We start from the raw sequence: 72,089 nt of genomic DNA on the forward strand, positions 1-72,089 counted from the left end.
TGTACATCTATTTACTTCATGTACACTGTCTCCAAGTCCCAAGCCCAATCCCTCTTCCCACAGCTTGGAGTAATAGAAGGACCAGAACTGATCACTTTCAGTACTCTACCTCAAAACCAATGGAATTTTAACTAAATCAACATGAGACAGAAACAGTGGTTGCAAGAAAACTCCCCTATCTTCAGACTTGGATCTCTGGAGATTCCCCTAATCACTGGGAAGCTACTTCACAGATCGATGCTTCTGTGAATACACCGAATCTTAGAGATGCTGGTCTCTATCTGCAGGAGACCAGACCTTCGAGCTCAGGTAGGCAAAGGACAAAAGTGCAGCCATCAGCTAGGGGGCCTACGTCTCCTGAGAAGAGGTGAGTGCTGGGCTCAGAGGTGAAACCTATATCTTGAGGCTTCCAGAGAGTAAAGCCAGTCAGATTCTTCACTTGGCTTAATCTCTTCATCATGGTTTTAGCTATTAGGTAAATACTAGAGGCCTAGCGCGTGATTGAAATCGCAGGAGGAGGTGTCCCACCTCCCACTGTGCTAGGAGGCACCCCGTGTGGGGCTGGGACCCGCGCCTGACCTGGGCAGCACTGGCTGCTGTGTTGTGTCCACTGGCGTGGGGGCGTGCTCTGAGCTGCAGCGGCCGCTCTGAGCATGCCCCCAGCAGCCGTGTGGTGTCCACTGGGATGGGGGCAGGCATTCCTGTGTGCTTTGTCTCCACTCCCACCCACCCCCAGCCCCAGCCCCAGGCCCCAACAGCCACTGGGGCTGGGGGCAGCATGTAGTCCCCTCCCGCCCATCTGCACGCACAGCTCCTCCTAAGCGGTGGTGATGCAGCCTCCTCCAGAGCAGTTGTGACACCTGGTCAATTAGCATATTCCCTGATATATACACACACACACACACACACACACACACACACACACACACACACATATATATATACAGACTAGAGGCCTGATGCACGAAATTTGTGCAAGAGTAGGCCCTTCTTCCCCTGGCTGCCAGCACCTGCTTCCCTCTAGCACCCAGGACCCGGGCTTCCCTCACAGCCCTGGCTTCATTTGGAAGGACATCCGATCTAATTAGCATATTATGCTTTTATTATTATAGATTCCATAGAATATGAATTAGACTTATTTAGTCATGTTCCAATACTGCCAAGCTACTTAATCTCTCTAAAGATAATTTCCTAGTCTATAAAATGGACTCAATAATATGTGGCTCCCATTGGGTTTTATTTAGTAGAGAAAATGTATGTGGGTTGCCTAAAATAATTCCCAGCACAAAAATTAGACTCAATAATAAAAGATGATGTTAGCAGCAATAATATTAGTAGCAATACTACTAATTAACCATTTTGAAAGCCAAACCTTAATGAATGATTGCTGTGTATTAGGCATTGTTATAACCACTGAACATATTAATTTATTTAACCCTCACAGCAACTCTGTTAAGTTTATCCTTTTATTGGCACAAATCACAGATAACAAAATTGAGCACAAAACAGTTCATTTACTTGCTTAAGATGACAGTAAGTAACAGAACCAGTATTCAAATCCAGATAGTCTCCTTCTAAAGCCTTCTGTATTAACTACTACCCTAGTGATAATGGTAGTTGTTAAGGAATGTCACAGATGTCATGAAGAACTAAGGCTGATTCAGAAAGAATGCAAAGAAATAGCATGCATAAACCCAAAGAATAATTGTTTTTCCCAACATGAATGGTCCAGGAAAGTCATGTGATGTCTGGTGCTCTGTGAAGGGAAGGAAAGACTCCATCTGTGCAGGGTTGGGATTATGGGTGTGGGCAGAGACAGTGACATCACAGGCAAACAACCGCCAGGCTGACAAGAGCTGGAAGAAGACCATTTCTTCTGCCATCCTTCCATGGGTATCAGCTCCTCCGAGAAATAGCCTTCTTGTCTCCTTAGTGGATGAGATCATACAGCACAAGAAAAATTAGACCCTGGGTTTCTAGGCCCCAGCATGACTTGTGTGTGTGTTTTATGTCCAAAACATTGGGCTTCCAGGTGGACACTGCTTGTAACTCCCACACCTTTCTCCTGCAGGTCACCTGGATGCCAGAGCTATCCAGAATCTAGAGACCTAGAGAAGTAGAGAGGGAAAGGCTTTTTTAAAAATGTCATTAGGACTTTGGTCATGACAGAATATTCTGCTGTGACTAAGTACCAGGTTGGGACTATAGCTGACCCACTGCTCACTGGCTCTACTGCAAGGCATTCCCTGATGAGGGCAGAGTCTCCCAGCAGAAGGAGGATGGTTTCTCCCTGGTGCTGGAGACATCTTTGCACTTCCATGCTAGCAGTTCATCTATGACAATTCACAGCCACATTCTGGAGGATAAAAAAAAAATCTGCCTAGAAATAATGTTAAATAGTAGAAAGTCGTATCAATGACATTTGAACTTCGGTTCATCTGTGGTGACTAACATCCTTCCAATTTCCATAAAATACTTTTCTCCCCAAAGTCAGCATTTTTCAAAGCAGTTAGTAGATCACTCGAATGGAAACCGGTGCTACAACTCCTTGCCTCAGCACTTGTCCATACCCAGTCCTATCTGGTGGAACCTCTGCTCAGACAGATCCAAACCGTCTGTGCACACATTCTAGGCACCTACCAGACTCCTCTATGTTTCTATGTATCAGGTTGCTCCATCCTGCTTCACTCCCTTAAGAATCAACCCACAGAAAGAGAAATGGAAAAATGCAAAGATTGTGTGGCACTCATGGAAATGAATGATATTAGGCTGGCTAAAGATATGAGAGTACTTTTAGAGGGGAATTTGAAGTTGGGTAAAGAGATAAAGTGGAAAGAGTTCCAAGTGTTTAGATAAAACACACAGTATCCATAAACAGTACTCAATTTACCATAATAGTCTCATAAAAATGCAAAAGAGGCAAACCCACCATATCAAAAAAGATAAATTGTATAAGGGAAATTAGAAAATTCATAGAGGAGAGGCTCAGCGGCTACGTGTCCACCCAGGAACCCAGAAGTCACTGGTTTGATTCCCAATCAGAGCATTTGCCCTAGTTGCAGGCTCAATCCCCAGTAGTGGGCATGCAGGAGACAGCCAATCGATGTTTCTCTCTCATCATTAATGTTTCTATCTCTCTCTCCCTCTCCCTTCCTCTCTGAAATCAATAAATATATATTTTTTTACAAAAAGAAAATTAATAGAGATAAAAAACAGCCATGCTAATTCTTCAAGAAAACAAACAACACAAACAATCACGTGGCCTAAATAGATGAAACCACCACATTCTGTTAAGTCTGAGACGCTTTCACTTCTCTTCTGAAGCAGTGAGGGAGGGGTGTGTGGTCCCTGGCCAGGGGTAGATGACAAGTGTTGGTGTCAGAGACTAAACTCCTCACAGTCCCAGACGGCATTTCATTCGACGCTGCCATGAGCAACAGGTTCTTTTGCTGTGTTGTCATTTGTCTCATCAGAGTAGGTGAGCCCTGGGCACAGGTGAGGGACCCTGTCACTGGCTTCCCAGGCTCCAACAACAAAATGTTTCCTCAGGGCTGCAGCATCTGTGTCCACTCTCCAGGGTCTATCTTTATTTGATCATCCTTTGTTCTTCCACAGGCCTCCAGGATGCTGTAGTCACACAGTTTCCAAGACATAGGATCTTGGGGACAAAAAAGAAATTAACTCTACAGTGCTCACAGAATATGAATCATATTTCAATGTACTGGTATCGCCAAGACCCGGGATATGGACTGCAGCTGATCTACTACTCAAATGGCGCCGGCAACAGTGCAAAGGGAGATGTCCCTGATGGGTACCGTGTCTCTCGAAGTGAATTGAAATACTTCCTCCTGACCCTGGAGTCTGCCAGCACCAACCAGACATCTGTGTACTTCTGTGCCAGTAGTGACTACACAGCGCTGCACGGCCACATCCTCTCTGCACAAAATAGAGGCGAAGCAAGGAGGGAGGGGACACTGCCCTCAAGATTCCTGACCCCAAGATTCCACATGAGATTGCACTGAAGACCTGCCATGACCTAACTATTCCTTACTTATCTTTTCCCATCCTTGTCTCCTCTAAGACGTTTCCTATTGGAATCAAAGTATCTGCCCCTGATTGATATTTCAACTAGGCTAGAGAGCCTTGACCCAAAGTGAATATTTTCTAAGACAAACTTCAGTTTCCAGTTACAGATGTGGGAAAATTTTGATTGAATTGAATTCTTATCAAATAAAGAAAAAATAACCCTTAATTTTGAAGAGATCTTCAGAGATTTTTCAATGGAGTCTCTCAATGACTGATCCCTATTATACAGGAAAACAGGTATTGTGGTGGGACTTCCTCAGATAAGGAGCTGGAGCAAGAACAAGAGGAAGCAGAGGGCAGAGGGGAGTGAAAGATTTTCAGATAGTATGTGGGTTCAGGATTACCCAGAGGGAGGAAAAAAATGAGTGGGATTAAAACAACACCAACTGATTACCTCACAGTCCTGTACCTCAAAAGTATAGGATGGGGTGGGGAGCGTGGGGGAGTCTCTGCTCAGGGTCTCATGTGGTTGCTTTCTCTTCTAAAGCCCAGCCCCTCCTCCTGGCTCATTCCCATTATTGTCAGACTTCAGTTCTTTGTGGTGGTAGGACTTAAGTCCCTGTTTCCTTGTTGGCTATCACTGGGCATTTCTCTTAGTTCCCTGCAGTCTCTTTCCAGTCCCCTCCATCTTCGAAGCCAGAAACGCTCATTAAAATCTTATGCTTCAAAGAGCTCTCTGGCCTCCCCTTCTACCAGGGATCATGAGACTAGAATAGACCTACCTGGATAATTACTTTTTGCCAAAAAATGTAACATAATCCCAGGAGTGATATCATATTCATAGGTTCCACCTATACTCAAAAAAGGAGGAGATTATACATGGGCAAGGATCATTAGGGACCTTTTTAGAATGCTGTCTGCCACACCAATGGAGAAGAAAGGCCAAGAAAATAAGGACACCAGAGAGCTGAGCCCCTCTGCACCAGCAGTTGATCAATGCAGCTATATTCTCTGCACTAAAATGGCAAACCCAAAGAGTGCAGTGACCTTGCCCTCATGAGCAATGTGCCATCTCCGACCCTTCTTCCATGCTCACATCTCCTCTAAACACAGCTGGGAAGGGTTCCTCACTTTTAAGGACCCATGTGATTAGATTGGGCACAACTGGATAATCCAGAATACTCTCCGTAACTCAAGGTCAGCTGACTAACAACCTTAACTATATCCACAACCTTAATTCCCTTTGGCAATCTAAACAGTCTCAGGTTGTGGGGATTAGGACTTCAGCATCTCTAAGGGGCCAATATTCTGCCTACCATAATATTATTCCACTAGAGGGTGCTAAGAGATCCCTTAATATAAATATTATATTTCAGATAATGATGAAAGAGGAAGTTTGATAAAAATGAACATTGTGAGAATATACATGCTTCTCAAGTGCACACAGGACATTTTCAAAGATAGACCATGTATTAGGAACAGGCAAAGTCTCTTCAGACTCAAGAAGATAGAAATCATATCAAGAATCTTCTCAGATCACAATGGCATAAAATTGGAAATCAACTACATAAAAACAATGAAAAAAATCAAATACTTGGAGGCTAAATAGCATGATATTAAACAATGATTGGGTTACCAAAGAGATCAAAAAGAAATAAAAGCATCTGGGAAACAAGTGACAATGACAACACAACAATCCAAAATCTCTGGGACACAGTGAAAGCAGTCCTGAGGGGGAAGTTTATAGCTCTACAGGCTACCTGCCCCCCCCCCCCAAAAAAAAAGAAAAAATAGTAATAAATTATCTAACCCTGTAACTTAAAGAATTAGAAAGAGAGCAACAAGAAAAGCCTAGAGTAAGCAGAAGGAAGGAAATATAAAGATCAGAGTAGAAATAAATGACACAGAGACCAAAAACAACAACACAAAAGATCAATAAAACCAAGAGCTGGTTCTTTGAAAGGATAAACAAGATTGATGAACCTCTAGCCAGGTTCACCAAGGAACAAAGAGAGAGGACCCAAATAAATAAAATCAGAAATGAAAGAGGTGAAGTAACAACCGACCCCACAGACATACAAAAGATTGTAAAATAAATACTACGAACAACTCTACTCCAACAAACAAAAACCTTGATGAAATGGACATATTCCTAGAAAAAAACAAGCTTCCAAAACTCAATAAGGAAGCATCAAAAAACCTGAATAGGCCAATAACTACTGATGAAATTGAAACAGCAATAAAAAAGAAACTTCCAGCAAGCCCTGGCCGGTTTGGCTCAGAGGATAGAGCAGCAGCCTGTGGATTGAAGGGTCCCAAGTTCAATTCCAGCTAAGGGCACATACCTCAGTTGCAGGCTGGATCCCTGGCCCTGGTCAGGGTGCATGTGGAAGGCAACCAATCCATGTGTCTCTCTCACATTGATGTTTCTTTTTCTCCGTCTCTCCCCCGCCCTTCCACTCTTTCTAAAAAAATCAATGAAAAAATATCCTTGGAGGAGGATTAACAAAAATAATAAATGAATGAATGAATAAATAAATAAATATGCAAACCCACTTTAAAAAAAAAAAAAACAACTTCCAGCAAATAAAAGCTCTGGAGAAATACCTAGTAGGGAGGATCCAAGATGGTGGCGTAGGTAAACACCTAAACTGCTGCCTCGCACAACAATTTCAAAACTACAACTAAAAGACAAAATGTCTATCACCCAGAACCATGGGAAAGCTGGCTGAGTGGAAGTTCTACAACTAGAAGGAAAGAGAAAAGAGCATTGAGACGTGCACAAGCACTGAAAAGCTGAGGTACGGAAGCATGCAAATCAGGCTGGCGGCGGGCAACTGGGAGCGCTGCTTTTTCAACCTGAAGGGAGACAAGCTCCCAATTACTCCAAACTCCAGTTTCTGGGGAGACGCGGGGGACCCAAACTCCTACGGGGAGAAGCTGGACTGTCTGCCATCGGGTTGGAAAGTGAGGGTGGCTTGCTTGCAGGGCTGCGCGCAGGAATAATTGTTTACTGCGCTAGGGCGTGGGATGCGGGGACACGGTCGGAGACACAGAGCCAGCTTACTGGCAGCCATCACTGTTTGCCACGCCCTAGCCTAGTGATGCCCTGAGACCCCACCCTGCACAACCTACAAACCCACCCAAGCTCCAAGCAGTGGCTTTAGCATATGAATGGCCTGCCCTATCTCAGCTTAACATATCAAACTTGTAGCCTGGGTCAGACAGCTCCAAAACCTCCAAACCCCAAGAAAAGAGGAGAAAAACTGTAGTTCTCGCTGTAGTGCCTGCTGGGTGGCCTCAGACAGTAGCTGACCTGCACCCCATTGGAGATCCAGAAGCCAGGGTACCTAGTGGTCAGTGTGAGATACCAGATTTCAACTCCTCACATCCATAAGTGACACATTCAAGAGGCAGACTCAGTGAGCACCAAAGCCACACTGAAACAAGTCCTGCACCATAAGCGTGTCTCCAGCGCAGCAGTTCTTCCATTATTGACACAGTGGGTCCTCACAGCCAATTGGCCTGGAGGTCAATTCCTCCCAGTGTACCAACAGCAATCAAGGCTTAACTACACCAAGACTTTGCACTCAGCCCACAAAGGGGTGCACCAGGAGTGTCCACCTCAGGTGATTGGGGAGGCTGAGCTACTGGTCCCTATAGGTCACCTACCACACAAAGCCACTCCATCAACACCGGGAAGTAGCAAAATGCAGAGACAAAGAAACATGTCACGAATGAAAGAAATGGAGGAAAACAAACTACTGGATGACACAGAGTTCAGAACCACATTTATAAGGTTACTCAAGAATCTTCTAAAAACCGCCGAGAAACTTGATGAGATCTCCAAGGAGCTTAGTGAGACCTTCAAGGACCTTAATGAGAATGCCAAAAAAAATGGAAAAGGACCAGTCAGAAATTAATTAATTAATACACTGTCTGAAATAAAGAATATACAGAAATTCAACTGTAGATCAAAGGACCCCAAGAATCAAACCAAAGATCTGAAATATGAGGAAACAAAAAACACCCAACCAGAAAAACAAAAAGAAAAAAGAATCCAAAAATATGAAGATAGTGTAAGGAGCCTCTGGGACAACTTTAAGTGTACCAACATCTGAATTTTGGGGGTGCCAGAAGAAGAGAGAGAGCAAAATATTGAAAACCTATTAGAAGAAATAATGACAGAAAACTCCCTACCTGGTGAAAGAAATAGACTTACAAGTTCAGGAAGCACTCAGAACCCCATACAAGAGGAATCCAAAGAGGACCACACCAAGACACATCATAATTAAAATGCCAAGGGCAAAAGACAAAGAGAGAATCTTGAAAGCAGCAAGAGAAAAACAGTTAGTTACCTACAAGGGAGTACCCATACGACTGTCAGCTGATTTCTCAACAGAAACTATGCAGGCCAGAAGGGAGTGGCAAGAAATATTCAAAGTGATGAACAGCAAGAACCTACAACCAAGATTACTCTACCCAGCAAAGCTATCATTCAGAGTTGAAGGTCAGATAAAGAGCTTCACAGACAAGAAAAAGCTAAAGGAGTTCATCACCACCAAACCAGGATTACATGAAATGTTGAAGGGTATTCTTTAAGAAGAGGAAGAAAAAGAAAAAGGTAAAGACAAAAATTATGAACAACAAAATGACATCAAATACATACCTACCAATAAGTGAATCTAAAAATCAAGTGAATAAAAAAATCTGAAGAACAGAATGGACTGGTGAATATAATAGAATCAGGGACATAGAAAGGGAGTGGACTGACAATTCTCAGTGGGAAGGGGGTATGAGGGGTGTGGGAAGAGATTGGACAAAAATCTTACACCTATGGATGAAGACAGTGGTGGGAGGTAAGGGCATGGGGTGGGGTGGGGTGGGGAATCAGGTGGAGGGGAGCTATGAGGGGAAAAAAAGAGGAACACCTGTAATAATGTGAAAAATAAAGATTTATTAAAAAACAAAACAAAACAAAAACAAAAACAAAAACAAAAAACAAAAGCTCTGGATGAGGAGTTTTACCTAACATTCAAAGAAGAACTAAAACCTATCCTTCTCAGACCATTCCAAAAAGTTCAAGAGGAAGGCACACTTCCAAGCTCTTTCTATGAAGCCAGCATTACCCTAATCCCCAAACCAGATAAAGACACTACAGAGAAAGAGAATTACAGGCCAATATCCCTAATAAACATAGGTGTTAAAATCCTCAACAAAATTCTAGCAAATTGGGTCCAGAATTACATTAGAAAGATCATACACCATGACCAAGTGGGATTTATTCCAGGGATGCAAGGCTGGTACAATATCCACGAATCAATAAATGTGATACATAAACAAATTGAGAGACAAAAATCACATAATCATATCAATTGATGCAGAAAAGGCATTTGACAAAATCCAACACCTTTTCCTGATAAAAACTCTCAGTAAAGTGGGAATAGAGGGATCATACCTCAACATAATAAAAGCCTTAGATGACAAACCTAAAGCCAGCATCATACTCAATGGGCAAAAACTAAAACCATTTCCCCTAAGAACAGGAACAAGACAGGGATGCCCACTTTCAGCACTCCTGTTCAACATAGTACTGGAAGTGCTAGCCATAGTGATCAGACAAGAAGAAATAAAAGGCGTCCAAATTGGAAAAGAAGAAGTAAAATTGTCATTATTCACAGATAACATGATATGGTACATAGAAAACCCTAAAGACTCCATCAAAAAACTATTAGACTTAATAAATGAATTTGGCAATGTAGCAGGATACAAAATAACACCCAGAAATCTATGACTTTTTTTTATACACCAATAATGAACTTACAGAAAGAGAAACTAAAAACAAACAAACAAAAACCCAATCCATTTACCATTGCAACAAAAAAAAATTAAGATACATAGGAATAAACTTAACTAGGAGGTAAAGGACCTGTACTCAGAAAATAACAGAACGTTGGAAAAAGAGATAGAGGAAGACATAAACAAATGGAGGAATATACCGTGTCCATGGATTGGTAGAATCAACATCATTAAAATGTCCATATTACCCAAAGCAATCTATTGATTCAGTGGCCATTAAAATACCAATGGCATATTTCAAAGACCTAGAACAAACTTTTCAAAAATTCATCTGGAATAAAAAAAGATCCCAAATAGCTGCAGCAATCTTGAGAAAGAAAAACAAAGTAGGAGGGAATCACAATACCAGATATCAAGCTATATTACAAAGCCACAGTTCTCAAAACTGCCTGGTGCTGGCACAAGAACAGACATATAGACCAATGGAACAGAACAGAGAACCCAGAAATCAACCCAGGCTATTATGCTCAATTAATATTTGATAAAGGAGACAAGAGAATACAATTGAGTCAAGACAGTCTCTTCAACAAATGGTGTTGGGAAAATTGGACAGATACATGCAAAAAAATGAAACAATACCACCTACTTACACCATACACAAAAATAAACTCAAAATGGATAAAACACTTAAACATAAGACAGGAAACTATAAAAATCTTACAAGAATCTGCATAGGCAGCAAAATAGCAGACATATGTTGTAGCAATATCTTTACTGATACAGCTCCTAGGACAATGGAAATTAAGGAGAAAACAAATAAATAGGACTACATCATAATAAAAAGCTCCTGCACAGCAAAAGAAACCATCAACAAAACAACAAGAAAGCCCACTGCATGGGAGAACATATTTGCCAATGTTATCTTCGATAAGGATTTAATCTCCAAAATTTATAGGGAACTCATACAACTTAACATAAGGAAGATAAACAATCAAATCAAAAAATGAGCAAAGGACCTAAATAGACACTTTTCAAAAGAGGACATACAGAAGGCCAAGAAACATATGAAAATATGCTCAAAATCACTACTCATCCAAGAGATGCAAATCAAAACAACAATGAGGTACCATCTCACACCTGTCAGAATGGCTATCATCAACAAATCAACAGACGACAAGTGCTGGCAAGGATATGGAGAAAAGGAACCCTGTTGCACTGCTGGTGGGAATGAAGACTGGTGCAGCCACTGTGGAAAACAGTATGGCATTTCCTCAAAAAACTAAAAATGGAACTGCCATTTGACCCAGTAATCCCACCTCTAGGCATATATCCCAAGAAAACAGAAACACCAATCAGAAAGGATATATGCACCCCTATGTTCAGAGCAGCACAATTTACAATAGCTAAGATTTGGAAACAGCCTAAGTGCCCACCAGCAGATGAGTAGATTAGAAAGCTTTGGTACATCTACATAATGGAATACTATGCTGCTGTAAAAAAGGAATTGTTACCATTTGCAACAGCATGGATGGAACTGGAGAGCATTATGCTAAGCGAAATAAGCCAGTCAGAGAAAGATAAATGTCACATGATCTCACTTATTTGTTCAATATAATGAACAACATAAACTGATGAACAAAAATAGAACCAGAGACATAGAAGCATCGAACAGACTGTCCAATCTATGAAGGAAGGTGGGGGGAGAGGGGTGCTTGTGTGCATGCATATGAGCATAACCAATGGACACAGACAGTAGTGGGGGGGGGGTGAGGGCATGTGCTGGGGGGTGGGAGTGGCTGAGGAGAGGTCAATGGGGGAAAAGGAGACTCATGTAATACTTTAAACAATGTAGAATTTAAATTTAAAAGCAAATAAATAAAAGGGGAAAAAAAGAACACTGTGTCACCAATTGAAAGAAAACCCAATATACAAATACCTCTTATGAGGTCTTTCAAAGGTTAATCATACAATATAGGAAAATATAGAGGGTAGAGTGACTTCCTCAGAACCAACATGGCCTGATCTGAGTGAAAGTAAAATAGGTTTTGATGTGTGGTGAAAATTCTATAGTTCATAACTGGGATCAAGACATAGAAAAAAAATAAGATTTCTATATATTTAAAGGTATAAACCTTGTATTCTTCTACAGGAGTTATAAAGAAACTAGTGGCCCAGTGCACAAAATTTGTGCACATTAAAAGGGGATTAGTTAGAAGAAATAATTTAATATTGCTATTTGCCCTTTCTCTATAATAGAAGTGTCAGAGATGAAAGAAAATTAGTAAATGTATATGAAAACCTTCCTCCTGTCAGAGTCTGGGGCACACCATGGGACCCGGAGTCAAGTCCCCGTCCACTCACATGCGCCTCAAAATCACATGAGATCCAGACCCGGCTGTCCCCTCCCCCATTGGGCTAGATCTAGACCTGGCCAGTCCCACCCTTGTCAAGCCCTGCTGGGCAGGGGACGTAGCCTCAGGTCCCCTGGCCAGGCGCCAGGATGGCAGGCATGGCCTGAGGTCCCCCAGCCTAGACTGGGGCAGGGGGCATGCCTTGAGGTCCCCAGTTAAGCCCTGCCAGGTGCGGGACATGGCCTGAGATACCCTGTCAAGCCCCGCGAGGTGGGGGGACCTCAGGTGATGCCCCCAACCTCAGGCCATGTTCCCCACCTGGCGGGGTTTAACTGGGGACCTCAAGGCATGCCCCCTGTCCCAGTCTGGGCTGGGGGACCTCAGGCCATGCCCCCCGTCCTGGCACCTGGGCACAGCCTCAGGTCACCCGGCCTGGCACTGGAAGGGGGGCACAGCCTCAGGTCCCCTGTCAAACACTGCTGGGTGGAGGGTGCAGCCTGAGTTCTCCTGACACAGCATTGGGGGTGCACCTTGAGGTCCCCGTCAAGCCCTGCTGGGTGGGGAGCACGGCCTGAGGTCCCCTGTCAAGCCCCGCCAGGCAGGGGGGCGTGGCCTCAAGTCCCCTGGCCTGGTGCTGGAGCCGGGGGAGCAGCCTGAGGTCCCCTAGCCCAGAACCAGGACGGGAAGGCACCTTGAGGTCCCCCATCAAGCCCCGCCAGGCGGAGGGCATGGCCTGAGGTCCCCTGGCCTGGTGCCAAGGCAGGAGACATGGCCTGAGGTCCCCTGTCAAGCCCTGCTGGGTGGGGGGCGTGGCCTGAGGTCCCCTGTCAAGCCTCATGTGGGCGGGGGAGGGTGTAGCCTCAGGTCCCTGCTGATTGCTCATTAAGGCTCCTTATGGGAACTTGGCCTAAGCTGTGGGTGTAGTCATCTTTGTGACGGAGTGATGGTCAATTAGCATATTCCCTCTTTATTAGATAGGATGGCTCCTCAATTGAGTAGAGGCAGGCATCATTATTGCTGTCAAGATATTGGACCCAGGAAGGGTGGGTGAGAGAAGCAGACTTATTAAGTAGTGCCTCACAGGAGGAGGCTGAGAGCAAGTAATGAAGAAGTACAGAAATATAGAGAAAGACAGAGGGAGAGGGACATCACAGAAGGAATTGCATTCAAGTGCACAATGTTCAGGGGGATGGTTCAGAGCCTCTGGCCATCTAAAGGATTCTCTCTTTTTCCCAGTCTCTTTATTAGGGACACTGGAGCCTGCCCCGCTTTGGGGAAGTAGAGTTCCCCAAACTTTTGAATGTGGTGACCCTGTAAAAGAGGGATCACAGAGAAGGTTCTAGAAAAGAAGGGTGGGAAGGTACAGTAACTGGTTAGTAATGTGAGCATATCAGGGACTCAGCAGCATTTTAGTCTTGGTTAATGTAGAGAAAAATAGAAGACACCAGAGCAGCCCTCCAATCAACAGGATGGAGAGTGGGGTGAAGCATGTGCCTGAAGAGAGTGAATTAGCTGGTGGGGGAGTGGGCATATAGGATGTTGGGTTAATCTAGTATGGAAAATTCTTGGGACAAATTATACATCTTTGCAGTGTCATTATCCACCTTAATGATGTTGGGAGTACCAGGGAACCTGGGAAAATCCCATGGACAGGAGGGTAAATAGATAGTAAAGTTTGCTTCAGGGTTGCAGTTGAACTGAGATGAGGTTTACTAAGTAATACGGAATTATTGACGTGAGGTGGGTTCTTGAGAATGAACACTGGGTTTCTTCCCTCGAAACACCTGCACCCACAGCTGGGATGTGGAGGACTTGCCAGGACAACACTAACACCCAGGACTGAGGCCAAACTGAGCTCACTCACCACAGTGTTTCCCAGAAAGAAATGGTACAGCAATATAAAGAGAGAATGCTCCTTCTTAGAGCAGAGTTAATGCCATGGGAGCAGATGTGTCCCGCACTGGCATGAACGAGGGACTGTTGGGGGCAAGAACGCAGCTCTGAGACTTGAGGGCAGCCCCCAAGTGGAATGAGGGCTCAGTTCTTGCTTGAAGATGATTTGGCAAAATATGGAAAGTCTCTGGGAAGCTGCAGCTGTGGTTGGAAGCAATTAGGAGGGATGGGACAGTCTCCTTCCCTGTCTTCTTCCTCCCCAACAAGAACACTTTGATTCCAACAAAGCACAAGAAAATCTCAAAGCTGTTCAAGGGGAAGATATTCTGGGCAACACCAGGAAAGTCACCTCAATGCAGGAAGGACTTAGTGACCAAAAAGGGGAGCAATATATGCAGCTGTTGGAGGAAGTCAGAAAAGAAGCTGTGACACCCTTGGCCTCAAGCAAGGTCCCCATGACTTTGATCCAGAGTAGTCTGGCTGCAACACAGCATCCAGGGACAGGGACCTTCCATGTGGAGCCGCATGGGGAGAAGGCAGCAAAGCAAAGCAGTGGTGCCAAGAGCATACGGGGGAACTGGGTGTGCTGCATAAATGTGAGGTTCCCGAAGAAGGCAGACATCAACTCTGCCTTTCACCAGCCCCTTCAGGAAGAGAGAGAAGAAGAAAAGGAAGAAAGATTGCCTAAACTCCAACTTGAGGAAAGCAGCTGTTAGCACTTAAGTCCAAGTCTAATCTGCTGATGAGGAAACAGCCCCGTGTCTAGGATTTTGAACGGGATACAGACCAATAAATTAACCCATGGTGTGGATTTCACTGTTTCTACACATGAGACTCTTTTAAAAGGTAAGTGCTATATATATATATATATATATCAGTGGATAGACAAAGTTGGGAAGATACTTGAAATTTTTTTCTGCAGAATAGAAATGAGGACTTCTACATATAAAAGTACAGCTTTGATGATAGTATGAGTCTCCTGTATTCACATTTCTAAGTGATACTCAAATATGTTATACCAATTTTCATTATAAAGTTGCAAAATACAGAAACACTTGCCAAGCTTTACAAGAGTATACAGATAAGAAGAAATTGTCAAATGCTTAGAAACAAGCAGCCTCAAAGCAGAACAGGGACAATGACAGTAACCACAAGCTTGCCCTCCCACGTTGGCTTGTATTGGTTGGCTGTGTTAAATGTCAAAGCTCTGAGAAAAGGGGAGTGGCTTCTCTCCTGAAAATGAGGCCCAGATGGAGACATTTCAGAAACCAAGCAGAGCCCCCAGAGCTGGCAGAAACCTCTGTGACGCTGACATGGGCCCTCAGCTCCTGGGCTGTGTCATGCTTTGTCTCCTGGGAGCAGGTGAGTCCGAGAACACCTGGGCAACCCTTGGCCAAAGTTTGCAGGTCTTAGCTGGAGTCCTTTCCTAGAGGCAACAGCACAGGCACCCTCCTCGGTTATCTCTAGCTCTGTCTCCTTTCCTCACAGGTCCCACAGAAGCTGAAGTGACCCAGACCCCAAGACACCTCATCACAGAAACCAAAAAGAAGTTGATAGTGACTTGTTCTCAGAATATGGACCATGAAGTGATGTACTGGTATCGACAAGACCCAGGGATGGGTCTAAAGCTGATCTATTATTCAATTAATGTTGATCATTTGGAAAAAGGAGAGGTTTCTGATGGGTACAATGTCTCTCGAACAGAGAAGAGGAATTTCCCACTGACCCTGGAGTTAGCCAGCATAAGCCAGACCTCTTTGTATCTCTGTGCCAGCAGTCTAACCACAGCACTACATGGCCAACTGCTCTCCACACAAAAAAGGAAGCCACAGAGCAAGGAGGCTCCTCCCTCAGGAGGCCCCACCCAACCAGGAGGAAAACCTTCCCCCACCATCAGTGCCAATAGAAGTGCCCCTCAAGCCCCCAGCTTCTGGGCCTCTGAGTGATGCAGACCCTCTGCAATGTGTCCTGCTCTCACTTGCTATACCAATGAGTTTGTCAAAGGTCAGGCAGGACAAGCTAACTGTGCTAGGGCTAGAGCTGGGGTAAGGGATTCCTTTCCTAGACAATGAATCTTACACATTCTGACATCCTTTCTCCTTACTGACCTTCACTGTTGCCCAAAGAACAGTCCATACCAATCCAATCACTCAACAAAATGTTGTCCCATATCATAGATCCTATTCCTGGATGTTTTGTCACCAGGGAAATAGCACATTCCACACCTAATCTGTGGCCACCTCCTCCACATTTCTAAATATTAAATTCTTTGCAAATTTTACTAATTTTTCTAACTTCACTGATAACATCATGGTCCAGCAAACCTCATCTCTCACTTGGATTCTTTAGCCACCTTTTAAGTAGTCACCCTCCTTTCTAGTTTGTTACCTGATCCAACCCACAAACTACTCTCTTGAGCTTAAAACCCACCAGAGTCTTCCATTTACAAGCTGAAGTCTCATGCTTATGTTACTTTACAAGCCTCTCAGCTCCCTCTACGATGTGGTGTTTGCATACCTGCCTACCATCCTAACGTGAACTTCCTCTTTCTACAGTTACCGCAACTGCCTTCCTTTCTACCAGATGTATTCCACCCCTCTCATGTGTCCAACTATGTCCTATGCTGACTCACTCCTGGCTCATCACCTAGGGTTCATTTTACCTGGAGCACCCTTCCCTCCCTATCTACCTGGATACCTACTAATAACAATTCTTCTGCATATGAATTGAGAAGTCATTTCCTCCAGGAAAATGTCCTTGAGTTCTTGACTGGTTTGGTTAGTTCCTCTGCTAGTTGCTTGTATGACAGCCTGAACTTCTATCCTCATGGCAACTAACCCACTCAATTGTTTGTAATTTGAAATTTACTCTAATAATAGACATTGAGGTTGATGAGAGCAGGGACCATGCCTATATTATTTACTTTTTTTAAATCTTCACACTTACCAGAGTGCCTGAATAAAGTGGTGTTAAATGAATGAATGAATCAATCTTCTCTTTGATCAGCTCCCCAGCACCCCTCTCACTGGTCCAGAAGCTAAGCCCCCTGCAAAGTCTTCCCCCATACAATTTGGGGAGATTCCAGGGGCTTTCATGTGTGCATATAAAGAAGACAAATCATGTTTCTAGTGGAGCTTATTCTTCCTCTACTCCAGCCCCATGTTTACTCTGTGCCATATGTCACCCTGACAAGGATGTTGTTACTTCTCTTGGGTACTACTGTACCATGAGATCCTTTTATTTTCCCAATCAGCCCTAAACTACCTGCCTGAATCTGCTGAGGCTTCTGTTCTGTACCATTTTATTCACCAGGAAATATAATCTGGCAGACCCTATTCTTGCTCCCAGCAGGTTCCACCATCACACCAGGTGTAGTTCACAGCAAAGGGGTAGCTCAACTAGTGAGAAACAAAAGAAAAGCTCTTTCTTTTCCTTCTCTGTGTTGAAGGGGCAAGATTGCAGTTCTGTTTCTTTTTTAAAATATATTTTTATTGATTTCAGAGAGGATGGGACAGGGAGAGAAAGTTAGAAACATCAATGATGAGAATTATTGATTGGCTGCTACCCATACACCCCTTACTGGGGATTGAGCCTGCAACCCAGGCATATGCCCAAGACCAGAATTGAACCAGGCACCCTGCAGTCCACAGGCCAACACTTGATCCACTGAGCCAAACTGGCTAGGGCCGCAGTTCTGTTTCTTGATTCCCAATGTCTAGCAGAGACTGTACCACAAAGTCTCACTGAATCACATACATTCCTCACCAGCCACTAAAATTGTAATTATAACATAGAATTGGGGAATGCAGAGAACCTCATCCAGGATACAAATTCTGGCAACAAAAACCCAGCTGAGCTCTGAATCAACTCATCCCTCCAAGAGCCATGGCTTTGTTAGTGGGTTGGTCTACCCTGCCAGCCCCTGCCCTTCCTTCAGGATGAGCTCTCTCCTGGGGACATTTCACACTGTCATACACATAGGCTTCCAAGGGTGAAGTCCTTCTTTTTGAAAGATTTGCTCAAACATTTCTGAACAACAAAAGTTGCTGATCCTTAGGTCTAAGCTGAATTTCCACTACACTTTCTAAACAGCCTCAATATAACTAGAATCATACTAGTTAAATCAGTGTTGTAAGTGGAGGTTATAAGACCAAAGATTGTTCCCTGTGAAATGTATCTGCCATCCAATGACTTACTTGTAGTTCCTGGAAGTCATCATAAGTGACTACTCTCGCACTAGGGCCTGTGGGAAAATGATGATGTAGATAGACCACTTCATACTTATGTAGAATGTCACAAACCTAGACCTTGTTTTATCAGGGCATAGAGATGGGATAGCCTTATTCTGAACTTGGACTGCCATAGACACCACATTTCTGTGCTCTCAGCCACTTGTTTCCTAGGACCAGGGAAGTTCTGGTTCTAAACTGTTCCATAGAGGAATCCAGTCTCAGACTACTTCATGGAGTCTATTTCTGGTGTCAAACTTACACTTCAATCAATCTCACATAAGCTAAAGAAACGGCTACAAGATTTAGTCAATTTACAGCTTTGGAAAACTTTTCATAATTTGTTTTAATATTAATTTTTTGGTTCACTCATTGTCAATATTCTTGATAGACTACTATTTCTATATTCTTCCCTTAAAAATGGTTTCTTCAGTATTCCATTTTCTTAATACTTTATACACTTTCCCTGAACAATATCATCCAATTTCATCACTTTAACAGAAAATGTATATTCTAATAACTCTTAAATTGTATATTCTAGCCATATATGTAATCTAAGATCCAGCATGATTTATACAACTTTGCATGAGAATGTCACTTAATATCTCCATCAGTACTTTAAATTTGACTCATTGTCATTTTCTACAAACCCAATCCCCCTACTAGTCTTGATGAAAACCAATGTCATTCACCCAGTTTTCCATGTCAGTAACTGAGGAGTTTTGGAGGACAAGCATGGAGCCCAGTTCAACACCAACCCTTAAAATTGACTCCTGAATATAACTGAGTTTTGATTAGGTGTATTTCACCACAATAAAAAAAAAATACAAAGGTAAATGTGACCCAATTGCATGCAAAATCAAAGAAAGGAAGATATACACACATAGAGTGGCACACAACCACATGGACACATACATACAAACATACACATGAAATGTTTAGGTTTCCCCCTGGGCATCCAGGAATCCAGGTCCTTCTCCCCCGCTTTCAGGAGAAGCCATGATTTTCTCTCAGTTCTTTGTTTGCGATTGCCTACAAGTTCCTTGAACATTAAAAATAAATATGAAATACATTCTTAGTTCAATAAATGTATAAAAGAGTAAAAGGGAATGTCTACAAATAAGAAAATAAAAGTATGGAACAGAAAACATATTCTAGATCTGGGCTGAGCTAGAAGAACAAAACTTCTCAGTTTTTAGATTAATATAAAGAAGGTAAAAAGAGAGCACAGGATGGACCGAATGATGTGTATCTGGAGAAAGAGTTAAAGAGAAAAGGGGCATGGATGTTACAGCCATTTCCCCTCTATGTCACAGTCCTCAATGACAGATTGGCCTCAGTCACCCAAGGGGACCAAGCACAATTAAGTCGGTTCAGGAGAAGGGACACTCTGGCATGGCCTTCCCAAAGAAGACTTGTTGAAGACATAAGAGTCAGTGGAATGAATGTAAGTGTGGAGGTTTGAGTAAATTTGTAAAAGCAATTTTGAGGAGGTGTTTAGGGATACACTAGAAATGATAATGCTTCATTCGGGCTATGGAAATAATTAGAAAATTTAATCACTCTACATTAATAAAAATTGGTGTGGTGTGATGCTGAAACAATAATGTACAAGGAGATAGAATTTTAAGCACTTGAGATTAATATAATATTGTATGTCAGCTGTAATTGAAAAAAATAAATAAAAATTGAAAGTTTAAGAAGGCAACAAAAATACGAATATACTTCTATAGACCTTATTTAAACAGAGTCCATGAGCTGCTTTCATTCTGATTGACAACATGAAAATCCCTTCAGGTGCTATGGAGAAAATGGGCATGGCCCCCTCTTGTCTTTGGGAGGTAGCTTTGAGCACAGACATATGTCAGAGATGATTATGTCACAGGCTGGCTCATTGGCACTCAGATCTCATTTGAGTAACACCAGAGCTAACACCCCACCATGAACTCACCTGCCATGAGCACTGGGGCTTCTATCTGATCTGTAGCCTTTTATCTCCTTAGAATAGGTGGCTCATGGGAACAAATAGGATGTCCTTGAACTTGGTATGCCACACCCCTACACTAAACCTTTCTCGAGTGGTTAGACATCAGTGTCACACCTAAACTCTCTCTTCAGGTACCATCTCTTTTCATCCACAGTGTCTGTGGATGCTAATGTCACTAAAATCCCAGCTAGTAAGTTTCAGGGTTAGAAAAGAAGGAGTTTCTGTGATGTGACCAAAATATGTACTATGACCTATATGTGCTGATTCAGACAAGAGCCAGGAATGAGGCTGCAATCAATCTATTAGTCCGTTGGTGCCAGGGCAACTGACAGATGGGAAGTCTCTAAAATAGATGGCATCTTTTAAAATAATACAGAGAATCCCTCCTAACCTGCAGACCTATCTGCCAGCAGTTAACCCACAACACTGCAAGCCACTTCCTCTCTTCACAGAAAGGGCTGACACAAGGGGAGAGGTGGCTGTGCCTTCCTGAGCCCTGCCCCTACCAGGGGAAGCTACTGCCCCCACAGAAACCTTTCTCTGCTCACCTCACTGGAGACAGTAGGAGTACATCCCAGGACCTGGTGGAGAACAGCACCATGAATGAGCTGTCATGGTCCTCTTTCCCTTACTTCTCTCTGCTCTTTCAATAAGGCTTCCTCAGCCCAGACCCTTTACCAGAATTCACCTGATATCAATCTGGCTTCCCTGGCACCACCTGCTGGAGGGTGATTCTCTCTACCTCAAACACACAGTGGTCCTCAGGGCCTCTGTCCAGGGCCCCACAGGCTTTCCAGTCCATTGCATTTGCCCGTCCCCACCACCCTCACCAACAACAGCATTGGACTCTCCAGTCCTACTTTAATTTCCATTCAAACTGCTTTTCTAATTTCAAGTCTTGGCCCTGAATTTCCTTTCTCAGGGCTCAACATCTCATTTGGAGTTATTTTATAACTGCATTTCACTGGAAACTGTCACCTAACTACCAGGACCCCATCTGATTGCACACACTGTTTCCTTTGCCAGGTCCACATGGCAAACTCATTCTTACCCTCCAGACCTCATGATTGCTTCCCAGGTTCCCCAGGAGGTCTCTGGTCATGCCCACAGGATGGCTAAGGTTTATGACACAGACCTGGTAAGGATACACAGCCAGATCATAAGGGAAAAGGCATAGGCAGAGTGTAGAGGAATCTATATGAGATGTCCTACACTCCCTCCTTCCCATGAGGCCACACACTTTCACCCCAGGTATGAAAATGCAATCAGCTGTGTGCAATGTTGCTGCCCAGAGAAGCCCACCAGAGACTCAGCAACCAGATATTTTTGGTGGCTGGTTTTATGGACTGAGTTGCATCTCCTCAAAATTCATATGTTGAAGTTCTATGCCCCCGTACCTCAGGATGTGACTGTATTTGGAGATAAGGTAAATAAGTAATTTATGTTAATGAGGTCAGTGGAATGGGTCCTTTCCCAATATGCCTGGTGTCTTTATAAAAAAAAGAAAAGGAAATTAGGACCCAGTCACACACAGAAGGAAGATCATGTAACAACAAGGGTAGAAGATGGCCTTCTATAATTCAATTGGTTCCTCTGAAGAAACCAACCCTGTTGACGCCTTGATCTTGGGCCTCTAGCCTTCAGAATAGTGAGAAAACAAATTTCTGGGTTTTGTCAACCACTATGGAAGCATTAGCAAACTAACACAGATGATCACACAGGCACCCTCTCCCTGACACATTCCAAAATTCCAGACTCAAAGAAGCAAAGTGGGTGTTCAACATAAACCACATTGTGCCAGCAACCTAGACACAATGAACTAAACAGTGGGGACACTACTGAAACCCAGATACCCAGATGCAATCCCAGAGCCGACCCTGCAAGAAGGTCCTTCTAAGATAGCTGTCTCAGGCCTGCTATGCTTTTTTCTACAAACACACACACACACACAAACACACACACACACACACACACACACACACACACACACACACACTCCCACGCCCATGAGGAAAAGGGGTGGCTTTCACTCTAGCCCCTCTAAACTTTCTTAGAACCTGAGGATTGCTGAGGGATCATGAGTGTGGGCAGGGACAATGACATCAGAGATAATCAGCCTGTAACCTAAGCCTCGGAGGAAATACATTTGTGCCTCAAACTTGCCATGGGACTCAGGCTCCTCTGTGGTATGGCCTTTTGTTTCCTGGGAGTAGGTGAGTCCAGGAAGTTGGTGGTGAACTCCTAACTTATTATTTCTAGACCCTGGATACAAGACTTTTCCCTCATCAAGCTTCTTAATGACCTCCTTTTTTACCTCCTTTATCCTCCTTTCATAGGTCTCATGGATGCAGAAGTAACTCAAGTCCCAAGATATCTGATCAAAATAAAGGGAAAGAAAGTTCTGATGGAATGTTTACAGGATATGAACCATGAAAGAATGTTCTGGTATCGACAAGACCCAGCTATGGGGCTGCGGCTGCTCCACTTCTCATATGGGGTTGACAATTATGAGAAAGGAGATTTCCCCGATGGGTACAGTGTCTCCAGGAAGAAGAAGGAGGGCTTCTCCCTGATCCTGGGGTCTGCCAGCATCAACCAGACATCTGTGTACCTTTGTGCCAGCAGTATATTCACAGCGCTGCACAACCACATCCTCTCTGCACAAAAAGGGCAGGTGCCAGAGGGAAGTGACCCTAACTCAGGGCTGAGTTACACTGGCTACTTAGAACAAAGGTGGCCACTCAGTGGGACCAAGCCCATGGACGTACATCTTGGCCTGGAAAGCACAGGATATTTTTCATGCCCCATGCACCATCATTTCCGAATTAGGGGCCATTCCAAAGTTAGTCTGCCCAGACTTGTGTATTATCCCCAACCTAAATTCATGAGACTCTATCCCAGTCAGGAGGGAACATTCTCACACATGTTTACATGGAAGAAGCTCTGTTCTATCATTTTTTACCAATTTTTCTCTTCCTGTCTTATTATTGTTCCTCCTTACTGTCATTTGCCACTTCACTCCATGCCTTTGCTCTTAATCAATGTTTCACTAGGGGGCATCACACAAGCTAAACTCCTTCAGATAAATTTTATTCTCCTTATGTTGATTTAAGAGAAAGCGTGTGGAATTTGAGTTCATTCAATATAAAAATAGAACAACTCTAATAAAAAGCAATCTTTCTCCAGGTTTTCTAAGTGGTCACTAATGTTTTACTAGAAAATTCTAAACAGGTAAGGAATAAATTATAATGCAGAGGTTATAAAAATTAGGTTACATCTGTACACATGATCATCTGGGAAAGTATCGGTGTATTTTAAAAATATACTTTATTGATTTCAGGGAGAATATTTTTTTGAAAGGGAGAGAGAGATAAAAACACCAATGATGAGAGAGAATCATCCATCTACTGCCTCCTGCAAAACCCCCACAGGGAATTGAGCCAAACTATGACCTTCTGGTTTATAGGTCAACACTCAACCACTGAGCCACTCCAGCCAGGAGTATCTGTGCATTTTAAAGAATGAAACATGTATCCTGTCTGTATATAGTAATTGAGTCCTTTGGGAATACAAGAGAAAGACTTTGCTTGGAGTGATAGATACACGATGCAGTGTGCAGATGATGTTTTGTTGAGTTATACACTTGAAACCTGTATGGTTTTGCAAACCAATGTCACCTCCAAGAAACTCAGTAAAAGAATAAACATAGTAAAAGATTATAACTTCAAAAAAGAGTGTTAGAAAGCTTGGTAGATTTCACAGGTGTGTGCATTTGTCAAAACTTCTTTAATGGTACTTAAGAGTTGTGTCTTTTACTGTATGCAAATTTACCTTAAAAAAGAACCATAAATGAATATTGAATGCTAATTAATTATATGCATGCTAAAGTATTTAGAAGTGAAGTATGCCTTCAACTCACTTTTAAATGTATCCAAAATGTACATGGGTAGATGGTTAGTTTTATGATAAAGCAATAAGTAGCTTTATCAAGGTGGTAGAATCTAAGTGGTGGGCACATGAATGTTCAATATAAAACTTTCAACTTCTATAGAGGTTTGAAAATTCTCATAATAAAATGGGAAATAATAATGAGGCAAATATGTATATTCTGATATAAACTAAGCTTTTAAATGTATTTCTAAGAATACATTGTTAATAAAATAAGCAGCAAGGTACAGGAAGACCAATCAGATACTTGTAAACTTGAATAAGTCAAAAATATTTCTAATAACAGATACAACACTTATTGACCAGTTGCTTCTGGGGAAGGTACCTAACTTTTTGCTCTGTTTTGTGTTTTTTGAAATTCTAACCACGTGCATGTATTAATTCAATAAATAAATACATTAAAATTATATGATAATGGTAACCATGACACCCCTGAAAGAAAAGTCTAGAGACACGAGTGCTGTTTGAAGACAATGAAAAGAGAGAAGAATGTGTTTTCTGTTGTTTTATAAAAGTGAGAATACCACTGAGGGGGAAAGATTTGGAATTCTTTAAAGAATAAGAGTCACTTGGTAATTTTTAGGATTTAGGATGAATGAACTAGAAAAAGATCTTGGGTTGTTTTGGCAGAAACTTTGATATATTGGACTACATTTTTAAAATGTATCCCTAGATGTCCAGAAAAAAATGGAGTATTCTATACCTTTCATCAGCATACTACTTAGCAGGGTTTACCTTAAATCACTCACTGCCTCTGGCACCGCCCATAGATGTACAGGCTACACACACACACACACACACACACACACACACACACACACACGCATGCCATAGCAGAAAGGGTTACTGAAATATTATTAGGCCTAACATGCTGCATTTCCTTGATCATAAGGTAAATTGTTTTTCCAGTTTTATATTTCCAAAATATGAGTAAGTCCTGTCATCTATATTCATTTCTAATGTAATATTAACACCACCCCAAAATAGCCATTATGTTTGTAAGAGTGCATCTTATATTAGATGGACTTTCAGAATCAAAGATATAAAGTAGGTTAGTTTTACTAGACTTTGTTTCTAAAGGTCATTGTTTCCTTTAGGGTGTTTGGCCTGTCATTCACATTCATTCACCAGATTTTATTAAGTCCAGACAACTGCAAAAGTGCGACCATTCTTGACAGTATTGATATTCACATTGGGTTTTGAGGTCACATAGCCATGGACTTGAGTCTTGCCTGTGTCATTTACTCTTGGATTATGTGAACTTGGGTAGGTTATTTAAGATCTTTATGTTTTCCTCATCTGTAAAGATGGTATGATAGTAGCCTAAGTAGCCTAATTTATAGGCTGAAATCATACATGTAAAGCATGGAGTAAGTGCACAAAAATACTAGCTCAGCTTTTATGAACAATAAAATATTGTATTTGGAGGGAGGAAAATAGGAGTAGAGGCCAATTTACTAGAGTATGGGTTGAAGGAGGAATAATTGGGATAGTTTGGGACAATGAAGACTCAACAGACAGTTGAAATTCTGAGTTATAAGATTCCTTCATATCTTAAAGTTTTTAGTTATTTGAGGTCAGTACTGCATCCCTTTCTTGCTTTATACCCAAAGGGTAGCATATACATGGCACTGAATAATGATGCATGGAGAGGTGGTGGACATATAGTGGATGGATGGCAGTTACATGCTGGGATGCCTTGTGAGTGAAGAATTACACAGCTCCACTAGGGGCAGACTAATTTTCTCCGTATTTTGCAGAAACTCAACGTCCTATTTACAGGAAAGGAACTACACAGTGGTGAGGAAAGATGACCTTGAGTTTGACTTCTCAGTGTCTTTTCTCATGGAAGAGGAGAGGATATCACCTAAAGATGCCGACTTTCCTGCTACTTCTCCTAGGACAAGGTATGAGCCTTATTGGGTGGGGAAGTCTGGGATTAATATTAATGTTGAATAGAGGAGTAGAGGGTCTGAGAACACCAGTCAGAGAATGGGGGGGGGGGGGGAAGGGGGGCTAGATGTTGAATTATAAGATATGACAGAATAACAGTTGGCAGAACAAAATGGAGGCAGTGCCACAAGGTTCTTTGGAAGCCAAGGTGACATTGGAGCAAATAGTAAAAAGAGTTTTCTTCCTGGGGACAACGCTGGTCAGCGCTCATGGGTTTCTCTATCTCCCTGTAACCAGGCTCTGTGTTTGGTGCTCTCCTCTCTAAAAAGCCAATCAGGGACATCTGTCAACGTGGAGTCTCTGTGAGAATCCAGTGTCAGGCTGATAGCCAAGTTGCCCTAATGTTCTGGTACCGACAGCTTCCTGGACAGAGCTTGACACTGATTGCAACAGCAAATCAGGGCTCTGAGGCCACTTATGAGAGTGGATTTACCAAGGACAAGTTTCCCATCAGCCGCCCAAACCTATCGTTCTCCATTCTGACTGTGAGCAGCGCGAACCCCGAAGACAGCAGCTTTTACTTCTGCAGCGCTGGAGACACAGTGCCGGGCACAGATCAGAGATCTGAGCAAGAACCTCAGCTTCCTCCTGCCCATCTCCCTCCTCCCCATTTCCCATCCAGATGAACTCTGTCGAGGCAAGCTGGAGGGAGGAAACCACAGCTTTCAGGAAGAGACAGATGTTTGTGTATTTGTGGGCAGGTATGAGTATGGATGTGTAGACTGAGATGGAGAGAAAATTTATAGGACTAGCTGGAGGGACCTATCCACAGACACGAAAAGTGTCTACTGGGAGGCTGAAGATAACTTCCTCCAGAAGAGTGCTTAGAAATGCTCAGTAAAGACAATCAAATATAGTTTGCCTTCAAGTGACAAGTTCAGAAATAACCTTTAACTATTTCATCTCAATGCTATATTTAGCTTGTTCTCTATCAATATAGTTCAGAAGACCCTTAGTCATCTTGATAGCATACTCACCCATTGCACTCATGGTATTATGCTGATTGTTCTTTGTGAATAGAAATTATAAAACACTCTAGGTGCCTCAGTATATGACATATGCAGGCCAGAACAATGTAAAATCCACAAAAGTTCAGAGACCTGCCACATTGGTGAGCTTTTAAGTAGTCCAGATGTGTGGGACATATCAGAATATGCCCTCTAATATGAGAGATAAGTCTTATTACCATCTATTATGCAGAAAGAAGTACAGTATTTTGTGGGCCTCTATGGACTTTGGAATTAACATATACTGCAGTTGGGTGTGCTGCTCTGGTCCATTACTGTATCATCTGTAAGGCTGGCCCTGGATGGGCACAAGAGAGTTGTGTAGCAGAAACAAGGCTGGGATGAAAGCTGCCCTGCCACCTGGGCCAGAGACCAAGCAGGCTCAGTTGTTCTTGAAGTACCTGTGGCCGATAGGGCTGCTCTGTGAAGCCCCTGGCATTCCTCAAGGCAGATGCAAAGAGTTTTGGTGTAAACCATACTTTTTTCTACCTGCCAACAACGTGTCCTTTGAAAAGCTGCTCCTGGCTTTTGACTGAATGTCTAACCCTGGCATTCAGAACTGGATGCCATCTGATCTGCAACACTGGAAAGCAGGACAAGCACAGAGTTTTCTATGATACGTGGAAAATGTACAACTAAGACCAGACTCAAGCATAGCTGGAAGAAAGGACAATTTAATTTCAAGAGCACCTCTCAGTCTCATAGTACCCACTTCTATTTCACACACCTTGACCCCTCAATTCATACCCAAGCCTTCATGGGATAAATTTTTACTGTCTTCTAGAATGCTCATTACAGTTTAACACAGTGTGTTTCTGATGGTAGTGGTAAAAAACAATTCTCAGAAGGGCCGGAGCTTCAGCCCATAAATGTGGTTGTCCACATTTTATAGAAGAAGAGATGGCCTGAAGTATAGACCTACTCCGTGTTCAACTTTCTTTCACTCTATCATCTAGCCCAGTGGTCGGCAAACTCATTAGTCAACAGAGCCAATTATCAACAGTGCAACGATTGAAATTTCTTTTGAGAGCCAAATTTTTTAAACTTAAACTTCTTCTAACGCCACTTCTTCAAAACAGATTCTCCCAGGCCGTGGTATTTTGTGGAAGAGACACACTCAAGGGGCCAAAGAGCCGCATGTGGCTCACGAGCCGCAGTTTGCCGACCACGGATAGACTATTCATTCCCATTTTCCTCCTTTTTGCTTCTCTGTGCTACATTATGGATAATTTCTTTAGACCTGCTCTCCAGTTTACTAATTCACACCTCAGCTCCAATAAGCCATTTAACCTTTCAATTGATTCTTTAATTTAAATTATATGAATTTCCATTGTTAGGAACTCCTCTTGGGTCTCTTACAAATAGGAGTGGTCATTTTTGAAAGCACCTTGCTCCTTGTGTTTTTTGAAGTTATTTATTTAAGGATATTATGCATCTATTCAGAACTTTACCTGTTAATGCCAACTCCTGATGACTTTTTGCATCTGGTTTTCTTGTTTGTAGGTTCTGCTGGTTTTCACTCAGGGTGGCTTATATTTTTGTGCATCATAAAATCTGATATTATGAATTCATCTTTGGGAATATTTTAAATCCTGGAATAAGATGGGTTGTCCGGGAAATATCTATTTTTGCCTCTATCAAGCAATTGGGATGCAATATACCTGATGTCATTTGGTTTTATAATTCTCAGTGTGTATCTTCTTGATCATACAATGTCTCTCACAAACTCTGAAAGGCTGATAACACAACATCATGAATATTTAGAGGAAACTTTTTTTAATCCTCCACCCAAAGCCAAACCAGAAAAAACAATACTTCTTATTAACTGCCTATGGAATTATTTTGTTCATTTGCACTTTCATTAAGCATGTTGCCCTTCCTATATCCTGGCTTTGTACAGAAATGATTTCCATCTCGTTCCTAGTTTACTACAAAGTCCAGTGCATCTTGCCCAGTTTCCACACATACTGATTTGGGGCCTCTGGGATCCATATATGAGTCCATTGGATCTAGTGGGTCCAGTGCCAGCTTCCCTTCCTGTCTCATGCTCCCATTTCCCCTAAAAGTGGGCAAATTCACCTACAGATAAGTCAGGCTGTGAGCACCTTTCTATACGACAACGCAGGTTTCTCCTAAGAAGCATTAAAACACTGCTTGAATTCTGGCATCCGAAAGACTTGAGTTTAAAATTTGGTTCTATTGCTTGATCACTGGATCTAACTTTGAAAAGTTACACAATTCCTTTATATATCTCCACATATGTAGGATGATGATAATGATACCCACAAAATGGGGTATGAGGGTTTGCTATAAGAATGGGATAAGCCCTAACTGGTTTGGCTCAGTGGATAGAGCCTCAGCCCCGGGACTCAAGGGTCCCAGGTTCGATTCCGCTCAAGGGCATGTACCTTGGTTGCAGATACATCCACAGTAGGGGGTGTGCAAGAGGCAGCTGATTGATGTTTCTCTCTCATCAATGTTTCTAACTCTCTCTCTCTCTCCCTTCCTCTTTGTAAAAAAATCAATAAAATGTATTTTAAAAAATATTTTTAAAAAAGAATGGGATGAAATTATCCATATAAACTATACAACACTGTGCCTCATAGAGATAAAACATGCAACTTAGTTACTACCTAAATTTATTTCTCACTATAATACATGAAATTGTACCTTAGTAATTCCTTTCTTGAGGTTAGCTATTGCCCTTTCTGGGAAAATTTTATTATTACAACAGTTTTAGCTATTTTAATTGCAAAATAAATGCATGCTATTGTGATATACAGAGATTATTATTTTTTTAAATAAATCTTTATTCAGATTATTACAGTTGTTTCTCCTTTTTCCCCCCATAGCTCCCCTCCACCCGGTTCCCACCCCACCTTCTGCCCTTACCTCCCCCGACTGTCCTCATCCATAGGTGTATGATTTTTGTCCAGTCTCTTCCTGAACCCCCCCATACCCCTTTCCCCCTGAGAATTATCAGTCCACTCCCTTTCTATGCCCCTGATTCTATTATATTCACCAGATTATTCTGTTCCTCAGGTTTTTAATTTGCTTGATTTTTAGGTTCACTTGTTGATAGATATGTATTTGTTGTTCATAATTTTTATCTTTACTTTTTTCTTCTTCCTCCTCTTCTTAAAGAATAACCTTCAGCATTTTATATAATCCTGGTTTGGTGGTGATGAACTCCTTTAGCTTTTTCTTATCTGTGAAGCTCTTTATCTGACCTTCAATTCTGAATGATAGCTTTGCTGGGTAGAGTAATCTTGGTTGTAGGTTCTTGCTATTCATCACATTGAAAATTTCTTGCCACTCCCGTCTGGCCTGCATAGTTTCTGTTGAGAAATCAGCTGACAGTCGTATGGGTGCTCCCTTGTAGGTAATTAACTGTTTTTCTCTTGCTGCTTTTAAGATTCTCTCTTTGTCTTTTGATTTTGGCATTTTAATTATGATGTGTCTTGGTGTGGTCCTCTTTGGATTCCTTTTGTTTGGGGTTCTGTGCGCTTCCTGGACTTGTAAGTCTATTTCTTTCACCAGGTGGGGGAAGTTTTCAGTCATTATTTCTTCAAATAGGTTTTCAGTATCTTGCTCTCTCTCTTCTTCTGGCACCCCCATAATTCTGATGTTGGTACGCTTGAAGTTGTCCCAGAGTCTTCTTACACTATCTTCAACTTTTTGGATTTTTTTTCTTTTTGCTTTTTCAGTTGAGTGTTTTTTGCTTCTTTGTATTTCAATTCTTTGACTTGATTCTTGTGTTCCTCTAGTCTGTTGTTGGGTCTCTGTATAATACTTTTTATTTCAGTCAGTGTATGTTTAATTTCTAGTTGGTCCTTTTTCATATCTTCGAGGGTCTCGTTATATTTATTGGCCTTTTCTAGGATATTCTTGAAAAGCCTTATAACCGTGGTTTTGAATTCTATATCCAGTCGTTTGTTTTCCTCCATTTCTTTCATTTGTGATCTGTTTCTTTGATGCCGCATTTTCACTGCTTCCCTGAGTTGGTAGGGTAGATTTGTGTGCTAGGTTTCCTATATGGCCCAGTGGGTCGGCCTCCCCAGTTAACCTGAGGTGGGCACTCTTGGTGTACCCCTTTGTGGACTGTGTGTACAGCCTTGTTGTAGTTTAGTCTTGATTGTTGTTGGTATCACTGGGAGAAATTGACCTCCAAGCCAGTTGGCTGTAAGGATCAGCTGTGTCTACGCTGGGAGAAGTTTGGTGCTGGAGACAGCCTTATAGGATTAGACTTGCCAAATTGCAATAGCCTCTGTGCTCAGCTTGGATGGGGTGGAGTCTCAGGGTGGAGCAGACAGTCTTGGCTTCCAGTCAGCCTTGCCCTTGCGCACGCATGCGCACCTCAGACCTCTGCCTTCCCCAGCTCCCGAGTCTCCGCCTGAGAGTCCAGATTCCCCCCACAAGAGCATGGGTCCCCAGGGGCTTGCCTGGAACTGGGGTTCAGTGCAGTCAGAACTGGGGCTCAGTGCAGTCAGGAGCTTCGGACTCCCTTCTGCTAGGGAAAGCCTGTGGCAACCTCCGCAGCCTTTGTGCACACTGGCGCTCGCGCCTCCAAAACCCTGCCCGCCGGGGCTCCCCCGGGTCTCCCCCGGGTCTCCGAGTCTCCAGGTGCCTTTCTCTCTACCTGACAGACCAGACTCCCCCTGTATGAGCCTGGGTCCATGGGGTTTCGCCCGGGACTGGGGTTCAGTGCAGTCAGAACTGGGGTTCAGTGCGGTCGGGGGCTTCCTTTCCCCTTCCGCCAGAGAAAGTCAGCCAGGCTCTCAGCCACCCTTCCTCTTTGCGTGCACAAAGACCCTTTGCCGTACCTCCAATTCTCTGTGAGCTTTTCTCTTTCCTTCTAGTTGTAGAATTTTCACTCAGCCAGCTTTCCTGCGGTTCTGGATGGTGTCCGTTCTGTCTTTTAGTTGTAGTTTTGAAATTGTTGTGCGAGGCAGCAGTTTAGGTGCTTACCTATGCCACCATCTTGGTTTCTCCCAGAGATTATTAAAATGAGAATTTTTTTAATACTTTTATTGTGTTTCAGAAAGAGAGGAAAGGAGAGGGAGAGAGAGAGAGAGAGAAACATTGATGTCAGAGTGGAACATCAATCGCCTGCAACCCTGGCATGTGCTCTGACCAGGAATCTAACTGGCAACTTTTCTGTGCATGGGATGACACTCAACCAACTGAGCCATACCGGCCAGGGCTAAAATGAGAATTTAAATCACACATTTAAATAAAGTTAGATCATATAATACATACTGTTTTATAATTTATTCTCTTAACACATCAATATTTCATAAACACCATTTTATATTAAAAAATACTTTATATTAACTTCCTAATATATAAAAACCCAGGGTCCATAACAATGGAAGGCTCCACCTAACACTGGAAGTCAGTCCTGCAGTCAGTGCTGGGTTGCCGTGGTGACCCAGTACTGACTGCCGCTGGTGGAGGTACAGCGACCCAGCACTGACTGCCGAGGGGGCTGTGGATCAGGCCCGGAGAGAGGCCCAGAGAGAGAGGCAGGGTCGGATCCGCAGCCTCCATGGCAGCTGTTGATCAGCTGTTGCCTCTCTCTCTCCAGGCTTCACCAGCAGCCTCGCCTCTGTTTCTTTCCAGGCCTCCGGGGCTGTTGATCAGCCCTGCCTCTCTGATCAGGCCCAGAGGTAGGCCCGGAGATGCTGACTGGCATAGAAACTGACCAATCAGAACCAAATCTGGGTGAACTGTGAGAAGCCAATGGCTGCCTAGGGGGTGGAGCTTTTGACGCTGACTGGCATAGAAATCGACCAATCAGAACCAAATTGGCCAGCATGGGAGGGCAGTGGGGGCGAGATCAGGCCAGCAGGGGAGGGCAGTTGGGGGTGAGATCAGGCCGGCAGGGGAGGGCAGTTGGGGGTGATCAGGCAGGCAGAGGTAGTTGGGTGTGAGATCAGGCTGACAGGGGAGAGCAGTTGGGGGCAAGATCAGGCCAGCAGGGGAGGGCAGTTAGGGGCAATCAGCCAGGCAGGCAGAAGCAGTTAGGGGTGATCAGGCAGGCAGGCAGGTGAACAGTTAAGAGCCAGTGGTCCTAGATTGTGAGAGGGATGTCCAACTGCCAGTTTAGGCCTGGCTGTCAGACATTCCCCAAGGGGGTCTTCAATTGGAGAGGGTGCAGGATGGGCTGAGAGAACCCCCCACCCCCTCCATGCATAAATTTTGTGCACCAGGCCACTAGTCCATAATAATATTTTAATGCATTAATAATAATCCTTTTTAAAAATTGTTTAATGATTTTTAGAGAGAGGGGAAGGGAGAGAGAGAGACATCAATGTGAAAGAGAAACATCAATCATTTGCCTCCCATACACATCCCAACTGGGGATCGAACCCACAACCTATGTATGTGCCCTGACTGGGAATCAAACCTACAACCCTGGTATGGGATGATGCTCCAACCAACTGAGCCACTCACCAAGGGCTAACCATCCTTTATATATCAGTTTTAAGTCAAAACTAATGGCAAGGTAAAAATCATATGCCAGATGACAGGGTTATTTCATTTAAAAAGCAATGGCTGTGTGTTTTGGTTTATTTCTCTTACAGAGTTAGCAGGCAAAATGAAATCCTCTTTACCCCACCTTCACATGACTGACTCCTTCTTATTCAGATTTCAACTCAAATATCATCTCCCCAAAAAGATCTTTCTTGACCACCTTACCTAATACAGCACTGTTGCCCCAACCACCAGTCATTCACATTGATTATCACTTTATCCTATTTTAATTCTTCCTAACCACCATTATCTGATATAAATATATGCTATATATACATAATATACATATTCTTATTTATTGTCTGTCTCCCATTGCTGTACACACAAATACACATTAATGCTACTAAAGCAAGCACCTTTTCTATATTCTCTATCGCTGTTTTCTTATAGCTTAGGAAAAACACAGCAACATCATGGGAATTCAGTAACTATTTACTGAGTGTTATGGACGAGTTGTGCTCCTTCAAAATTCCTATGTTGCAGTCTTAACTCCCAGTACTTGAGAATGTAACTGTATTTGGCGACAGGGTCATAAAAGAGCTAATTAAGTTAAACCAAGGCCATTGGGTTGGGCCCTAATCCAATCTGGCTGGTGTCCATATCACAAGAGATTAGGACATACTTGGAGAGAACACCAGGGTTGTGTCCACAGAAGAAAGGTAATGTGAAAACACTGTGAGAAGGCTGCCATCTGCAAACCAAGGAGGGAGGCCTCAGGAGAAACCAATCCTGCCAACACCTTGATCTTGGACTTCTAGCTCCCAGAACTGTGAGAAAATAGATTTCCATTGTTTAAGACACCCACTCTGTGGTATTTTGTTATGGCAGCTTTCGCAAACTAATACAGTAGTAGAGAAATATAATTCAAAAATAGAGGGAAATTGGCCAAGCAGTATGGACTTCCTTGGAGAAAAACTCTAGAAAAGCATTTGAATGTAGATAATGTTAGCCCATAGAAAAATGAACTAGATTGTTCTAACAGGGAGGGAACAGATGCTTTGACCTTTATATCTGGATACAAAGGTGGCCCAACAACGTGTGCCAGGCCCTCTGCTGTCTCCAAGGCTGGGAAAGGAACAGATGTTATGGGTTCTAGATACATAAGCCCAGAACCTGCTCAAACATAGTGGCCCTAAAGTGGACGGTCCTCAAATGGAAACTATGTTGGTTGGTGCCTGTGTGGACAGAGCACTCCCTGTTGAACCTGAGAGCCTTTTGCATATACTCCTGAATGGGCTGGCCTATAGGAAGTAGATGGACCAGTTGGCTGCCTTCCAAATGAACAAAAACAGTCTAGAGTTTTATGAGCCAAATGAGTGGAGGGAGCCCAGATGGCTTATCACCAAGCTGGGCTTGTGGGACTCAATCTGGAAAATAAATACACATGTTACTCATTAAATTATGAGTGTCACGGGAGAAGTCATGGCTGCTACAATAACAGTGGCCCACATGTGTTGTCCTCCTGGGCTCTCTCCTAATTTCTTCTGCTTATTCTCCAAAAACCTTGGGAGTCACTTAAGCAGCTCTAGTAGGTCCAAGGATGGGACAAAGAGTTACTGAAATGTGAACAGAAAGAACATAATAGTATAGAGACCAATCTATATTTACATTTAAAAAATAACCTCAATCCACTTCCCTATTCACCCCTCCATAGAGGCCTAAAGAATATATAAAATATGCAAATGTTCCCGCTGGGCATAAAACATGCTTGTGCTCCCTGACTTCAAGGTGGGGGATAGGATGGGGTTAGGGGAGGAGCAGAGACTACTCCATTTAGCCAACCAGCCATGACCTGTCTATGCCTCCACGTCTCTCTCACTCTTGGATTTTTCTGGATCACTCAGAGGGCTCTCCCACTATCCAGATTCAGTGACCTCCAGGATAAGATATTCAAGAAAATAGTAATTTTTGGATAAAGGGAAAAGATATAGTTTAGAAAAATAATGGAGGAAGAAAGGAGCTGGGAGTTTGGAAGAAAGATAGCCCAGAATGTGACAATCTGTTTGGAGAGTGATAAAGGAGACTAAGGCCCAAGGAGGAGTTGATTGTTAATTATGAGCTGAGAAGAAATAACTGAGTTGGGGAGGGGGTTAAAAGGAAGAAATTAGTGATTTGTAATCTGACCAAAATCTACTTCTCAAATTACTGGGAGGTCTGAAAGAATCTAATATGTGGCAACATGATGGAAATGAATTTAGCTTGAAGAGGTGGCATCTGTTTATTCCTTAGCCAGGTGACCTTGAAGAAGTCAGCCTCTGAGCTTTGGATTTTTCATTGGTAAAAAGAAGAAAACTATACCTCCTGCCTACCTCATGCGGCTGTACTGAGCATCGAATAAGAGGAAGGGGATCCAACATTTCTATGTTTAAGAAGCCTATTCTAGAGTCAGATTACCATGCTACCATTCATCTCTACAAATGACTGGCTGTGTGACCTTGAGCAAGTTACTTCACCTCTATAAAGCTCATTTTGGTATCTATAAAATGGGCAACCCCATAAGTAGCTATGATAATAAAATTTTTTTAAAGGTCCTTGAAAGGTTCACGCAATGTTTGTATAGTAAGCACATAAAAACTATTTCATATTATCATAATTAAAAGACAATGGTTTGATATGCTAAGCACTAAATATGAACTAGGAGAATGTCTTAAAGAAATAGACAAAGGAATCCATGGTTCAGATTGAAGAGTACCAAGAGCTGCACAGACTTATCCAAATTGAATTGGATCAAAGGGGGACTTGAATACATACCACAGACCTAAATCCATGCTACACATCTGAGCCTAGAGTATGATGCAACAGTCTCCACCTAGAGCTATCTTCTCTGCCTATAGGGTGTGGTTCCTGCTACTTTGAATAAAACTGACCTCATAGTCTGTGTGGTTGTGATGGTTTATTCTAAGGAGCACAAAATATCAAAGGAAGGCTAGTCTTAAGGCTTTAGACACAGAAAATCCCCAAGCTCTTGGGTGTCCCCTTTTAGATAGTATCAGAGTTATAAGCACCAATACAAAAATGTTTCCCCTTGCCCCAAAATAATTTCCTATATTCTACCAAGGATTAATTACCTCCCCAATACTCTTCCAGGGTATGCTGGTATCCACAGCAAGAATTTCTCCTTATTCTCTAAACCAGGATTTCCTATGAAGACCCCCCAACAAGGGATACAATAAATAGCATATTTGGTGATGTTACAGGACAAGCCCCTATTACTGAGGCTCCATAACCTGGATAACCTGGGTCAGCTACCTGTGAGCACAGAGAGGTGTATCATCCATGCCTTAGAAGTGTCCTAGAGGGGTCCAGGTCATGGCAAGGCAAGGTTCTGAGACCAGGTGCCAGGTGGAATGCCACAACCTTCATGGTGGGATTCAGGATCTGAAGGAGGGGCTGATGCACAAATGAAAATACTATACAAGAAATATTAATTTAGAAGGCATTGGGGGCCAGGTGGAGCCTCTTTCTTGAAGAATCACACCGACCTCTGGCCTGGTCCACTTTTTATTCACTTGAATACACATTTGCCCTTTAGCAATGCATACAGGCAGATCAAAGGTAAAGTTTGATAAACAATGTAAGGATTATCAGGTTAGGAAATTGCCTTGAGCCATTGAGCCCACAACAGGGCAGTTTTATGCTGATTTCCATCCCATGGAATATCCAAGTCCATTGGTCTTCCAATGTTTCTTTTTGCATTTTTATGCTAACTGCTGTTTGCTTTAGCCTCCAGGAGTAGAAGGTTAATTCCATCTTCTATTTCTGCCAGGAAGACAAGCATCAGGAGGGATCAGGATGTAGCTTGCCCTCTGACTTGATCCCAAATAAACATTCTCTTAGATCCACCTGTCATGATTCTCATGCTTCTCTACACTTCCCATGTCTTCCTTTAGGCCTGAGACCATTTTCAGATCTGTATAATCAGGCAAGACAGAACCTTTCTGATTCTCAGTCTCATCTTCTATAAATGGAGATAATTTTGTTCTGCATAACTCACAATTAAAATGTTTGTGAAAAGTTTAACTTGAAACTCAACCCAAATGAAAATCAGCATGGTGTGTGTGAAAGCCCTTTAAAAACTGTCAGGTACTATACAAATATAGCAGTATTCCTCCTGGATATAAGCCCATTGGAGGTTAGAGGGTGTGCAGTGAGGAGAGGGGAGGGTTCTGAGCAGTGGGTCTCCTGGTAAGGAGAAGCTGGCTTCCAGTCATGCCAGGCACTAGACCAGAAGACACCCTGTGGGCCCCTCTCAACCCCATGGGTCTCACATTGACATTTCCCCCAATTCACTCTGATTTCCAGTTACTCCATCCCTCTAACCTACTTTCTATCTCACCACTTCTGAGCTTTTCTCATTGGTTCTTCATCTCCAGAATATTTACTCATTTCTACCTTTCATAGAATTCAATGAACTCTGCCCACTCCTGCCCCCCCACTAACCCTGAGCTCAGAGGAACTGAGAAGTCTCTTCATCGGAGGGCCCCTGAACCAGGCTCACATAGACTCATACACAGACTACTTCCATCTCTATACCCCTCTGGCCATGTTGTGCCTCAATAAATTACAGAACTGTGTCTTGGTGGCCATGGAAGGTCCCAAATTGAAATCATTTTCTGGGAAGATTCACTCTATATGGAACCCAGCACAGTAGTGCCATTGCATCTAAAATAGAAAATTCCAGACACCTCTCCCCCCCGACACACACACTGCATCTTTGTTATTGATCACCCAATATTTTGCTCCTTTACCATGTGCTAATCCTTCTACCTACTGCTAATCTTCTGATCAGAACCCAATTTTATCATTGTCCAAATCTTTTTTAATACCTGATTTGGAGCACATAATTCTAGCTCAGTCTGTCAGCTCTTAGCAATTGGGGCAATTTTCATCACTGTTAGTATAGATTCCCATGGCAACCAGGAGGCTGCTTAAAGAGACCCCATAATAGGGTGAATGGTGAGAAAGGCCAAGGTCCTGATGGTGAAGAAGAGGAGGAATGTGGTCTTCTGTCCCCCAAATGTATCTGGTAGACACCAATTTAACTCTTGCCCTTTCCACCTTCCAAATACCCTCCTCCACAGGCTTTGGTAGACAGGAGAGCCAGCTGAAAGCTCAGAACTCCCAAGGAATACAGCCTCTTCCTTCTCATCACCTCTTCATTTTACAATCCTGGTTCCTCAAAGCCTTGGATTTGACCTTGCTGCCCACTGATTTAGAGTTGAGAAAGGGTCTTCATGCTCACATATAGAAACTTAGAGAAGACTTCTTTCCTCTCAGGGGACTCCAGGATACTGAGCAGCCACATTTGCAACCAATATCAGCCCTTCCTTAAAGTCAATTAAATAAATCTCCATGAGGTCAGAGAATTCCTAAGGGCCCAGGTTGCTCTTCTCCTCCTAACCCTCATCCCCTTAGCCCGAGAAGGCCCAGATGTTGTATGTGGGGCTTGGATTCCCCTGTTCTCCTCATCCTGGAATACCTCTATGAATCACCTGGTCTTCTTCCTCTCTGCCCTCAGAAGGTAAGTGTTCTAATCACCTGTAGGTCACAAACCCAGAGTGTGGCCAAAAATAGCAGAGTTGTTCCAAGACCCTGGGAAAGGGAAAGCTGCAGGTGTGTTTGTACAGGGAGTAGCGGTGGCCATCCACCCTCACCTTGGGAGGTATAAAGGCTCTCCACCACCAACCTGGTTCTACTTCTGCCACCATGAATCCACTCCTGATCCTTGCCTTTGTGGGAGCTGCTGGTGAGTTCCACGTGTTGCTTCAGGCACTGTCTCCTGGCAGAAATACAAGTTCTACCACCTTGCTGCCTCTCCTGTTTACCTGTGCTCTGATGTTCTATCTCCTCTGTCTAGCACCCCTCCATCCCATTCCTGGGCTCTCTTTAAGCCTTACTTCTCTCACCTTCTGCATGACCCACTCTCAGCTCCATCATCCATTCATCTCAGGCTTTTAGTAGAGAAGCTGGAAAGGGAGGTGAGGTGAAACTGGTTTATTAAATAGACCAGTGGTCTTGAGGCTTAGCTCTGACAACTCTGGGCTAGCTGCACTGTGGCTATTCTTTTTTTATTTTTTTAAGGTATTACCACTGTGGCTATTCTTAACCCCAGATATACCACTTACAGAGACTAGAAGAACACTCATGCCCAAGTCCTAACTCTAGAAATTCTGACTTCTTTGGCTAAGGTGTGGCCTGAGCATTGAATTTTTAAGCTTTCCAGGTCATTTTAAGGTTCCCAGGTATAGAGCCAAGGTTGAGAATCACTGTTCTATCAACCAATAACAGTGCCTACCTTTGTCCCATCCAATGGGTATGGGGGCTCCTCTCCCTGACCTCTGTGCAGATTTGAGCTATGGGAGAAGCTGGTGCAGTCAGAGCGACTGAGCCAGGAGGTTTTCCTTATTGGGCCAGCCCATCCTGATCCTCAAGGACTCTGATAGCCGTGGGGAGCAGATGAGTGATGTTGAGTGAGAGAGAAGCATTCAGTGGATGAGAACACCACATTCTGACTGTATCACATTGAGGGTACTATGAGGATGTTTAAGTGTCCTCATTCTCCTGGTGCCCCTGTAGAGGTCAGGGCTGGAGCCCTGTGGGCTACCTAGCTATGTGCCCTGCAGACACACAGACTCAGGAGAACCACATCCATTGCACTTACTGGGGATGGCAGTGTGTTCTCACTATCCATTCTCACTGCCCATCATCGCTGTGCTTATGGAGGAATCCTAATTAGTATGACCCAGCCACAGTGCTCAGGCTGCACCCTCTAACATCCTGCTGAATCGGCTTCTCCCTCCTGTCTCCACTCAAGTTGCTTTCTCCACTGATGACGATGACAAGATTGTCGGGGGCTACACCTGCCAGGAGAATTCCATCCCCTACCAGGTGTCCCTGAATGCTGGCTACCACTTCTGTGGCGGCTCTCTCATCAATGACCAGTGGGTGGTATCCGCGGCTCACTGCTACAAGTCGTAAGTGCTGGGCCCTGATGGCAAAGCCCACAGAGGGGCCCTTGGAGAGCTTGGCTCAGTCCAGGGGAGGGTGGGGGAGAAGGACCATAGAGAGGAGAAGTTGTCAATGACAGCTGATTCCCAGGCATGGGGGTGATGAGGGACACATGTAGGAAGACTCTGACACCCCAAATAAATAAATACAACAGCCAGAGCTACAGTCATGAGAGCAGAAAGGGGCTATTTAGGGTAGAAGGCCCAACTGGGAAACAGGCAAGGACTTTGTACAAGTAACCTTTGCCAGTGCATGCACATAAAAATACCTAAGAAATGTTAAAAAAAAAAAAAAAAAAGAAAAAAAAAAAAAAGCCTGGGCCCTATCCCAAGGTAATTAATTCAGACTTTTCAGGAAGAGGTGTCTAAATGTTGGTGTTTTGAACGTTCTCTGCCTCTGGTGATTCTATTCTATAGCAGAGATGAGAATCACTGCCTAGAGCAGTGGTCGGCAAACTGCGGCTCGCGAGCCACATGCTGCTCTCGAGCAGCGGTTTGCCACTCCGTTGACTAATGAGTTTGCCAACCACTGGGTTAGGGGCTTAATCACAAGGAACAACAAGAGCCTGTAATTATTGGAATCGAGAGTCTAGGTCAGTGGTCAGCAAACTCATTAGTCAACAGAGCGGCAAACCGCGGCTTGTGAGCCGCAGTTTGCCGAACACTGGCCTAGAGCAAGGGTTCTCAAAACTGAGTGTGGGTCAGAATCGCCTGGCGGATCTGCTGGACCATGGGTGGCTGGATCCCACCCCCAGAGGTGGGAACCGAGGTTTTGCATGTCTAACAAGGTCCTGAGGCCACACTTTGAGACCCACTGGACTATATCATCCAGAATGATAGTGCTTACCAGACCAGGGAGGGAGCAAAAGTCACCGCTGTACGTAGCAAAGTCACAGAGGGTGAGTAATGCCTGGGGGCTTCATACCTCTGAAGCAGAAAGGCTCTTAGTGTCTCAACTATACTTCCCCCCGCCCCTCTGCTGCCCCATGACATGAGTACAGCCCCACCATTGCCATGACCTTCGCCATGGGTTCAGGATGACGTGAAGGAGGAACGACGACACAGTAGATACACTATACAAAAAATATGAATTTAGAAGACATTGGGGGCGGGGGCGGACCGAGTTCTGGCCTAGTCAGAACTTTGAATACACATTTTCCCTTTAACAATGCATACAGGCAGATCAAAGGTAAAGTTTGGTAAATGATATAAAGATTATCAGGTCAGGAAATCACCTGGAGCCATTGCAATCACAGAGGAGGGCAAAACTTGTGCCTTCCAATGTCTATTTTTTATGTTAACTGCTGTTTGCTTTAACCTCCAACACACCATGGGAGCTCGGGATACCAGGAAAGAGTGGGGGTGTACGAAAAGGTCCTTAGTTCTCCTCTCCCAACAGTCGCATCCAGGTGAGGCTGGGAGAGTACAACATTGATGTCGTGGAGGGGAATGAGCAGTTCATCAACTCCGCCAAGGTCATCCGCCACCCCCGCTACAACAGCTGGACCCTGGACAATGACATCATGCTGATCAAGCTCTCCTCGCCTGCGGTCATCAGTTCCCGGGTTTCCACTGTCTCCCTGCCCACCTCCTGTGCACCTGCTGGCACCCAGTGCCTCATCTCTGGCTGGGGCAACACCCTGAGCTCTGGCAGTGAGTGGGGTTCTTACTTCTTCACTCTCTGACTTCCAAGGGTTTCCCAGAACGAAGCATTGTCTGAGCTCAGTCCCCTTGGCGTCCAGTCTGCAAATAATATCAAGTGTCCACCACCCTCAGGCTCTGTCCTGGAGGCCAGAGAGATGCAGAGTCTGGAGGAGTTGACCCAGAATAGGACAAGAATAGCACTTGCCATTCTCACCTCCAGGGAGGGGTTCAGCAGTGATCATTCTGGGAACTGAATCGCCTTGACTCTTTCGGGGGCTTAGGTTTTTGGGGTGAGCCCCAGATTACTATCCTCCACCCTGGCCTGACTGACTCATTTCTCCTTTCCTTTATATCTTCCTGCTCCTCAAAGTCAACTATCCTGAGCTGCTGCAGTGCCTAGATGCCCCATTGCTGGCCCAGGAGCAGTGTGAAGCTGCGTACCCCGGACAGATCACAGACAACATGGTGTGCGCCGGCTTCCTTGAGGGAGGCAAGGATTCCTGCCAGGTGATTGCCCCTTTGTGTCCTGAGACCCCTGCCCATCCACATGGCCTGCCTAGAGGCTGGATTTGAACCCCAAAGGCCATGAGCTGTGCTCCCCTCTTTCTCCCTCCTTATAAAATGTGTTGTGCCTTCCTCCTCCGCAGGGTGATTCTGGTGGCCCTGTGGTCTGCAACGGAGAACTTCAGGGAGTTGTCTCCTGGGGCTATGGCTGTGCCCAGAAGAACAAGCCTGGTGTCTACACCAGGGTCTGCAACTTCGTGGACTGGATTCAGGAGACTATGGCTGCTAACAACTAAAGATCCCATCTGTCCCCCTGCTATCACTATGCTAATAAAGTGACACTGATCTGAACACCTATGTCTGTGCCTGCTTCCCCGCCCGGCTCTGGGCAACACCCTCCTACCAAGGTCAGCCGGGCCTGGCCGGCTTATACTGAGTGCCGCACTTACCAAAGATGCTCCCTGGCATACTAGTTTAGCGGCACATAAAAAGATGAAATCCAAAATCATAAGCAGGAGCGAGGGGAGGCTGTTTTCTAGAAGGAAATACGTTTCCAAAAGGCTGTGTCAGAGGCTCCTTGACCTTGGCACTGGCATGCAGTGCTGGAGTGTGCCCACAGGGGGCATGGCGTGCCAGGCCCTTTCTTCCCTCTACCTGTAGCCAGATTGAACACACCTGGTGAAGCACCTGTGTATCCACCTTGGCCTCTTCTGAGTCCCTCTGTCACATGCACTTAGCCAGCGTGCACTCCCCAATGGGCCCTACTTCCTGACAATCTGCCCATGTGTCTGGGGGGAAAAGAGACCTCCCTGGATCTCCATCCTTCAAGCTCCAGAAAAATCAGCCTTTTGTGCATCTCACCTGATGATATCAATATGTATATACTGTACAGAGCGCCTACAGACATTTCATGATTGTTTCACCTTCCCCTCTGCAGTGGATACAATTTCTGTGGTACAGACAAGAAAGTAGAAGTTAGTTTACCTATGTCCCTCATCCAGCATATGGTAGATCTGGGGTTCAACTTCTTATTTGCCTGGCCCCAAAGCCATGCTCTCTCTACCCCGCCTCATGGTCTCTCCTCATGCTACTGTGGTCCATCAACTCTGCCCTTCAACATCTCCCCAGCCCACTCCCTGCATCACTGCACTTACTGAGGGGGCAGGTCTCCTGTCCACCTTCTAACACTGCACTCAAATAGGTCCTGCTCATTACATCAGGTCCTGATTAATACCTCTCCTGACCTCCCACAGCTTCCAAAATGGAAGCCAAGCTCCTTATCCTGGAGATGGGCTCTTCCTGCTCTGCCCCTGCCTATGTTTTCAGCCTCACTCCCTGCTGCTCCCATCCCCACCAGTGCTCTGAAATCCCGGTGGTTCCTCCAACAAGCCACACACCTCTGACCTCTAGCTCTGGACACTACTGTCCATCTCGCTCGATGGCCTTCTCACCCTCCCCTTCACCCTCTTCAGAAAGATCTTTTCCGACTCCTCCTGTTCCTGATTCCTCCCCTCACCCTTGTGCTGGTGCCACTGGCCCTCCAGCCTGAGTGAGGAGCCCCACTTCTGATCCTCGCTCATATTTGTCATAGTCCTGCTCATGCCACTGAGTAAACATAGATCCATCTGCCTTGGCATTCGGTGGTGAGCTCCTTGGGGAAGAAATCTTGCCTTGCTCATCCTGATATATCTAGTAATTAAATAATGCCTGGAACATAATAGGCCCCCAATGATTGAATGAATAAACTATGACCTAGGAGTGGAGGAAAATGTACTGAATAAAGACAGAGCCTCCAGAAGAATGGTTCTCCAGGTGTGGTCCCCGGACCAGCAATACCAGCATCACCTGGGAATTTAGGACAAATGCAAATTCCTGGGTCCCACCTCAGACCATCTGAGTCAGAAATTCTGGGATGGGGCTCAGCAACTCACATTTTGACAAGCCTCCTAAGTCATCCTGATGCAAGCTAAAGCCTGAGAACCAATGCAGTAGAGAGATTCCTAGCTGTACTCTCGGTGAAAATTGTAGTAACTAACATTTTTACTATTTCAGGCACCACGTTAAATCATTACAGGCATTATCTATCTTATTTAGTTCTCACAAGAACTTCTTAAGACAGGTGTCATTATTACTATTCCCATTTCACAGATACAGAGACTGGGGCTTGAAGGTATCATAGATATTGGTGGAGGGCCTAGGTGTGGGCCTGAGCAGACTGGCTCCAGGAGGTGGGCTTCCCTGAGGGGCAGGGCCTTCAGTGGCCTCAGGTACAATGGCACCTACCAGAGAGCCAGGCCTTAAGTAGGGAGGCCCGGATGCCGATTCCAGCTCTGTTTCTGCATCGGGCATGACTTTAGCAATCCATTTAGCCTCAGGTTTCAGTTACATTTGAGGAAATTAGGAGACAAATTTTAGATTAACATGAGTGTAACTGCGTGCTTGAAAGTTTCAAGAATTACGCATATATAAGATGTTATTTGTGTATCTCCTTCCCACATGCCAATGCACACCTTGAGAAAGGCACACAGGTAACTCCACTTTCCCCTGGTCCCCATGAGCACCATCCACATTCTTCTCACCCCCTCAAGTGGCCACACTGAGATTGCAGCTACTTAGGTCTAAAAAAATAAGGAAAGGCTGCCCCCTGCTGCCCAAACTGATGAATGACCCCCCCTCAGCGCTAAGCTCTTTTTACCCCCTCCCCCCCTGCCCCCCCCCCCCAAAAAAAAGCTGCATATGACAATGTGACAGAATGGCAAACCTGGGACAAATCAGATCAGGATGAAAAGAAGCTGTGATACCAAGACAGAGTGGTATTATTTTCTGTAAGGCGGTCAGGATGAGAATCCCCAGCTAGATGGTCCAAAGGAAACTTACTGAGAGGGTCAATTATTGGTAGGCAAAAGGGGTGAATAAGACAGGAAAACATACGGAAATAGATCAAACTAAGTCATTACATTGATGAAAGTGTTTCTCGATGTGAAAAGGGAATAAAAACCAGGTCTTACCACACTTCATCTGATAAAAGCAACCCATGACCTTTAAAAATTCAGGCTTATGAAAGTGTGAGATCTGCCGCTATCCCTAAGTTAAGTAAACAGACTGTCTTCCCTTTCTCTTTTTTCCCTAAATTTTAAGAGCCACACCATTGCTTCCAACTTGTGATACCACCAGGTAGCACTCTGGTTTTCTCCATCCTGACACCTGTCTTTTTATATGTCAGGGGACAAACAGTGGGTCCCAAACCTGGCACTGAAATAAAAATACCCAGGTAATTTGGGGCTTGATTGTTTATTTAAATACAAATTAATAAAGCCACTCCCAGAATTTTTAATTCAAAAGTTCCTGGGACTACTCAGAAATATGCATTTTTCACAAGTTTCCTCAGCAAATTCACTACCATAAAACAGTTTCTTGTGTAAACTGATCTTCTTTGGGAAAAAAATGACTTTATAAATTAAACAAGTTGGTTTTTTAAGTAGCAGATGTCAAAAACTACTTAAAGTAGTATTTTGTTCAGACCTGACCAGGATGGGAGACACAGCCTCAGGTCCCCCATCAAGCCCTGCCAGGCGGGGGATGAAGTCTCCTGCTGATTGCAAGTAACACACATTTGCATATTAGCCTTTTATTATTAAGGTATGCATTACTTATGGACACAGACAATAGGGTGGTGAAGGCCTGGGGCAGGGCAGGAACAGGGTGGAGGGGGCAATGGAGGGAACAAAAGGAGACATTGTAATATTCTCAAAAATAAAGATTTTTTTAAACCCCCCCAAAAAAAATAAAGTAGTATTTTGTTGTTTTTATTTTTAAAAAAAATTTTATTGTTTTATTTTAAATAGATAATATAGCTATAGGACTCAAAAATCAATACAATAAAGTTGACACTGAAAAAAATGTTACTTTTATTTCCATTCTATTTCTGTCTCCTCCACTCATTCTTAAAAAGATCACTTTTATCTGTTTTTGTTCCCTTCCAGTGTTACTTCATGTAGAATCAAGCAAACAAAAGTATAATTCTTATTTTGCCCCTTTGTTAGACAAAAGGTAGCATAGGCTATTCTGCAGCCAGCTTTTATCCAGTTGACAATGTATCTTAGAGAACTTTCCACAGCAAAATGAAATATTTCATTCTCTTTTAGCATTGAATAATATTCCAGTTTGTGAATGTATCACAGTTAATTTATCCACTCCCTCACTGATGGGCACTTGTTTTTCTCAATTGTTTTGCTATTTCAAATAATGCAACTAGTTCACACAGATTTTTGTATTTGTACTCAAGAATATTTACAGGATAAATTTCCATAGGTGGAATTTCTGGGTGAAAAAGTAGAAGCATTTTTTTGTAATTTGTATAGATATTTTCAAATTGTTCCCCATAGGGTTGTATCATTTTGCACTGCTATCCACAATCAATACAGTAGTCTCCACTTTATCCACGGAGGATACAGTCCAAGACCTCCAGTTGGTACTTGAGACAGACCACGGACAGTTCCAAATCCTATGATACCATGTTTTGTTCCTATACATACATACCTCCAATAAAGTTTAATTTATAAATTAGGCACAGTAAGATATTGACAATAATAACTAATAATAAAATAAAACACAATTAAGAATATACTGTAATAAAAGTTATATGAATGTTGTCTGTCTCTAACTATCTCATTGTACTGTAGTCACCTTTTCACTTAAGGAAACACTTTACAGCATCTCTTTGGATATCCAAATTGCCAGCATGAATACTCTTTTGCTTGGGGGCATTATTAAGTAAAATAAGAGTTATTTGAACACAAGCACTGTGGTACCAAGACAGTCCGTCTGATAACCAAGACAGCTACTAAGTGACTAAGGGGCGGGGAGCATCAACAGCATGGAGACACTGGACAAAGGGATGATTCACATAAAGGGAAGGATGGAGCAGGGCAGCATGAGATTTCGTCATGTACTCAGAACAACATGTAATTTAAAATTTAGAAATTGTTTATTTCTGGAATTTTTCATTTAATATTTTCAGACCTTAGTTGACCACAGGTAGCTGAAACCGTGGAAAGCAAAACCATGGATAAGGAGGGAACTACTGAATATAAAAGTGCATATTCCACCACACATTGCCTATAGAATATTCTTCCATGATTCAAATTGTCAAATTGGTGAAAAGCAACATTCCAATCTAATTTTAGTTTGCATTTACCATTGCAAATGTTTTTCCCTATGTTTAAGCACCATTTGGATCCTATGACTGAGCCATCTGTTCTTTGCCCATTTTATAGGGCTATTCAATAGCCACTATTTGATTTTTTTCTTACTGATTTCTAGGAGTGCATCATATATTGGGGAGATTAGTCCTTCTGATGAGAACTGAAAATGTTTGCTCCCTATTGTCACTTATTTCTTGATTCTTTGTATATTTTTCCATGTAAGTTTGGCATCATTATGTAGTCAAGTTTGTTTCTCCGCCGCCTCCCCCCGCCCCCATTTTTAGTCATAGTTTGAAAGGTGATAAAAGTAAGCTCCATTTAGTGAAATGAGATCTAGGCCACTCAACTGGAGTTTAATCAAGGTCATCTCATGCAGGAGATCTAAAATATCTACCAACTTAAAATGTATCTACCCTTCAGGGAAGAGGGAGAAGACTGACTGATTATGTGGCCATGATTGTATGTGCCTGAGACTATTTTTCCAGTTCTTCACACCCACTTCCCTGACTCCCTTGACTTCCATCTGACATCTGAGGTCCACAATAACAGGTATGGTCTTCCCGCACCCACACCCATTCAGAAAGCACTTTACAGCATCTCTTTGGATATCCAAATTGTGCTGAGCTCACAGCTCTCACTTTGGCCACATCTAGAAAAGCCCAGCCTGGGCAGCTCATGGTCAGTTCTCCTCCAGACCACCCTAGAGGTTCGGAGTGGGGCCAAAGGGACAGAGTCTGGGTGTTAGAGCCTCATTCTCAGATGAAAGGCTTGGTCTCTGAGTGTCACAGCCTCAGGGGGAGGCCCAGGGTAGAAAAGGTGTTCCACATTCTGGCAGGGTGGTTCCCCACTATGACGACAGACTCTGCAAGAGGGGTGGATACCGCGTTAGGGAGAAAACCAGGCCCTGTGGCAGGCAGTCTCAAAAAGATACATGTCTCTGAGGAGCCTTGAATATCTTGAAGAAAGGGTATGGGGTGAGGAGGGAGACCCTTGGCCTGGTCTGGACCTTGCTACCTCACACCATGGGTCAGGGGATAATGCCACTGCCCCCAAACTCCAAAACCCTCAAAGGACAGCTGCTCTGGTGGTTTCTTCCTGGCTCTGAGGGGCGGGCCCATGGGAGGGGCATTTTTGTACAAAGCTGAAACATTGTGGGGACACGGGGCCACGGTGATTCATTTCTACGGGAAACCTTTACAAAAACCTCTCTGCTTGACTCAACCCCACAGTTTCTCCACTTTGCTCTAGGGTCACAAGCCCAAGAGTGGCTTGGTTCAGAATGCCTCCACCTTACTCCTGTCTACCTATCCAGCCATGGCCAAGGATAAGGACAGGCCTGGATCAGAACTGAAACTTCCAGGCAGAGAGCCCAGATGTAAGAAGGACGCCTCAGTGGGTTTATGGGGCAATGACTCAGGGAAACCCCTTCATCCCAGGACAAGGTCAGTGGGAAGCTATATGGGAGATGACCCAATCTATAAAGAAAGAAGACAGATATATCTCGGGTTCTGGGACCCTGTCCTCCTCTCCAGCCCACATAGTTTGAGACATTTGAAAAAGGGGCACAGGGCCCTCTGGATGGATCTAGCCATGCTCCATGACTTCAGAAGTCAAAGTTGAATATGTTCTTCTGTGCAGTACCTGTAAAGCAGGAATGGGGGGCAATTAGGTCTCATCCCAGAGTCTTCCAGACACCAACCAGGGACCCTCTTCTCCATGCCTCAATTCTGTTTTCTTCCTTGCCCCATGTCACTGTGTGAACACCCAAGTTTTCTTTGGAGAAGGCACCAGGCTCACAGTTGTAGGTAAGATATTCTCTGGATCTTCCCAGACCCCTGGTAGGGGACAGTGGGTCCAAAGTGTGCATTTTAGAGTGGTCCTATTCTGATGTGCTAACTATGATGTTACCTTCGGCCCAGGGACCAGGCTGATGGTTGTAGGTAAGGCTAAGTCTTCAGGGGGTTCTGGGGAGGGAGTACTAGAATAGACAACATGGGCAGGAAGATATGACCTGGCTCTCAAGTCCTACATTTGTGAACGAGTTCAGAGGATGGTCCCTGTAAGAGCACATGCCCTCAGCCACCTGAGGTCCCCTGTAATCTCAGAGCTGAGCCTGAGAGGTCGTGCTGCCCCTCTGAGTAATTACCTGGGAGAGGCAGCCAGGAGAAGGCCAGAGGGTCATAGTGATCTCTGAAAACGGCCCATCTTCCCTCGCCAACAGAGGCTCATATCCCCTGCTCTGAATTTCATGGGAGATCACACTGTGTCTCTTCCCCATGTCACTGGGCTGGCTCTGGAAGTGTATGCAGGGTGTCTGAAGTGGACTAGGGAATCTATAAGGGAATCGCAGCTGTGCTCAGCACACAAGAGGGGTTTTGAAATGGATCCGGGAGGCTGTGTTCTGGAAACACCATCTATTTCGGGGAAGGCAGCCGGCTCACTGTTGTAGGTAAGCAAGTCTAAGTGAGTTGGGGCTGAAAGGCTGAAGAAGAGGCAGCAACCCATACGGAGCCTGTCTTGTGAGCTTAGGTGAAAGCATGTTTTCATCAGAAAGATCTGAAGTATTGTCTTGATGCAGACAGGAGGGATCAGGCTCCATCTCCAGTAACTCCATGGACTGTCTGTGCCGAGTCTGGGTTCCTCTGCCCAGGGGCAAGTAGTCTCAGCCAGGAAGGGCTCACCTTGTCCATCTCCTGAGTCTGTGGAAGGTGCCCCATCATGGCCAAGGTAGATGGAGAGCCTCTGGAGGTAGAGTTGCCGTAGTCCTGCTGTGTTTGTCTCTCACACAGAAGGGGATGGACACAGGAGGGAGGATCGCACAGGGCTGAATGGGTCCTCTTACCACAGCATTTCTGGTGGCACAGTTGTGCCCCCTCCATCTCCCAGAGATAAAATTCTGCTAAGAAAAGAGAAGGAGAGCTGGCAGGTGAACTTGAGGAAGAGGAATGCGAGGCCTCGAGGACAGTTTTCTTACCAGGCTTTAGTGTTGTGTAAGTAACGAGAGGCTATTTTTTGGCAGTGGAACCAAGCTCTCTGTCTTGGGTAAGTAAAAGGCTTCCCTGGGGAGAGCGTGTTGTAAGGTGGGAGTTTCAGGAGGACTCCTTGGAGAGGACAGGGACTGAGAACACAGCAGGAAACAGGCCCTGAGAGTGGGGTGAGCGGACTAGAGTTCCCAGGAGTTCTGGGTGGACCGAGCTTCTGGAAGGAAGGGCCCCGCACCTGTGGTTCTGGGGTTTTCCACACTCCTGTGGTACTGTGGAGCAACCAGGCACAGTATTTTGGAGATGGAACTCGACTCTCTGTCCTAGGTAAGGCACCGGACAGAAGTGGTGGGGCCACTGTCCTTAGACCTGACTTTGTCTCTGCTTCCAGCCCTGGTGGAAGGGGCCTGAGGAAACTCTTCTATCCTGGAGGAGGGTTTCAGTCTTCAGTGTATAATCTGCTTCCTCACCTTTCTCTTGGTTCATCCTTCTTCTTACATTGGTAGATATGCCCCATCAGAGCACTTGGTCTTCCTCTCACATTCTATGCTTGGGTCTCCTCCTAAAAGACTCTCTTGGGTCCAGAGCCATGAACCCAGGCAAGGAAAAGTGGCTTCCGGCTCCCAGAGCTAAGACTAGCCCTTTGGTGGGAGACCTCCAGTGGGTTTTACCACAGCTCTTTGCCGTTGTGTTCCTATAACTCGCCCCTCTACTTTGGGGTCGGCACCAGACTCACCGTGACAGGTAAGGTGTCCTGCTACAGACTGGGGGTGCCTGTGCTGGACCATGATGATCAGTCGCTGGGAGGGAAGTGGGGAGTAAGGACAGGATCAGAGCTGCCCTCCCTCCTGGAACTCAGGGCCCTCTCCACCCTGCCTGAAGCCTCCTCCTTGCTCCACTGTGTTTGTGCGCCATCTCGGTGGTGGGTTCCACGCTTAGTCTTCAGGTTCTGTGTTTGCTTTCTCCTCTTCCCATTATTCTCCAGACTCCTCTCATCTCTACTTTTTTATTACTATGTTGTTTTACTTTCCCTTTCTTTTCTGATCTCCATTTTCCCTCCCATTCTAACTCCAGCCCTGCACCATTCACACCGACCCTGTCTTGACTTCTCCAAAGATCCCTGGTGTCTTCATGGGTGGTTCGAGGGCTCAGGAGGCAGTGGGGGACCAGACGGGTGAGGCTGGGGTGGTTTCAGGGGTGATCCTGAGCCCCAAAGGCAGAAGTCCATGTCAGGGCATTATAAGAACTGCAGGGGAGTCTTTGGTGGATACTGTGTGTGGTGGAGGTTAGAGGAGGTAAGTCAAAATTAACCATTATAATGGGAAGCTTATACCATCTTCCAACAGACCAGGTATAAAGAAGAGAAATAGGTAGGAAGACTCATTATCTCAAACCTCAGAGTCTGTGCTGGGATTACAGGCTAAGGGCCCGTGCTTAGGAGGAAGCAGACAGTCGGGAGAAGCGGGGCAAAGATGGATGGGTCTTGGCTGGAGATACAGACAGGGCTGGAGGAAGGGGGCAGGTTGGTTGGCTGGATCAGGCTTTGTTCCACAGATGGGGGCACAATGTCAGGGAGTACAATGGAATTGGAGAGTTTAAATCACTGGGGATTCACAATACATGGGTTCAGGGGCAGGGGGCTCATGGAATTAGAATGTGAGAGATATAAACAGAGATAACAATGCCAGCCTCTTGGAGTCCTTCAATTGTAAGGGACTAACTTATGTGAAAATCCTTTGTAAAGGACTCATCTCTAGGGACCATCCTTCTCATTTCTCTTGTTTATCATCACTGTGTCACAGTTTGCCTTTTTCCAAACCTGTGTCTCAACTTTCTCATCAGAAGCATGTCTAAAATTTGGATAAAGTGGAGATATCTGGACTTGCCACATTTTTGCTCCAAAAACTCACTCTCATGGTCAAAACAGAACCAAATACAGGGAGCAAGAAAGTCTGACAAAAAGGAGGGTGCTTGAAAGATAGCTGTGGTGTCTTCCATCCCTTTGTGTCTTCAGGTGGGAAAATGCCTTCAAACAATTCAAGATATCAGTTCTCTCCCATCTGTCAGACTGTAAAATGGCCCAGGGGTTTACAATATGAAGCCTCTGATGAAATGGCCTTCAGACTTTGGAATATTTTTTTCCTACCCAGTAACTAAAGTCTTACTGCTTTTAAGAATGCAAAGGTTGGCTGTGAAATAGGATTCCAACCCTGGCAGGGAGGCTTGCTGGGCACTGGCAGGAAGAAAGGGCTCAATCTGCGGGCAGTATATCTCATGAGATGACAGCCATCCCAGGCAAGCTACCATGAACCCCATGTGTCGCAGCATGAGAGGAAATGTGGAACATCTGAAAAGATAATAGCCAGGGGCACCTTGGCAGGTTACACAGTAAAAAATAAAGAAAAGAAAAAAAATTAAGTTGGGTATAGTATATAGGAAAAAAAAAAATATATATATATATATATATATGTATATATATATATATATATATATATTCAGATGCAAAGGGAAAGGTGTCTCTTCTAGGTAAGAAAGACTAATTCTTATATGTGCTATCATACAAACAGACAAACATATACACCTTACAAAACAGGGCAATGCTAATTAGAAAAAAAGTCAGTTTAGTTCCCAGGGTTATGTTGCTAGTGAGAATCTTCTGCCTTAAAATCCAGGCCCATTCAACTCTACTATAACCACTTCTAAATCTTGAAGATTACGTCGTGCACCAAAGAAGGCTTTGAACAAGGATGAAAGATAGACAGATATACTCTTCTGATAGATAACTGAGCAAGGCCTTAAGTGTGAGACTTTGAAAAGAAATCCAAGAAAACTGGGGCAGAATGTCCCCTTAGGGAGGTGGAGAAGATAGTCACTCCATGGGGTAACTCAGAAGGAGATGGAAAAGTCGAGAGAGAATGACAACAGAGAATGGGACCTATAAACAAACGGGATCTAATACATAATGGTGCTTTATGTTGACCCTCTCCCGTAGACCCACATAAAAGTACACACAGCCCCTACCAAACTTAGACAGCTCTCAGACCAGCCCTATTCCTAACCCCTCTTCCCCTCCAGACGACCTGGAAAAGGTGAACCCACCCACGGTCAATGTGTTTGAACCATCCGAAGCAGAGATTGCCCGGACACAGAAGGCCACACTTGTGTGCCTGGCCACAGGCTTCTACCCCGACCACGTGGAGCTGAGCTGGTGGGTGAATGGGAAGGAGATCCAGAGTGGGGTCAGCACAGACCCTCAGCCCTACAAGGAGAAACCCAACCTCAATGACTCCAGCTACTGTCTGAGCAGCCGGCTGAGGGTCTCTGCCACCTTCTGGCACAATCCTCGCAACCACTTCCGCTGCCAAGTCCAGTTCTTTGGGATAGATGAGGAAGACAAGGACAAATGGAAGGACCCCCGCCCCATACCCATCACCCAGAACGTCAGTGCTGAGGTCTGGGGCAGAGCAGGTGAGCAGAGCCTTGGAGGGTCAGGCAAGGAGGGAGTCAGACCTGAGAGTAAGGGAGATCCAGGAAGAAGGCCACAAAGACCAGATTAGAAATTTTTTTTTAAAGGAGTTGGGTGGGAAGATGAGAGCCCACCATGAAGGAGAACAGGCACCTTGGGCTAGTTCCTCCTCAGATCCCCAGCCAGCACAGCCTTGCAGCTGGGCCCCTTACTACTGGCCTGGGCAGCTCAGCATCTGTGTGGTTGTGTCCCCATCTCCTTCAGAGCTGCCACATGTGTCTCATGAATTTCAAGGATGATGTGGCTATATTGGCACCCAGGAAGGCAGTGCTAGACTCCTCTGGTCTGGGCCTGAATTGTGCTGATTACAAGGCTGACAGTGTTTCATCTGCTCATTCATTCCCCTCTCTCTTCTTTCTTTCAGATTGTGGCTTCACCTCAGGTAAGTGACCCTTTGCTTCTCTCTCTCTCTTTTTCCCCTGGTCTTTGGAACCATAGGATGGAGAACCCGTGGACCCTGGTGTGGGGGTGGGGGGCAGAGATACCTGCTTAAAAGTATGTATTTGTTCTCATTTCCTACCAACAGTGTCCTACCAGCAAGGGGTCCTGTCTGCCACCATCCTCTATGAGATCCTGCTGGGGAAGGCCACTGTGTATGCAGTGCTGGTCAGCGCCTTGGTGCTGATGGCCATGGTAAGGAAGAGGGTAGGGTGGGCAGGCAGGTTGGAGGGTCACTCGAAACATAGCAACTCAGATCCAGGACCAGAGGTAGGAGGAGAGGAAGAGGGGCTTTACCCACATTTCTTAGAAGATGCCTTACTTAGTATACTTCCAGGATCACAGTGGAAGAGCTGTGAGAGAAGGAGAAGCTGGGGTCACCTAAAACCTAGTTATGAGGAGCCCTGTTCATCTAGTCAATAGGCCATCTTGCTTCCTCTAAGTCTCCAACACTCCAGGTAACTCCAAAACCTTCTTCTCCTCTTCAGGTCAAGAGAAAGGATTCCTGACACCAGCTCAGAGGTGCAGCCAGGAACTTGCAGCCTATTATCTCCCCAATATGGATTCCCCTTTTTCCATTCCTAGCCAGTGCTTCTGAAGAGCTGTCTCAATCTCTCAATTCATCCTCATATCCACCTGCTATATACTTGCACAGCTGAACACTCATGACTAAAATCTCCCTAACCCCAGGGGATCCTGGTGTGCCTACATTGACTGAACCAATAAAAATGGCCTGTTCTGGCTTGATTCTGCTTGAGTGTCTATGTATCTCTTTTTTCCATCTCTAAACTCTCATGGACTCCAGTTAGGATAGAAACAAGAGGTAGTCAAGGAAAGTGCAGTCCCCTCAGGTACCCACGGACCCAGCCTGTGGCTGGCACTGCTCCTTCTTGTGGGGAACTTAAGAAATATGAAAGGCGGTGATGGGACGTGAAGAGGCTTACTCCCAAACAGCCTAGAAAAATGGTGATGCTGACCTACATAGGTGTGTCCACCCGCCAACTGGTCATGTCCCCCTGGCTAACAAAGCCTGGTTTCATATATGTCATTCCTGTCCCTGTCAGCTGTCTCACTGAGCACATTTCTTCTCTCCATTTATCACCAACCAGGTTTCCCAGCTGAGAGAAAAATGCACTGACCTGGAGATTTATCCTCAGCAGCTGTGTCTTTAGTTTAAGTTACAAATCAGTTTATATATTTCTCTCTAGTGAACTAATGGTTGTGAAGATGTCCCTAGATCATGCCAGAAGGATAGAAAGTAAAGTTTCCCTAAACCCAAGATCAACCCTATTGCTATTTCTAGAAGTCCTACAAAAGTTCTTTGTTATCTCATTGTCACCATCATCATGTAGTCCAAAATTCTTAGGATGGCATGAAAGACCCACAATTGTCCTCTACCTTCTTATTCCACACTTACCTCACTCCTCTCATCACCAAATCCCCTGAGCAATTTGCCTCCAGGCCATTTTGCACGCCTCTACATGGAATGACTGAGTACTCTGATTCCTACTTACTTATTCTTAAAGATTTGGCTCAGTATCTTCCCTCAAGAGGCCTTCTCTGGAGCTCCTTGCCCCTTATTCTCTTAAGGTTGGGTTGAATGAACCCTATATTTTGCTATCATCATGCGTTGTGCACACCTCCTTCCTGACACCACACTTGATGAAAACTACCTCTTCACTTGTCTGACAACACCATTTGATGGTCACCTCCTGATAACAAGGCTGTGTTTTACTACAGCATCTCTGGGATATGGCATAGTACCCTAGTTCAGTATATAAACCGAATTAATTATCTTTGAATAAGTGAATGAATAAATGAGTGAGCCCAAAGTGACCCAATTTGGGAGCAGGTATCACCACAAGCCTGCCTGAAATAGTCACATACCCTACCATCTACAGGACTACAGAACACAGCCTTCCCTCTCCATTGTAACACATGCACACATTCAAATGTGTGTGCGCATATATGCACTCATTGAGTACATAGGTTGCAATGTTTTGCTATGAACTTTCAAGAAAATAAAGATGTCCAAGTCACAGTCTCCAAGCTTACCAGTTCCTAAAGGGGATAATTCATGACTAGAAATAGCTGAAATACAGGTGATGCTTTGAAACAGCAATGCAAGCTATCTACTGGAATGCAGTCAGAGGCTAGTGCTCAACTTTCTGACTGGGAAGAGGCTGAGAAGCTGGAAAACTCTTCAAAGGAAGAATGGGAGTGGTCATGACAGTCAGAGGCATAAACAAAAGTTGAAACAATGGGGCTGGGTACTTCTGGGTACTTTGGTGTAGTTGAGTACAAGGTTCAGATACAGGAGTCATAAAATATAAGGCTGAAAGGAAGATGGACCAGCATGAGGCCTGGCACAAGTAGATGCTCACTAAATATCTGTGGCATCAGTGAAAGCTAAGGAGGTTGGACTTCATTCAGGAAGCAATGGGGAATTACAGAGGTTTCTGGGGTGCTGTCCTGGTGCAATAAGTTGCCATTACCTGCTTTATGGAACCCACTCCTCACTCCTCCTACATCTCCTGACTATAAATGTGCAGGTGGGAGACCTGATGACATAGGAGACCTCCTCAGAGTTGTATATGTTCCAGGGAGGGGCCTCTCTGCCCCCAACCTCACTGGCAGGGTGACCTTCCCAAGCCCCTCCCCACTCTAAGTGTACTCTGAGTTTGTCTTTTCCCAGCCCCACTCAGTCAAACCAACCTCTGCCATCTGTGCTTCCTGCTTCTGCCCAATGGTTGGGGAAGGGGGACTAGAAGGGAGAAAACATTTTTGTATTATGGTGTAGCATTGTGGCAACTTGGGGGGCCACAATGATTCAAGTAGAGGAGGTGCTTTTACAAAAAGCCCTGCCTCAGAAAATAGGCCCACCCAGCACAGGGGACTCACTCCCTGATGGGGAGAGTAGCTGGGAGAGGTCTCTGAGGCTGGTCCCTAACAAGGTCTAGCAGGGACCCTGACTCTGTGAACACCTGTACATCTCACTGCTCCAGACTCAACTTCCCAGAATGCCAAGGGCCAATGCAGCAATGTAGGATCCTCATTCAGTTCCTCTCTAAAACCTGACCTTTGACAAAGTCCTAGCCCATGCATCATTCATCAAGAACTCACAGCAGTCCTGTCGGAAAGACCTTACATCATCTTTTCCAATGAAGAAACTAATCCACAGGGGTTATAAGTAGCATGAGGCAGGATCTAGCCTGGAACACTTCCCCACTACAGCCCAACCATCACCAATACCCCCTCAGATTTCACCGCCACTGTATTATCCTCAAGCCAAGTTGACTTCCTCTGTGAATTGGGGGTGACCTCACGCAGTGTCCAGATTACCATGTCCAGCTACATCTGGAGGTGGGAGGTGAGAAGCCAGGAAGGAGGAGGGAGGCACTTAGACTGCGCCAAGGGGGATGGGGAAGTGTGTGTGTGGTGGGGGGTGGTGGTGGGGGGTAATTCTTGGCAGCCCCTTCCCACTGTGCTCCTATGCTGAGCAATACTTCGGGCCAGGGACCCGGCTCACGGTGCTTGGTAAGAAGCTACTCCAGGTGGGAGGGAGGGTGGACTCTCACTTGGACGACCCCCTGAACACTGGCCCTCAGGGAGTGGGCTCTGGACCCTCCAAGGGGCCCGAGTCTGGGAAGGCGGGGTTTGCGCCTGGGTCCCCAGGGCTGTGTGAACACCGGACAGCTGTACTTTGGGAAAGGTTCCAAGCTGACCGTGCTGGGTAAGGAGGACAGTTGGGGGTCCAGAGCGCTCCGTGGGGCAGGATGGAGAGAGGGCTGTGCTCAGAGGCAGGGCGGCACCTGGGGACTCTGGGTTCTGGGTGCTGAGTGAGCTATGGAGTGCCCGCTGCGGCTGGAGAGGAGACCTGGCTGAGTCCGGGGCAGCAGCTGAGGGCAGCGCAGGGTTTTTGTCCTGGGCCTCGGTGCTGTGAGCACAGATACTCAGTATTTCGGCCCGGGCACCCGGCTGACCGTGCTAGGTAAGGGGGGACGCCTGGGGGACCGGGAAAGCAGTGGGGAGGTTCCGGGAGGCCACGGGTAGCGGCGCCTGTTTTTGTGCTGTGCCCAGAGGCTGTGAGCCAAAACACGCAGTACTTTGGCCCGGGCACACGGCTGACCGTGCTAGGTAAGCGGGGACATCCGTCAGGACGCACGCGGGTTTTTGTGCGGGGGTCGGGGGCCGTGACGGGGAGACCCAGTACTTCGGGCGCGGCACGCGGCTCCTGGTGCTAGGTGAGCGGCGCGGCGGCACAGGCGGTTTTGGTGGGGGGCTCCGCGGCTGTGCTCCACGGGCGCCACCCTGACCTTCGGGGCCGGCAGCCGGCTGACCGTGCTGGGTGAGTGGCCGCGGGAATCGGCGGGTCGGGTCGGGATGGAAGGCGGCGGCGCAGGGCCCTTCGCCTTCTGAGCACCTGGTCCCCCTGCGCTGCACTGGAGCGGCCGGGCTGGGACCCGGAGCGGGAAACCGGCTGTGGCGCAGCGGAGTTTGCGTGCGGGGCTGGGTCTCTGTGCTCCTATGAGCAGTACTTTGGCGCCGGCACCAGGCTCACGGTCGTAGGTAAGAATCGGATGTCTCTCCGCCCTTCTGCCCCAGCCCCTGGGTCTCTGGAGAAGGGTGGCGGCCGGAGCTGGGGCGCCGCGAGTTGTCCGTGGGTAGGGTCGGCTCTGTGAAGTGGGGGGGATGTGAAGGGGGGCTCAAGGTCCGAGAACTTGGACAGAGTGTAAAGGGGGCTTTGGGTCTGTTTTTCTGGGGTATTTAGGGGCAGGATGGGCGGTGGAAAAGAGGATTATTTGAGCTCTGAGAGCTGCTAGATTGCAGAAAAAGACTTAAACTAGATAACCTGGGCTGGGGAAAGGGCGGGAGGGGGTAACTGCTCCACAGCGGAGAGAGCTGGAGGGGCAGGAGAAAGTGGGATGAGCTCGGATGGCCGGCACCCTGCAGACCTGGCTCCTGGGAGGTGGAGGTGGAGGGTGCCCTGGACGGAGGAGGGGAAAAGGATGACAAACACAGTGGAAGAGAGAGGCCAAGATGATACAGAGAAACATGAGTCAGTGAGGAAAAGAGCCAAAACAAGCCGGGTTTGTTGATCGAATTTAGAAGTGTTTGAAATTAAACTGAAAACCCTTTCTGTCTCTCCTAAGCCTCAGACCCCTGGGGTGGGGTGGGGAGTAATAGGGGGAAGCAGCACCCAGTCCTACCACCGCTGGTCCTAGAGGAGGGACAGTAACCTCAGCCACTTACCCCCAGATGGGTCCCCACTCCCCCAGTCTGCAATCATTGTTCTCACACTGAGTACTCTACATAACAGTCTAGAATAGATGGTGTGGAAGCTCATTTATCACAAACACATTAAAACGCAGATATTTTGCTGTGAGGTGAGGAAAATTCCCAGGAGAAGCTTGGGCTCTTCGAACTGCAAAGGGACCCTAAATGTCACCTGGTGATGAGAACGTTGAGGCCAGAGAGGGAAAAACTCTTTACCTGGATCATGTGATAGCCACGAGCACTGTTGGTAGTTAAATTCATTAGGCTGGAACCAATGGGCCTCAGCTGAGCTGCCCAGGGGAAACACTGGCTGCCAGTGATCAGCCAGGGTGGAGAACAGACCTTGACTTTCGAGCCAGTAAACCCAGGTCTCAACCCCTGGCTCTCTAATGATTGGTGACCTTGGGCATGTATATCTGTATGATTCTCAGTTCCCTCTAATATACAATATCATCAGCAAAGCCTACCACTTACTATCGCTGTGAGGATCACAAGGGAAGGCTCTTGTAGAGTATTCAGCAAAGGGTGGATTGCTGTAATTCAGAGCTTTCCTTCCCCACCCCTGCTCACTTGATCACTGGGGAGGGTGGGGGCTGGGGTGAACCCAGTGTCTTAAGAGGGGCAGGATCTGGCCTGTGGATAATGGAGTGAGGGCTGTGAGAGGTGGGTCAGGAACAGGGAAGATAAACCTTGCCATTCACAAGCAGAGCATACACACACAGAAGCTCATTAGCACACATTACCTACATACATCTGCGCAAGCTACTCACACCTTACAGGGACTCACATACATGGAGGGATAAGACCTGCCTCCACTGCAGGGCTGTATAGACAGTGCTTCAGAGTGTCACCAGATCCTGCTTCTGCTCATGCTGCTCATTTACCAGTGAACAGCATGGGGAGCCTCACACATGGCTCAGAGGACATCTTTCATTTCGACACTAAGCACTGAGTGTTTGCCGGGTCAGAGGAGTGCATCTGTGGTTACCCTGGAGGCAGGGGCTTGGAGATGAGAGCTAAGTAACCTGGCTTCAGGCAGAAAGGCTGATGGAGCCGGTACTGCATGTGTTAGTTAGGATGTGGCCACTTCACACAGGGTGGGCCAGTGAAGACCTAGGGACATAGTAGCAGTTAGCAGGGAGGAGGTCCAGGGCAGGAAGCCGACATGACAGGACACAAGCTGACTCAAAGTGAAAATGTGGGGACACTTGTTAAAAAATTATTTAGAACTTCAAAATGGTGACAGCAGCCATTAAACCAAGTGTGTGGTCCTTCTAAGTGTGGGGTCCTGTGTGATCTGCGGATGTGACCCCATTTCGGCAGAAATATGACATCTCTATTAGAAAAGCATTCCTCCATCTTCCAGGCTGAACTGGATTTTCTTGAGAATGAGATTTCTTAATTTTTAAAAGCATTGTCCAGAAACAAACACAATGAATAGAAAACAGGATAAAATAAACGGGGAACGGGCCAGAAGGAATAAGTCCGCCAATAGAAGGCCTTCGCCTGTGGCCTGGAGGACGCTGCCGACAGGCTTAGGGCAAATTGTATCATGACACCTGGGAGCAAGAAGTTGCTCTGATGCTCTCAGATGCTCATTTAGGAAGCTTGCTGGTGGGAAAGATGCAACAGGTAGAAACAAAGGGGCAGAGAAGGTTGGAGAGTCACTGAGTTTGACATAAGGGGAGACTGCTCTCTGTCTGAGCTGAGGAAAACTCCAGGGTACTTGGAGGTGGAGGAATGGCTAGGATGACTTCATGAACCATTAAAAAATGTCAGGAAACCCCAAAGCTCATGAGCGCATCATGATAGAAAAGGGTGTTCTCACCTCAGTGCACAAAAATGTGCCATTTGTACACTGTCATCTGAAGACAATCCCTGCTCCCAAATGATCCCTTGTCCCCAAACCCCCTTTCCTCATCAGCCACTTAGATTTGGATATAAATAACCCAACTGAGGATTATGTGTCTGAATTGTTATATCATTTAATCTCCACACCCACCCTGCACAGTCTGTGTTGTGATTCTCCTTTCAGAGCAGGAAAAATGACGCAGAAGTCCTAAAGTCATTTCTGAGATTTGGATCCTGTTATTTGGATTCCAATCCAGTGCTCTATTTAAATAATTACTAAGTAATATGGTGAGAAGTAGACAGGTAGCTTTTATTGATGGGAAGAAATCAAATAACATACTCAGAATATTAGGCAGTGCCATTTATCATGCCACCTTAGAGAATGGAGAGACAGCAGACGGTGACACCCAAACAATCAGGACCTACTACATAATTTTGCTTTATGATGACCTTTCTTCTCGTCATACACACACATGCACATGCATGCACATACACAGCCCCTACCAAACCTAGACAGCTCTCAGACCAGCCCTATTCCTAACCTCTCTTCCCCTCCAGACGACCTGGAAAAGGTGAACCCACCCACGGTCAATGTGTTTGAACCATCCGAAGCAGAGATTGCCCGGACACAGAAGGCCACACTTGTGTGCCTGGCCACAGGCTTCTACCCCGACCACGTGGAGCTGAGCTGGTGGGTGAATGGGAAGGAGATCCAGAGTGGGGTCAGCACAGACCCTCAGCCCTACAAGGAGAAACCCAACCTCAATGACTCCAGCTACTGTCTGAGCAGCCGGCTGAGGGTCTCTGCCACCTTCTGGCACAATCCTCGCAACCACTTCCGCTGCCAAGTCCAGTTCTTTGGGATAGATGAGGAAGACAAGGACAAATGGAAGGACCCCCGCCCCATACCCATCACCCAGAACGTCAGTGCTGAGGTCTGGGGCAGAGCAGGTGAGCAGAGCCTTGGAGGGTCAGGCAAGGAGGGAGTCAGACCTGAGAGTAAGGGAGATCCAGGAAGAAGGCCACAAAGACCAGATTAGAAATTTTTTTTTAAAGGAGTTGGGTGGGAAGATGAGAGCCCACCATGAAGGAGAACAGGCACCTTGGGCTAGTTCCTCCTCAGATCCCCAGCCAGCACAGCCTTGCAGCTGGGCCCCTTACTACTGGCCTGGGCAGCTCAGCATCTGTGTGGTTGTGTCCCCATCTCCTTCAGAGCTGCCACATGTGTCTCATGAATTTCAAGGATGATGTGGCTATATTGGCACCCAGGAAGGCAGTGCTAGACTCCTCTGGTCTGGGCCTGAAGTGTGCTGATTACAAGGCTGACAGTGTTTCATCTGCTCATTCATTCCCCTCTCTCTTCTTTCTTTCAGATTGTGGCTTCACCTCAGGTAAGTGACCCTCTGCTTCTTTCTCTCCTTCTCCCATGGTCTTTGGAACCAGAGGATGGAGGACCCATCGCCCTGGTGTGGGGGTGGGCAGAGATACCTGCTTAAAAGTACGTACCTGCTCTCCTTTCCTACCAACAGTGTCCTATCAGCAAGGGGTCCTGTCTGCCACCATCCTCTATGAGATCCTGCTGGGGAAGGCCACTGTGTATGCAGTGCTGGTCAGCGCCTTGGTGCTGATGGCCATGGTAAGGAGGAGGGTAGGGTGGACAGGCAGGGTGGAGGGAGAGGGTGAAACATCACCCATGGGATAGGAGGGGGTCTCAGAGCATGACTTCAGCCCTTTCACCTCCAGGGAATTATAACTGGACTGCCAGTCTGGGCAGAAAGTATAGGGATCGTTATAGAATATAGCATTGGAGGATGGGGAGAATGAGACTGCCCTACCCCAAATTGGGGCCAGAGTTGGTCTCCTCTGACCCACTCCTACTGTTCATGGCCCCTGGGACCCTGACAGTGTTCTCTCTTCTGCAGCTCAAGAAAAAGGATTCATGAGACCAGTTCTAGAAGCACATCCTCAGTCATTTTTAATCCATACCCTAGGTTCACCTTCACATTCTTCCAGTCTGTGTTCCCAATGAAGTATTCTCTCTCTTCGCCCTCTTATCTCCTACTTACACGAGTATCTGTCCCTTCTCTCTGCTGCCTTGCAGACTGAGTTCCTCAATCCTGAGTCTGAGATTAACTAAACCAATAAAAATGTCATGCTGGACCTGGTAGTGTTTCGTGAGTGTCTATGGAGTTCTGCCCTTCAAAGACCCACCTTCTGGTTTAGTAAAACACCACCTCTCAGGTATATGGAGTGACTGACTTTCCTCTCTGACCAGTGCTGCTTCCTCTTGTTCATCCTGGTAGGGGGTGGACTTTATAGTCTATATCCAGGCATTCTGGGCCCAGTACATAGGGTTAGTCTGAGGGGGTAAAGTGCTAGGCTCTTGAAAAAGGATGAGCACAGGTAAACCATAACCCCCACCTCAGTACAAGACAGAAGACAGGGCATACCTGTGGCTTAGAAAGCCCTGTCATTTCTCAATTTCAGATTCAAGTTTCATTTATTATACATTTACGTTTTATCTGTGTCTGTTAACACCTCCATCTTATTTCTGGATTTCAGCACAAGATTTATTTAGTTCTATTCTGCATGTCTAGGTTAGAATCCTAAAGAAAGCACGGAGTTAAAAATGCTGACACGTGAAACCTGATTTCCTAGAGGCAGGACACATGGGGTCAGGCCCTGGGGGAGGAATGGAGACAGGAAGCAGGGTTCAGTGGGGCTGAAGTGCTATAGCCACATAACCCTTCCAATGGGCAACTTTACCTGAAGGGATGGAGACCAAGCCCCCCCAAATACAGCACACTGAGTGCACCCACTTGGGTAGATGGTTATCTTACTCAGTAAACTCTACATGCAGGTTGCATTTACTGCACTAGAGGAGGGGGGGCAATTAGAGAAAAGAAGGCAGCGATGGAGGGACAGAGTTCATGTGTAAGTTACTTGAAGCCAAATGTCAGGGGTAAGAAGGAAGTCTGAAAGCTAAGAAAGGGTGGTGAAGATGAAGTCCTTATTGATGCCCTGCCTGGCTTCAGACTCGGGGCTGGGCACTGGCCCATGTGTTGTCCCAGTTTCCCTCACAACAACCCTAAAAGCAGGTATTAGTTTCCCCACTTCACAGGTAAAGAAACCATAGTCCACAGATCAACTGACTGGTAAGCTGGGAAACACTGGCACGTTCTGCTGAAGATGGCAATTCAGGAAACGTTTCCAAGTCAAGACCAGGATGGTGTAATAGTCACAGGGTGACACTGGAGCAGCTGCTCCCAAACTCTGGTGCAGGACCCACAGCAAGAGTATGAAGAGACCTTGAGTCCTGCATGTATTTGTTTTCCAGTGCTGCTATAACAAGGAACCACAACCTTGATGATTTAAAACAAAATTTATTCTCTCATAGCCCTGGAGCCATAAGTCCATAATCAAGGTGTAGTAGGGCTGCACTCCCTTCAAAAGTTCTAGGGGATCCCAGCCAGTGGCCAGTGTTGCTCAGTGGTTGAGTGTCGACCTATGAACCAGGAGGTCATGGTTCAATTCCTGGTCAGGGCACATGCCCAGGTTGTAGGCTTGATCCCCAGTGTGGGGTGTGCAGGAGGCAGCTGATCAATGATTCTCTCTCATCATTGATGTTTCAACTCTCTCTTCATCTCCCTTTCTCAAATATATCCTATCTAATAAAAGAGTAATATGCAAATTAACCATCACTCTGCCACACCCACCAGCCATGCCCACCAGCCAATCAGGAGCAAATATGCAAATAAACCCAACCAAGATGGCTATGGCCACAAAGAGCAGGAGGGAGGCTTGGGTTTCCCCCATGATGGAGGAAGCCAAGCTTTCCGCCTGCCCTTGCCGGCCTAGGCCTCCACTCAAAGCTACAAAGTTTCAATGATAGAAGATACATAAACCCAAACAGAAATGGCGGCAGCCACAGAGCTGGAAAGAGCAGGAGGCTAGGGTTGCCCCCAGCGATGGAGGAAGCCAGGCTTTCTGCACACCCTGGCCAGCCCAGGCCTCCACTTAAGGCTACAAAGTTTCAATTGTAGAAGATACATAAATCCCAATAGAAATGACTGCCGCCACAGAGCAAGCAGAAGGCTTGGCTCTGCTCCAGGCTACAAAGTTTCAATTGTAGAAGATAAATAAACCCCAGATACCAGGCCTCTGCTTGGGTTGCCAGGGGGTGTGGCTGGCCTGCAAACCACCACAGGCCCCTCGCCCAGGCCGCCCCACACCCCAAGAGAACCCCCACCCTGATCTGGGACACCCTTCAGGGCAAACCAGCTTGCCCCCACCCGTGCAACAGGCCTCTATCCTATCTAATAAAAGAGTAATATGCAGATTGACCATCACTCCAACACACAAGATGGCTGCCCCCATGTGGTCAAAGATGGCCGCCCCCATGTGGACACAAGATGGCCACCACAAGATGGCCAGCAGGGGAGGGCAGTTGGAAGGGACAGGCCTGCAAGGGAGGGCAGTTGGGGGCGATCAAGCCTGCAGGGGAGGGCAGTTAGGGGTGACCAAGCCGGCAGAGGAGGGAAGTTGGGGGCAACCAGGCCTTCAGGGAAAGGCAGTTGGGAGGGACCCAGGCCTGCAGGGGAAAGCAGTTGGGAGGGACCAGGCCTGCAGGGGAGGGCAGTTATGGGTGACCAGGCCTGCAGGGGAGGGCAGTTAGGGGAAAACTGGTTGGCAGGGGAGCAGTTAGGCATCAATCAGGCTGGCAGGGGAGTGGTTAGGGGGTGATCAGGCTGGCAGGCAGAAGTGGTTAGGGGCAATCAAGAAGGAAGGCAGGTGAGTAGTTGGGAGCCAGGAGTCCTGGATTGTGAGAGGGATGTCCCACTGCCCGTTTAGGCCCGATCCCACCGGGATCGGGCTTAAATGGGCAGTCAGACATCCCTCGAGGGGTCCCAGATTGGAGAGGGTGCAGGCTGGGCTGAGGGACAGCTCCCCCCCGTGCACGAATTTTGTGCACCGGGCTTCTAGTATATATATATATATATATATATATATATATATATATATATATATATATATATATATATTTGATGTCTATATATGTTAAGTTCTAGGGAAGAATTGTTCCTTGCTTCTTCCCATTCCTAGGATTTGTGGCAGCCTCATTTCAACATTCTGTCTGCCTTCATCACTTTCTTCCCTATGTATCTGTGTCTAAGTGTCCCTCTTCTTTTCCTTACTAAGACAGAAGTTATTGGATTTAGGACACACTCTAACTTCAAAAGAATTTCATCCTGAGATCCTTAACATTTATATATGCAAAAACCTTATTTCCTAATTAGGTCACATTCGGTTGGCACAAATTAAGGGTGGACACTATTCACCCCACTACACTGAGTGTCTAGGAACTGGAGGTGAGAGGGTTATCTGAATCATCTCACATGGGTCAGAAAAGGATGTGGCCCAGGGCAGGGCTGGCCTAGAAAAATCATCACATGACTATAACTTCCCATCAGTCACAATAATCTCTAGATTGCTCTAATTTCAGTACAGTTTTGTTGTTGTTGTTGCTTATTTGTTTTTGTAATGGCTAAAAAAAGTCCCAAAACAAAGAGGACAGAGTTTAGGTCCTAGACTAGCACCCACAAAAAGCAGCACCTTCCATTCTTTAGACATATGTGGTGGTTCCTCTCAAGGGTGGGATGGGGAGATGAGCAGCTGAAGGGACAGTCAATGCCTCAGAGAGAACAGGGCATTGCGTGGGCCAGAGAGAATGGACTGGGACAGGGGTGTTGAGAGATGGGGTATTGAGGAATGAGGGCATTGGGGATGGGTTATTGTGGGACTGTATGTTGTGGGATAGGGTGCTGGGGGAATGAGGTGTAGGGGGATGGGGTATTGGGGATTGTTGGGGGACAGGGGTTTGTTCCAGCATATCTGTGAGGAGGGAGCTGAGAAAAAGTAGGGCAAACATCAAGGCGGAGGTGGGTTACCCTCACAGAAGAGAAATGGGGTCTGTGGGCTTGGTGATTGTGATCTTGGGGGTGCTAAAAACAGAGGCATCAGCAGGTGGGAGGATGTGGGAGAAGTTGCTGGTTGGCACCTGGGGTTTGTCAAGGTGAGGAAGGAAGGAATGGCTTCTGGAGGATGGATGACTCAATGCCAGAGACATAATAGAGGTGGAGAAAGTTACAAACTCCACCTGGTGTCCACCCAACATGCCACTTCACCCAGGGAAGTCTCCTTTCTTCAAATCTTTACAACCATGGAGAATTGGTACTTGAGACCTCTCTTGAAGCTCATGTGTACAGCAAAGATGTGTCTCAGACAGCACAGCCCCCAACATTCCACCCCCAGGCACTGGGAAGTTAGTTTATTCTTCATCTTCCTCTTTCTCTAGAATCTAAGTGGGTCCTTCTGGACCAATTCTGGCCATGCTGTCCATTCTTCCTCGGGTGAAACTGAGCACAGGTTATATATAGGGCAGGTCATCTCATTTATTGCAAAATGGGGATACTACTGAGAGGAAAATGGGATGCTGGGATAAGAGGGGTAAATTAGGATTGTCCTCATAAGTGGCCAGGACACATGGACACTCCAGTAAAAGGGACCCCAAGAGGGTTTCTGGGCCCAGAGGTATTCCTGGAATGAAGGGCATTAAAGCAATTCTTTATCTACTTGGGCCTATCAAGTTGTTCCAACCTCAGGCTGATCTAAGCTTCATCCCATTAAGAAAATCTGTGGGCAGAATGTAGTCTAGGCACAAACTTCACAAGTGACACCCAGTGCAGGAGTAGAGTTTGCTTATTGATTGAAGAGACTTGAAGTCAAGTATCTCTAGAAAAATGCCCAGGGTCCCCCAAGTTATCACCATTCCATGGGGCACAGCTGGACTCACCATGGTAGCACCCCAGGAGAGGAACCTCAACCCTGCAGCCTTTAGAAATTTATTCAGAAATTAGGAGACAGGAGGAATTCAACTGGTCATGTAATAATGAGAACATCCTGCTGTGTGTGTGTGTGGGGGGGGGGGGCGGGGGAGGGGTTGGGATTCCTATGGGTAGTGGCTAGTCAAGTTACTGTCACTTGCCCAAAAGAAGAATTTTCCTGTCAGCATCAGTATCTGCCAGAGACCTACAACTCTTCCTACAGCACAGTTCATGGCCAGGATGCATAAGCTTGGGTAGTGGTGATAGGATTAGAAGAGGTTGGGCCCATCCGAGACAAAGACTTTTTCTCTCTTAAGTAAGTGATTAAGGAAGAGTGGGTGAGAGAAAGAAAAAAAAGGATTTTGATGATTATATAAAGAAGAAGTGGTACATATATACAATGGAATATGACTCAACCATAAAAAAGAATGAAATCTTACCATTTGTGACAACATGGCAACATGGATGGATGTAGAGGGTATTCTGCTAAGAAAAATTTTTCAGACAGAGAAAGACAAATGCTGTAGAATTTCACTTATATGTGGAATAAAAAAAACCCACATGAAATAAATTAACAAACAAAATAGAAACAAACTCACAGAAACAGAGAGCAAACTAATGATCTCCAGATGGGAGGAGAATTGGAGGTGTGGGTAAAAAAAAAGTTGAAAAGGATTAAGAAGTACAAATCACCAGTTATAAAAATAGTCATGGGGATATAAAGTACAGTATAGGGAATATAGTCAATAATACTGTAATAACTGTGTATGGAGTCAGATGGGTATGAGACTTCTCTTGGTGATCACTTCATAAGTTATATAAATGTATAATCACCATGAAACTAATTTAATATTGTATGTCAATTATAATTGAAAAATAAATTTAGAAGAAAGAAAAAGGATTCTGGAACAAGAGAGGTTGGGATAAGAGTAAGGGATCCTGATAGAGATAGTAATATCTCCATTTTCTGCCCTGAGCCATTTCCCCATCTTCCTCCTCCCATGTGCCGCAGAGAATGGCAGCCCAGTGACCTCAGCCCAAGCAGTTTATGTAACACACAGCTTCGAATGTCCCATATAGGAGAAACTTCATGAGGTCTTTTTTCTTAGGGATGGATGTGGGAATGGAGAACTTGTACTTGAGACCTCCCTTAAAGCTATATGTGCACAACAAAAACATGCTCATACCTGGATGTATTATATTTAAGGCTGTTAAGAGATGTTGATGGAGATCTCTGGAATGGCTAAGAACCCCAGGTCAGTTTTAGCATTGCCACTGACCCATAGATGACTCGATTCTGTCATCTGCAACCCCACTGACCTCTGCTTAAACTTTCATCACCAAGTTCCCTTTTACTATGTTCATGTGGAAATCATCCTATGCTATATAAGACTGACAGTATAGAAGGCCACCACGCCTGAGCAATTTTAATTACAATTAATTCTCATTATTTGTGGCAAACTCCCATCCTTTCAAAAAGGTAATTTCTGGGCCCTGACACCCCACAATGTGAGACATTATCCATCCCATCTGGGCTGGGAACACAAAGCACTTCCTGCCTTAATCTAGGGTCAAACATCCTCCCCTCCTATCTGGAGGACTTTCTTCTCTTGCACTGTGTTTATGGACCTGAAGTCCCTGGATTCTTAACATGCCCTTCCCCTCTGCCTCTCCTTAAGATGTGTTGTGACAGTATTTGGGCATGCCCTAAATCGCTTCTCCTCCATCTCCATCCACAGTCTTTATCTCTGCTGCACTTGTACTTCTTGAGAGTTTCTTGGGAAAGATGGGGTCCCAGAGATGCGTGGATGGGTCTGTACATCAGCAATAAGGGCTTGAAAATGAGCCTCCAACTGTGACTATTCCCACAGAAGTTTCATCAGCCTGCTCTAACTTATCTCTCCTCTGTGAGTATGAGAAGTGGTCTTGATAGAAAGACTGCATTCCAGGGCTTCCTGTGGACCCCCTACATCCTGGCCAGACTCACTAACATAAAGAAGTGGCTTTTTGCCTAGTCAATGTGGCTCAGTGGTTGAACATTGACCTATGAAACAGGAGGTCACGATTCAATTCCCAGTCAGGTACATGCCCGAGTTGCAGGCTCCATCCCCAGTATGCAGCATGCAGGAGGTAGCCAATCAATAATTCTCTCTCATCACTGATGTTTCTGTCTCTCCCTCTCCCTTCCTCTCTGTGGCTTTTAAAATAGTGACTTGATAGTGGTCCTGGACAGGACCCCTTCTGACCAGGACAAGGCCAGTCCAGCAATGACACCTTGGTCCTCTGCACCCTCGCTACCATGGTGGAACTTGATCTTAACTGGATGTTGAGTGGTGAAAAACATAAATTTATGTCTTGAATCCCTCCCCAGTTATGTTCAACTTGCCCTTGGACAGAAAACTCGACTTGTCTAGGTAGGCCATTTGATCACTGGACAGCTTTATGCAGAATTTTGCCCTAATTGGGTGTTCATAAAACTCTTTGTAGTGGCCTTCAATGGTCACAATTTTACTCCTATGAGAGCCCTTCCTAAGACACCTCCATCCAAGAGTCCACAAATCTATGAGAGATAGAATCAGCAGAAGCTTCAAAAGCTTGAGTTTGCAGAATGGAAAAAGCAGGCAGTAGATAGATGAGAACACTATATAGAGAATATGGACTTTATTAAAGACTCATTTCTAAGAGTGAGAACAATTCACTCATTAGTAAAATTAGAGTAGACCATTAGATTTCCAAATAATACCCTGAACTATGCCAGATATCTTTTAAGATAAACCTATAATAATGTTGTACATAGTAATATAAGGCAAATTTGTGAACCTTACAGAAACCTAACAAAATGCATGTTAGCATTACTATCAATTAAAATAAAATCATGTATTTCCCTATAATCCTATAAAAGAAGAGAAAGAGATGCAATCAGGTTTACATAAGTGGCATTGTGATCTGTTTGGATTCTACACTGGTCTTTTAATTGTAATTATTTCTTTATGTTTGAAACTATGTAAAATAAATCAAATTGGCCCTACTATATTATTTTCCA

At 45.3% G+C, this 72,089-nt stretch overlaps 1 protein-coding gene and 2 gene segments (V, D, J or C); all 3 read left to right on the plus strand.

Annotated features, from left to right (window-relative positions):
* The first annotated feature begins 26,013 nt into the window (after positions 1 to 26,013).
* PRSS2 (serine protease 2) lies at positions 26,014 to 43,234 on the plus strand. Of its 2 annotated transcripts, none has more exons than XM_080666349.1 (5): positions 26,014 to 26,140; positions 40,545 to 40,704; positions 42,137 to 42,390; positions 42,752 to 42,888; positions 43,029 to 43,234. In XM_080666349.1, the coding sequence occupies exons 1-5, from the start codon at positions 26,044 to 26,046 to the stop codon at positions 43,179 to 43,181; spliced, it is 801 nt and encodes a 266-aa protein (XP_080522475.1). In that variant the 5' UTR covers positions 26,014 to 26,043; the 3' UTR covers positions 43,182 to 43,234. The 2 variants fall into 2 exon arrangements, with proteins under 2 accessions (XP_080522475.1, XP_080522476.1); XM_080666350.1 differs by lacking the exon at positions 26,014 to 26,140 and adding an exon at positions 39,422 to 39,476.
* A 7,573-nt stretch (positions 43,235 to 50,807) lies between these two features.
* LOC308246832 (T cell receptor beta constant 1-like) lies at positions 50,808 to 55,786 on the plus strand. The segment is given in 6 exons: positions 50,808 to 50,837; positions 51,074 to 51,131; positions 54,146 to 54,538; positions 54,961 to 54,978; positions 55,123 to 55,229; positions 55,523 to 55,786.
* Positions 55,787 to 58,377: 2,591 nt separating this feature from the next.
* Positions 58,378 to 64,321, plus strand: LOC308246833 (T cell receptor beta constant 1-like). The segment is given in 7 exons: positions 58,378 to 58,397; positions 58,643 to 58,767; positions 59,284 to 59,382; positions 62,721 to 63,113; positions 63,536 to 63,553; positions 63,692 to 63,798; positions 64,085 to 64,321.
* Positions 64,322 to 72,089: the final 7,768 nt, after the last annotated feature.

The sequence above is a fragment of the Plecotus auritus genome, assembly GCF_963455305.1.
Source record: "Plecotus auritus genome assembly, chromosome: 4".
Lineage (NCBI taxonomy): Eukaryota > Metazoa > Chordata > Mammalia > Chiroptera > Vespertilionidae > Plecotus > Plecotus auritus.

What these genes read in the sequence shown, in the direction of transcription:
- PRSS2 (XM_080666349.1), top strand. Translation starts at nt 26,044, where the DNA reads ATGACCTTGAGTTTGACTTCTCAGTGTCTTTTCTCATGGAAGAGGAGA. An exon ending in GCGGCTCACTGCTACAAGTC is followed by an intron (nt 40,705 to 42,136) that starts GTAAGTGCTGGG and finishes CTCTCCCAACAG; the next exon opens with TCGCATCCAGGTGAGGCTGG. An exon ending in CAACACCCTGAGCTCTGGCA is followed by an intron (nt 42,391 to 42,751) that starts GTGAGTGGGGTT and finishes TGCTCCTCAAAG; the next exon opens with TCAACTATCCTGAGCTGCTG.